The 72,089-nt window shown below is 38.3% G+C and overlaps 1 protein-coding gene across 6 annotated transcripts; it reads left to right on the forward strand.

The window, feature by feature from the left end:
* Positions 1-7,971: 7,971 nt before the first annotated feature.
* On the forward strand, positions 7,972-60,239 carry LOC140978933 (uncharacterized). Of its 6 annotated transcripts, none has more exons than XM_073444166.1 (21): positions 7,972-8,171; positions 8,261-8,553; positions 30,817-30,931; positions 31,163-31,245; positions 31,807-32,018; positions 32,102-32,246; positions 32,834-32,916; positions 33,200-33,406; positions 40,469-40,825; positions 40,987-41,158; positions 41,370-41,561; positions 41,727-41,924; positions 55,112-55,204; positions 55,679-55,851; positions 55,989-56,543; positions 56,645-56,725; positions 57,002-57,087; positions 57,755-58,516; positions 59,177-59,327; positions 59,422-59,561; positions 59,862-60,239. In XM_073444166.1, the coding sequence occupies exons 1-20, from the start codon at positions 8,051-8,053 to the stop codon at positions 59,492-59,494; spliced, it is 4,152 nt and encodes a 1,383-aa protein (XP_073300267.1). In that variant the 5' UTR covers positions 7,972-8,050; the 3' UTR covers positions 59,495-59,561; positions 59,862-60,239. The 6 variants fall into 6 exon arrangements, with proteins under 6 accessions (XP_073300267.1, XP_073300269.1, XP_073300270.1 ...); XM_073444168.1 differs by having other exon boundaries at positions 59,422-59,545; XM_073444169.1 differs by having other exon boundaries at positions 57,770-58,516.
* The last annotated feature ends 11,850 nt before the right edge of the window (positions 60,240-72,089 follow it).

The following is a 72,089-nucleotide window of genomic DNA, read 5'->3' on the forward strand; positions in this document are numbered from 1 at the left end:
GTACAGTTTTACATGGTTCAAACGGGTCCACGTTTTAAAATACTATTCATCATTTAATGCGAAAACTGACAGTCACATCATTGATTTGGAATAAATTACGATTAATTAGTTAACTTATATGAGAAGATTATCTAAATTATCAACTGAACAATCAGTTGTGAGACTGAATCATTTCAGATGAAAATTCACTAACTACTGTCTTCTCAGTTAACCTCTTAAAATCGATATTCCACCTTAGTTAATGCATCTTTAAATTAAAGGGAATTAAGCTACTGATAAATGATGTAATAAAAATCTTAATATGAATCGTTCAAAGTAATGATGGCGTCTCTTCAGTTTCCTTGAGCCCTGGCTATAAGTAGACATGTCAAGTGTCAAGGTTAATCATAGAATATCATCAAACAAATATCAGTTTAAAAGCAAATGGCAGGAGCGAGTGGTTCGAAGATTCTGGATATGGCTGATGCATTCATGGATTCTGCATTGGAGTCCAGAAAATCTGCAATAAAGGACAAAGTTTTTGAGAAGATTCTGCACTACTGGCTTAAGCTTCAGGACCTCCAATCCCTCCAACATGAGGGATTAGTTGCTAACCTCAAACAGTTAGAAAAAATGAGGAAGTATCGGCGACGTCTTTACGTCGCTGATGAGGTGGACATCTTTACTGATGAAGGTGTCTACCTCCTGATGCTTAAAAAGGAAAGGAGGACTCTGAGAAAAATTGTTGTCTCAGAGGGCTTCCTCAAGACTTCTGCTGGGAAAGTAACCAACTGGTTATCCCAGTGGAGGTCTGCAGTAAAAAAAAAAGATATCGAATGTAAGCATCTCTTATTATAATGAATAAAATGTTTATTTCAGTTTATCGTTGAGTTTATACTTTTCTGCAATACTAACTGACAACAGTTGATAAACAAGGAACTAACTGACACGATATTTACTGGCAACTAACTTTTTGAGCAGTTAACAGATGATAATAACCTTAATCTCGACTGATAATTCAGATAATAACCATGATATAATCAAGTTAAATCAATTAAACCAAATATGTTACGAAAGTAAGAAAACTTAGTCTCGGGCAATGGTTTGGTGAAGATGTCAGCCGCTTGTTGTTCAGTTGAAATATATTCCAGTCTGATGGCTTTCTTCAAGGCATGATCTCTGATGAAGTGATGCCTGACATCTATGTGCTTGGTCCTTGAGTGAAGAACTGGGTTGTAAGTGATAGCAATCGTGCTAGTATTGTCACAAAATATGGGTGATTCTTTGGCAATAACTCCATAATCTTTCAGTTGTTGCTGGATCCAGAGCACTTGAGCACAACAGCTTCCAGCAGCAAGATATTCTGCTTCAGTTGTGGAAGTAGCTATGGATGTCTGCTTCTTGCTGAACCAAGAGATCAGTCTGTCTCCTAGAAACTGACATGATCCACTTGTACTTTTACGATCAAGCTTACATCCTGCATAATCTGCATCTGAATATTTAACTAAATTGAAAGAAGAGTCTTTAGAGTACCATAACGCAACATTTGGCGTGCCTTTAAGATATTTTAAAATACGTTTGGCAGCTGAAAAATGCGATTGCTTAGGGTTTGCTTGAAATCTAGCACACATACAGACAGCAAATACAATATCAGGACGACTAGCAGTTAGGTACAATAAGGAACCTATTAAAACTCTGTAGATTGTCGTCTCAACTGATATTCCCCCTTGATCAGTGTCCAGTTTAACTGATGGACTCATGGGAGTGCTTGCAGCTGACCATTCAGGAATGCACTCTTCACGTCCATCTGGTAGAATTTAAAATTCTTGAATGATGTATAGGCAAGGAATATTCTGATTGCCTCCAGTCTTGCAACTGGTGCATATGTTTCATCGTAATCAATTCTTTCTTCTTGACTGCATCCTTGTGCTACTAATCTTGCTTTGTTGCGCACAACTGAACCATCTTCGTTTAGTTTGTTCTTGTACACCCATTTTGTACCTATAATTGTTTTTGAAACTGGTCTTGGAACTAGGTTCCAAACATTGTTATGGGTAAACTGATTTAACTCTTCTTGCATAGCATTTATCCAGTTAAGATCAGCTAAAGCTTCATTAGTTTTCTTTGGTTTCAGTTGGGAAACAAAAGCTGAATGAATAAATAGATTAAGCATTTGATTGCGAGTTTTTACCGGATCAGATGGATTACCTATTACCAATTCTGGAGGATGTGATTTCTTCCATCTGTACTCAGCATTAGTTGCATCCAAGTTAGCAACTACTTCAGTTTCCAATCGAGTATTTTCAATAGTTTCAGTTGCTGCTTCATCAGTTGGTAATTGAATATTTTCAATAGGCTCCACCAACTGATTTTCCGGAGCAGCTTCCTGCTCAACTAGTTGATCTAACACTTCTGGTTCAGGTGTTTGAAGGCAGTTTCGATTGATATGATTTTCTTCTTCAGTATCATCCTCCAAGATGATATCTGTAAATCTATCAACTAGATCAACTGGATCAGTTGGCCTATCAGTTAGAACAGATTCATCAAAAACAATATGAATAGATTATTCAACATTTAAAGTATTTTTGTTGAAGACTCTATAAGCTTTACTAATTGATGAATATCCAAGAAATATTCCCTCTGCAGATTTAGAATCAAAAGCTTTAAAATGATTTTTACCATTATCGAGTATAAAACATCTGCAGCCAAAAAATTTGAAATAAGAAACCACACTTTTTCGTCCATGCCAGATCTCATAAGGTGTTTTCAAATGATTCTTATTAATCATTGATCTGTTATGAGTATAACATGCAGTGTTTGCTGCCTCAGCCCAAAATCTTTGAGAAATACCAGAATCAGCAAGCATTGTTTTAGCAGCTTCTTTAAGGGTCCGATTCCTTCTCTCAGCTACACCATTTTGCTGAGGGGTTCTAGCTGCTGAGAGCTCATGCTTAATTTCAGTATTTTCTAAAAAATTTGAAAGAATTTGATTGATGAATTCAGTTTCTCGATCAGACCTGATTCTGTCAATTCCAACTGATTTTTCATTTAGTAATCTTTTGAAAAGTTTGATCAGTTGTGCAGCAGTTTGATCTTTGGATTTGAGAAATATAACCCAAGTAAATCTTGAAAAGTTATCTACAACCACTAAGGTGTATTTCATTCTCCCTAAGCTCTTGACTGGTATAGGATCAAATAGATCCATATGTAACAGTTCTAAGCATCGGGAAGAAGATTTACAACCCTTTTTTTTAAAAGAGGATCTTACTTGTTTACCAAACTGACATGCTGAACAAATTTTATCTTTGGACAAATCCATTTTGGGCAAACCAGTTACAAGATCATGATTACTCAGATATGCAATAGATTTAAAGTTCAGGTGGCTCAGTCTCTTATGCCACAACCAGTTTTTAGATGATTTGGAAGCAATAAAAAAACTGGTGCATAAGGTTGATCATTCCAACTGACTTTGTAAGTGTTCCCACAACGTTTGCCAGTTAGGATGACCTCATCAGTTGAGTCTTTGACTGAACAGAAATGTTTGTCAAACTGAACTGAGAATCTATTATCGCATAACTGACTGATGCTAATCAGATTATACTTCAGATTCTCAACCAATAAAACATCTTTAGTGATGCAGTTACCATGGATAAGCTTATCCTTACCCACAGTTTTACCTTTGGAGTTATCTCCAAAACTAATGTTTGGTCTAGTATACTTGTTCAGTTGAGATAGCAAACTTGCATCTCCTGTCATATGTCGTGAACAACCACTGTCCAGATACCAGGTGGATTCCTTGATTGTACCTGTTACCTGCAATCACAAACAAGATATAATTTTGGTACCCATATCTATTTGGGTCCTCAGCAAATTAGTCCTTTAGGAACCCAGACTTGGATCAGTTTAACCAACTTTCCAGTCGCTGTGTTCCAGATAGTCTTTCTTGACTTTTGGTTGTTGGGTGTGTGATGTGAAGACGAGACAATATGATTTGTACTCTTTTTCAACTGACTACTCTTTCAATATCGTTTCTGAACTGGTTTACAGTTGTAGTAATTGTAATAGCTATTCCTTGAGTGCTGATTTTTGTAACTGGATCGTTTTGGTGACCAGTTTCTGGAATCAGTTGAACTCTGTAAGCTATATCCAATATCATACCGTTTACCTTTGTTCTTACTTTCAGTCGATTGAACAGTTGGTTTACTTGGTTCTAAGAGTTCATTTACCACAGTTGATTTTACAAAGGTAATATATTTTCCTTTGTCTTTACTCAACTTTGGCGGTGTATCACTTACAGTATTTTCAACATGATTGTTGTACCCCAAACCAGTTTTGTCATCAACTGATTTTTGTGAGTTCTGCAGTTCAGTTAATGCAACTGAAGACTTGTTCCAAGATCGAAGCAGTTCAGTTTGTTTTGAAATCTCAGTTTTTAACTGATATATCAAGGCTTGGTTCTCAATCATTTCAGATTTTTGCTTAGCAATTTCTCTTTTCAGACTCAACACTTCAACTGATTCATCAGTTTTAGTTTTGTTGTCGTTGGGATCATTTTGCTCAGCTCTAACGTTCTCAAAAGATCGAGCAAGTTTGTGATGTTCATTCACCATGTCATGCAAAGTAATAATGAGTCCTTCACGAGTGAAATCAGTAGAGCAGAAATCGAATACCTGCTAACTTGCTAATTCCAGTTCTTCATTGCCAGCCATCAAGCATTTGACTTCTTCCTCATCATCACTCGAACTGCATGAGTTTTCAAGCTCTGACTCCTCACTGTCAGTCTCAGCCCACTTTGATTTGCTTTCCTCAGCTAAAAGTACCTCATGTTTTTTCTTGAATGTCTTTTTGTCACCCTTGGTTCTTCTTTTGTGCTCATAGGGCTTTTTTCCTCTTTCAGCTGAACCTCGAATGTCCTTCTTTGGTTTGGGACAGTCTGCTATAAAATGACCAGCTTTGTCACAGTTGTAGCAAGTGTATGGTTCTTCTTTGGAATTGTTTCTCTGGTATTGCTTCTGGAAGTTTCCTTGATTCTTCCTCATAAACCTTCCAAACTTCTTGATAAACAATGACATTGCATCATTGTTCAGCTGATCGGCAGATTTGTCAACTGAACCAGTTGGTTCCAGTCGTACAGCAGTTAAAGCAGTTGTAGCTGCTGATGTTGAAGGTTCTCCCTCTCTATTCTGCAGCTCGAACTCATAAGCTTTTAGATCAGCAAAAAGATCATGGAGCTCAACCTTGTTTAGGTCCTTTGACTCCCTCATTGCCATGGTCTTAACATCCCACTCCTTGGGAAGACCCCTGACAACCTTCAGTGCAACCTCTTTGTGGAATACACCTTTCCAAGTGCATTTAGCTCATTTATAATGCAACTGACTCTTTCGTCGTATTCATGCATTGATTCTCCAGCTTTCATCTTGATGTTATCAAATTTTTGAATGGCGACTGAATGCTTGTTCTCTTTAGTCTGCTCGTTTCCTTCACACAGCTGTATCAGCTTCTCCCATATTTCCTTAGCTGTTTTGCACATTTTGATTTTGCTGAAAGTGATTTTATCCAGCGTTTTATGTAGGATATCTTTTGCCACATTATACAAGTTGGCTTTCCTTTTATCTTCCGTTGTCCATTCCTCTCTGGGCTTTTCTATTCGATGAGGTACCCCATCAGTTATGGCAACAGCTGTATTAGCTTTCAATATCTTCATGGGTTCATCAGTTATGACGTACCACATATCGTCATTTTGAACAGCTATGTGAGCCTGCATTCTGATTTTCAAGTCATCGAAGTCTTCTCTGGAAAACATAGGAATCTTGTTGAATGAAGTCATACTGATCAGTTTTGGTATAAGAATATTCAAGGACAAGATCAGACTGCTCTGATACCACTTGATAGGATCGGTTGAAGTAAGAAGAGTGTTTAGAAGGGCCGGGGGGGTTTGAATAAACACTCACGGATTTTGACTCTTTTTCGAATGTTTGAATCAGTTTGATGAGAAACTAATTCACAAGATCTTGTCAGTCGATCACAATCAGTTAACTGTTAAGTGAGGAATAAAACTGACTGAGAGATAGAATCATAGAATATAGTAACTGAAAAACTTAAAAGATGCACAAGGTTTGTTTCTGGATGTTCGGAAATTTCAATTACTCCTACGTCACCCTTTCTATCACGAAGATAAGATTTACACTAAAAGACTTTGATTAATACAAGACTTGTAAAGACCCACTTCAGTTTGGACTAACAATGCCAAGACTGAAACTCTTAGTATATAACTCAGTTTACTTCGAATGAAAAATTTAGCACAACTGATATCTAGGATCAAGTTTTACAGTAATCACAATGTGCTAAAGTGCTCGAAAGATAGCCTGAAAGCTATGAATGTATATGATAAGCGTGAGCTTGAATTTTAGCAGAGTAACAGTAAGAGAATTTCTCGTTCACGCTTCACAACTGATTTTCAATGTGTATTGTGCGTTGTTTTTTCTTCAGCTGCTTCTCTCTGCTATTTTTAGGCTTCCTTCCAACGGTAATATTTGATACGATTTAAACTTTCTATCCGTTGATATGCCACGTCCAAATTCCTCTGCCAATAGTACAATGCACCTTTATCTGAGTTGCGGCTTTGCCACTAACAGTTGCAGACTGTTGTACTATTTGTCGGTTGTCGTTTTCAATTGATGACGTGTCCAGCTGAAGCGTGAGCTGAAAGGTGGAAGCTGTTAAGGCTTATAACTACAGTAAGTTGACTGCGTGTCCAGTTACGTAGATCAGTTGGCTGGATTCAGTTTGATTACCAATGATTACTCTAAAATATTCAAACACAAAGAAATTTTATTATTTAAACTTGCGAATTATTTAATTAATTATTTTTTTATTCAAAAACTATTTTTTAAGTGTGTTTTTAGTGTATTTCATGGGATACATCTAATAGATGGATTTGCACTTGTAGAAAACCAATTTTAAATAGATATGTTATCACCAAAACTAAAATAAAGTTGTTCAACCGTACAAAATTTAGCCGTTCTTCTCTAAATTTAGCTTCAGAAAATTTAAAAAATTGAGACTTTTAAGAAGAGAATGTCAGAATTTGAGTTTGAGAATGATCAAAACCAATTTCCACGGGATAATTTTTCTCGACATGTCGCATTAAAATTCTTAACCACACCCTTGTTGAAATTTGTAATTTTTTGAACAATATTTACATTTGGCTTTCATATCACCGGAGGAGAGCACAACCTTTTCTAAAATTTGGCGAAGATATCAGATGTCGGGCGATGCACCGCTAGAGTTTTACTTTTAGTCGCCATCGGATTGCTCATACTTTTTTGACTTTGATGATGACGTGTTTGTTGATCCTCTTGTTCTTGTTCTTGATGTTCCTCATCAGAAAAATCAAGATCATAGCCGTCGACATTGAATAAAGAAAAATTGCGATGCTCGAACTCGGGTGGTATGATGTACTTTCCCTTTTCTTTGCCACCCCTACAACTCGATCTGACTCCGATCATTTGTGATATGTATTAATATGAAATTGAAGTAATTATGAAAATAAATCAACAATTGACAATAAAACCAATAATCGAGACTTGATATTTCGAGAATCAAGAAAGAATTGTAAATTAAGATTGAGACAAAATTGTGTGAAGAAAATGAAAGGGGTGGAGGGTATTTATTACAGAAAAATCGAAAAACAAAATTGCAACTGTCCGCTCATTGGTCTGGGTCGATTGTTGTGCAACAGCTATGTCATCAACGGCCACAAAATCGTGTCCGTGATTTCAAATGCAATAATTTTTCAAAAAATTTATTGTCCGACCCGTACAACCTAGCGGGTCATGTGTTTTTTCTCATAAACCGTAACCAGACCTCCTTAGAGCAGTTTCGATAACGGTTTCGGGTCAACGCTTAACCGCACCTTTGAACGTGGTTCGCTCCGGTTCGGATCCGGGTCTGAGGGCCTGGTATACTTGAATAGATAGAATGGAACGAAAACGAAAAGTTGACCAAGGTTTTAGATTGGGGTTAGTCAGGGTTTAAGAACAATCCTTTACATCGCAGCAGCGAAAACTTCATGAGGGGCACGGAGCAAAGCCACCGGGAGCTACGCCGCGGGCACTACCTCGGAGAAATATCGGCCCTCTGTCTTCTAAACCTCCCTCCTCATCTCTCCTCGAGCCCTTTCCTCCTTGCCGGTTGTTCCCTCAACACTTGTGCTTAGACTTATTCTCACTGTTATCTTTCAAATGGATTCTGATTAACTTATACGATTTCTTTGCTGCAGGAACCGGTTCTCAGATCCTGGTGTATGACCTGGTGGATAGAAAGGTAACAAAGTCGTTTGAAGTCTTCCAAGGAATTCGCGTTCATGGAATCTCGCTGGACCCTGGTCACGAACAGTTGGCGGACTCTAATATCTCTTTTCGAATCGCTATATTTGGGGAAAGGAGAGTGAGAATTTTTACGTTGCAAATTGGATCAGATAATCCTCGTCAACCATTTCTAAATATGCAGCTTGATTTTGTTCACTCGCTTCCAAAATTTGGTCACTGGGTCTTGGATGTCTGCTTCTTGAAGGTGTAGTTACTTTTACATTCATAAAGGAAGTTTTTTTTTGTAATCACAAAAGGTTTTAGTTTTCGCATATGGAATTGGCTAGTTCTGAGAGTTTTATCAGAATGTAAATTCAACCATATACGATGAAACTTCAGGAAACAAGCAGAGAGAACAGTCAAATATAAATAGTAATTGGGTCATGTAACCCAGTAACTAACCAGCTAAGTCAATAATTACAGCTCATCAGTTATGCTACTACATTGTTAATTCTAATACTGCCCCGCAAGATGGAGTGTGGATATCTTTGACACTCACATTGGCTAGTAGTAGAATGAGCACTGCCAAAGATAATGGCTTGGTAAATGCATCTGCTAATCATGGTTCGCCGGAACGGTTGCGGTGTTTGGAACGGCAACAACCGTTCCAGTTCCAATGTTATGTTGCGGAACGGTTGCGGAACGGTTGTATAAAAAAATTAATAAATTCAAAAAATTGGTAAAAAAATTTAAATATAAATTACATCATACTAAAAAATAAAATATATGAAGTTATTATAAATTAATATATCAATACAAAACTATTTTACAATAATAGCACAATAAGAAATACACAATAAAAATTATAACATACCAAAGCTAATACCATGAAGAGTGACGCGGAGGAGTGAAATCATTGTTATATTCTTCATTAGTATCTCGTAGATTAAATTGATTTCGAACATTTGGATATTGACGTGATTGTCCATAGGGATATTGATTAGATTGAGATGACGAAAGATCATTAGAATGAGATGACTGATTTTGTAATAGTGTTTCGTCATGAGTCATGACGATTATAGTATCTGAATCCACGATACACAGTAGAACTATCAGCTGTACTTGAAGATCTATACTCGGGACCATGATGTCCAACACCACGCCATATAGATGATGAAGATTCATTGTATCTATCACCAATATATTGAGACGACCCATAATCAAATCCACGATGTCTAATTCCATGTGTACCAAATGTTGAAAAATCAAATGATCTATCAAAAGAATCGTGTCTAGAATTATAATTACCCTGATATCCATATCCACCTGATTGATATCCAGTCGGATGATCTTTTTTGTCTTTTTTTATGTAGTGCAATCAGTGTCATGTCTCACTTCTTCTTTCCAACTTTCCACTTCAATCATCTTCTTCTCCATCAACAAAAACAAAACTCATGTCCATGTGAAAGTTGAAAATTCGAATTTTCCGTTCCGCTCGTCCGTTCCGTTCCACATCGCCGTTAGATCTCCGCTAAAAAGGCGAAGAACAGCGCTACAAAACAATCACCGATTTGCCCTGGAACTTTGGAACGGCGGTCACCGTTCCCGTTCCGGCCGCGTCACGGCCGTTCCGGCGAACCATGCTGCTAATTGATATCGTGAGCGGATGCTCATGAGTTTGATGATCCCATATGTAACATTGTCCATGATGAAATGACAATCGTTTTATACAAGCTAAGTGCGTTCGGGAAATGTGGATTTGAGGCAATATGAAATAGCAGCTTGATTGTCACAATATATATGAGCTGGAGCATAGATGTTGATGTAAATTTTGTGCAGAAGCTAGTGAAGCCATATTAATTCAGCATTAAGGGTGGCCGTGGGCCCATGGTGTGACATTCAGCTTTGTTGGATCATGGATGATCTAGCAGTGTTGGATTGCTTCTTTGCCTTCCAAGAGATTAAAGATTCACGAAAGAATGCACATAATCCAATGGTAGACATTTGAGTGAAAAGACATGAACGCCAATCAGCATAAAAAAAACTATAGTTGCAATGTAGAGAAAGCAGAAAAGAGTAAACCTTGACCAGGGCGTTGGTTGAGATATCGTAGAAGCTGGAACGCAAACCGAAGATGAGATTTACGTGAGTGCACAAAAAATGACTTAACTTGTGAACCACATACATGATGTTTGGCCTAGTTAATGTAAGATATATGAGGTACTTTAAATTCAAAAGCGTATGTGAGCAATTATCCCCTCAAGCTAAATTGTATATGTTTATCAAGCCTTGTTTGGAAATCAAGTCTTCGAATAATAGAGAGCTTTTGTAAAGATATCAACAAACTGTTACTTAGTAGGATGTAACTATGGCTCATGATTCTTGCCTCAACCTTTTCACTTATGAAATGACGATCAATCCCAATGTGCTTTGTTCGATCATGATGAACCAGATTTTTAGCGATGCTTATTGCTGCTTGATTGTCACACATAATTCCATCGATTGATGTCTTCCCAATTGTAATTCCTTGAGTAGTCTTTCGAGCCACATTTCTTCGTAAATCCCTTGAACTAAAGCTCAAAATTCTGTTTCTGCACTACTTCGAGCAACTACAAATTGTTTCTTGCTTCGCTAGGTTACTAAATTTCGCCACACAAACGTGCAATAGCCAGAAGTGAAATTCCTATGACCAGGATAACCAACCTGAAGAAGTGAGTGAAATTCTTTATTGTTTTTATTCAAAGACAGTCCGTACAACTCTAATTTAAAGACATAGATTACAACAAATAAGAAAGATAACCTATCAAATCTCCTGAAAACAAAAATAATCTAATATACATATATAAGGAATTATCGGCCCATATTCTCAAGATTTGATGGGAGAATGATTTGTTAATGAAACATTCTCAATATCCTACGTTCCCCCTCAAGCTGGGCTGTAAATCTTGATTAAGCCTAGCTTGGAGCTCAAATCTTCAAAATTCATCCTTGGAAGTGCCTTAGTTAGGATGTCGGCAGTTTGAAGACTAGTAGAAAGATATATTAACTTGATTATTCCTTCCTCCATCTTCTCTATCTTCTCTTTTATGAAACGACAATCAATTTCAACATGCTTCATCCTATCATGATGCACTGGGTTCTTTACAATTCTAATAGTTGACTGATTGTCATAGAACAACTTCATAGGTTCGTCAACAAACATTTTAGTTCATTCATAAGTCTTTGTAGCCACATCCCTTCACATATGCCGAGTATCAATGCTCGAAATTCAGCTTCAGCGCTACTTCTTGATACAACCGGCTGTTTCTTGCTACACCAAGTAACTAAATTTCCCCAAACATACGTCTATATCTAGAAGTTGACCTTCTATCCACCGTTGATCCATTCCAATCAGCATTGCTGTATAATTTGATGTCCTTGTCGGCTGATTTTCGAAAGTATAATTCTTTTTCCAAGTGTTAGCTTCAAGTATCTGAGGATCCTATAAGTTGCCTCCATGTGCTCTTCATTTGGATTATTCATAAATTTACTTACCAAGCTTAAAATAATAAGTTATAACAGGCCTCGTGTGAGTTAAGTATACGAGTCTGTCCACAAGTTTTTGAAAGCTCCCTTTATCAACTGGTGCACATTTTTCTTTGGTTCCTAGTTTCCTCGTTGAGTCCACAGGAGTGTCTGCTGGTTTGCACCCAAGCATTCCTGTTTCATCTAGAAGATCCAAAGTATATTTTCGTGGGGAAACAAAAATTCCTGATTGTGACTGATCTATTTCCATCCCTAGGAAATATCTAAGGCTCCCCAAGTCCTTGATTTCAAACTCTTTGGCTTTGAGAGTACTTATCTCTTGCACATGATCCTATGTTAAAATAATGTCATCCACATATACGATGAGGATAGGAATTTTCACATGTGGTGAGTGTTTAGCAAAGAGGGTATCATCTGCCTGACATTGCTTGTACCCATACTACTTGATCACTCTTGTAAATATGTCAAACCAGGCCCTTGGGGATTGTTTAAGTCCATATGATGACCGTTTCAGCTTGCAAACCTTGTTGGTTGTGGCTTGATACTCAAATCCAGGGGGAATGCTCGTGTAAACTTCTTCCGCAAGGTCTCTATTGAGGAATGCGTTCTTGACATCTATTTGATGTAGTGACCAATCTAAATTTGCAGCGAGAGATAGGGGAACTCTAACTGTATGTAGTTTGGCTACCCGGGCAAACGTTTCTTCATAATCAATTCCGTAGGTTTGGGTTGGGTAGTGTCATCGTTGGGAACATCTAAGTCACTGATATCCCAAAACTGATGTTCCTGTGTGAATTGTTATCTCCCTGAATGTCAGATTTGGGAAAGTACTGTTGATTTTCAAAGAAGTTAGCATCCATTGTAGAATTTTCTTGTAATTGGAGAATAACATTTGTATCCCTTTTGATTTGAAGAATAGCCCAATAAACTACACTTAATGGCTCTAGGATCTAGCTTTCTCCGATGATGACTATGGATATGAACAAAAGAGGAACAACCAAATACTTTGGGAGGAAGAGATGATACGAGATCTGTATTAAGTTGTCTTTTAAGTAGGACTTGACAAGGGGTCTGGAATTTTAGGACTCGGGAAGGTATTTTGTTAATAAGATAGGCTGCAGTGAGAATGGCTTCTCCCCAAAAATTTTTCGGTACATGTGTGGAAAACATGAGAGATCGAGCCATGTCCAAAAGGTGTCGTTTTTTTCTCTCGGTCACGTGAGCTTAGGTGAACAATACCTTGACTTGTGAGATAATCCCTGAGGATGGATGCAAAATATTCCCTGACATTATCCATTTTCAGAATTTGTACTTTAGTGGGGAATTAACTTTGAATCATAGTATTGAATTTCTGAAATATCGGACCCCCCTTAGGTTTTTCTTTCATTAAGAACACCCATGTCAGCCTGGTGTGATCATCTATAAAGGTTATGAATCACCGAGATCCGGAAATGTTTTTTATTTTTTTATTTTTTTTATTTTTTTATCTTAGAAGGTCCCCATACGCCACTGTGGATTAATGCAAAGGGCTATAATTCTTCGTAAGGTAGGTTAGGATAAGAATTTCGAACATGTTTAGCAAATTGACAAATCACACAATGAAACTCATTCAGATTCTTATCATTGAAAAGAGATGGAAAAAGTTTCTCGAGATACATGAAATTGTGATGTCCTAACCTATAATGTCATAACATGAAATCGTTCTCCCCTTTTTGGAAAATAGAAGTTTGATCTTGACTAACAGACACTAGATAATTAGGGTTATGACTTTTCCCTTTGGAAGAATTGTTTGCCTCAAGTAGATAGAGCCCCGAGCATTCTTTAGCATTTCCAATCACCTTCCCTGAATCAAAGACCTGGAATTCACCAGATTTTGGAGAAAATTTAGCAATGCAAGTGGGGTCCTGTGTGAGTCTACTAACAGATTTTTTTTTGATCAGAAACTAAGATTTATTATAATATTAAACGAGTTTACAAATTTAGTGGATGAGCGGTCCACATTGCACAACATCAAAATTCAAACTCGACAGTAGAAGTCCTATAGCATTTTATCACAAATTTGCTAACAATAAAGAAAACTCCAATCTCTAACAATGTCCGAGACCGTCATATGCTGAAACTGTGGTAAAACGATCGTCCAACTAGCCACTCTGAATTTGATCTTCTCCCATAGTTCTTCCCACGAGTCATCTCTATCCCTGAAAATTCTATTGTTGCGCTCCATCCAGATTGACCAGAAGATGCAATGGACAACTATGTACCAAAATTTATGAAGTTCCTTCCCCTTTAGGAATCCCGGTTCCATGAGAAACATGTCTTTCGATCCGCTTGGGAATGTCCACTCGAATCGAAGTTGATGCATAACTTTGATCCATATTCTAGTCGTATATGAACAATGCAACAAAATATGATCTTTGTTTCCCCGGTTTCCTTGCATAGAGTACACCACTGGGTGATAATACACTGCCCGGCCTTCGTTTCTGCACTGCATCACAAGTATGCAATTTTCCCAAAGCCACAATCCAAGAAAACACCTTTACCTTTAGTGGGATTGGTACTTGCCAGATGTTAAGATAGTATGGAAAATCACGAGATGAGTTGACTGAGAAAAAATATTGATAGAGAGATGAGACCGAAAAAGCACCAGACGGATCTCCTAACCAAACCCGAATGTCCACTAACCCCACGCAAAACCTAACTGAGTCTAAGACACCTAAAAGATCACTGAACTCTCCCAACTCTATGTTGTTTAATCCTCTTTTGAACCTCACATCCCACTGAAAGTTAGATACACCCTGAGAGTCATCGACTGAATAAAAGTGATTGATTGGTTTGTTAGTCGACAATGAAAGACGGAAAAGATTAGGAAAACACTCTTTGAAGGGCAACAATCCTACCCACCTATCCTCCCAGAAGCGGAGGAAATTCCCCCTCTTAAGCACCGTGCCAATCAACTGATGACAAGTCGAGTAAGAACGAGAGATAAACTTCCATGGGCTTCTCAAAGTGGAGTTCCTCGCCAACCTTATGTCGCTTCCATTTCCTTGAATCCCATAAATGCTTGCCAAAACTTTTTTCCACAAAGATTCTTGCTCCACTGCGCATCTCCACCACCATTTACCTAAAAGGGCCAAATTTCTCAACCGTATGTTACCCAAACCAAGACCTCCCCTCTCTTTCGGCTTGCACACTTGTTCCCAACTAACAACATGGGAGTGCCTCTCCCCATCGGGTCCATCCCACAAAAAGTCCCTCATCAATTTTTCCATAAGTTGTGCGACTCGATTAGGTACCTTGAAAAGGGGGATAAAATAGGTCGGCATGGCACTTAGTACAGATTTAATCAATGTCAACCGACCTTCTCTTGATAGAAATGACTTTTTCCAACTTGCCAATTTTTTTGCCATTTTTGAAACAACGGGTTCCCAGAAATCCATTTTCATCGGGTTACCTCCCAGAGGTGCCCCAAGATACTTAATCGGCCATTGCTCCTTCTTGCACCCAATTGTTCTTGCCATCCTGTCAACATCCTCATCCGGGTAGTTCACACCCAAAATTGAGGTTTTTTCGAAGTAAATTTTAAGTCCCGATTTCCTGCAAAACACTTTCAATATCTCAACCGCTTCCATCAAATGGCTTTCAGATTGTACAAGGAAGAGCGTATCATCTGCAAACTGGATGTGCGAAATTTCGATTTTATCCCTCCCAACCACGAGTCCTCTTACAACATTATCCGCCTTGGCGTTATCTACCAACCGCCCCAATCCATCAATCACTAAATTAAATAAGAAAAGAGATAATGGGTCTCCTTGTCTGAGTCCTCTTTCCCCTTTAAACTTCCCTCGTGTTCTTCTGTTGATGAATATCGAGAACGAGACATTAGAGATGCAACCCTTAATCCACTTCCTCCATTTTTCTCCAAACCCTTTCTTTTTAAGCACAAAATCAACAAATCTCCAGTCTACATTATCATAAGCTTTTTCCAAATCAACTTTCAATATCCAGCCTTTTTTCTTTTTCCTTCTATACTCCTCCACAACTTCGTTGGCGATTAGGCAACAGTCAGTTATCTGTCTTCCTTTTATGAATGCGCATTGACTTTCCGCTATTGTGTCACTCATTACCACCTTCAATCTGTTTGTCAAAACTTTTGCCAAAATCTTGTATAAACTCGTTGTCAGACTGATTGGTCTAAAGTCTCTAATCTTCATCGCTTCTTGTTTCTTTGGTATAAGGCAGATATAGTTTTCATTCGTAGATCCATTGACAATTCCTCCCTCAAAGAATTCATCGAATACTTTCATAAGATCCGTTTTAACTGTTTCCCAATTCCTCTGGTAGAACGCCAATGTAAAACCATCCGGCCCCGGTGCTTTGAATCCATCGCAATCAAGCACCGCTCCTCTGATCTCCTCTTCCGAAAAATTCACCTCCAATTGTTCTGCCTCGACTGAATCAATTGGCCTCCACTCCAACCCCTCAATACCCGTACCGTCACCTTCCGATGCCCTATATAGATGTTTGTAAAAACCAACGATTTTGTTCTCAATATCTTCTTCTTCTAAAACCACCGACCCATCCTCCAACTCTATCTTATCGATCATTGCTCTATTCCTTCGACCAGTCAACAATGAGTGGAAAAACTTAGTGTTTTGGTCCCCTTCTTTGAGCCATTTCACTTTAGCTTTTTGACTCTCCATTTGAAATTTTCGGATGTATAAAGTTTCCAGCTCACATCTAGCCTTTCTTCGGTGCTCTTGTAAGTTGGCAGACCAATTTCCTTCCGCCTCGCTTTCGTCCAACTGCGCAATTTTGTTTTGCAACTCCGAAATTCTGATATTCACATCACCGAAGACCTCAATGTTCCATTTTTGACTTTTATTTTTATTTCTTTGAGTTTACTCATGAATCTATAACCCTCCCATCCGTGCGTGCTATCTGTATTCTACCATGCTGCAACTTCCTCTTTGAATTTGTGGTGCAACAACCAAGCATTCTCGAACCTGAACGGTGAAGGACCCCATCTCAATTTCGCAGTGTCCAACAAAATGGGGTGGTGATCCGATGTAATTCTTGGTAGCACCGTCTGTCTGAACGAATGGAAGATGTCTTTCCAACCCCCTGATATGAAAAACCTATCGAGTCTGCAACATATTGGATTAGCCCGTAAGTTTGACCAAGTAAACTTAGCATTCAGTAGAGGAGGGTCGTGCAGATCCAATTCCTCTATTAGATTGTCAAAGCAGTACATACTTGTGGTATACGAAGTGCTATTCATTTTTTCGCTCAAGTTTCGAACAACATTAAAATCTCCTCCTACGCACCACCTATCTCCACAAATGGAATTCAGACCCGCTAATTCATCCCAAAATAAATCTCTTTGTCTTGGCTTGCATGGGCCGTACACTGTTGTGAACCACCAATTGATGTCATCTTTCCACTTGATTTCAATAGACACTGAGAAATTCCCGAGCAAATTGTCATTTACGAGGACCACTCTAGGATCCCACATCACTAGAATTCCCCCAGATCTTCCTTCCGCTGGTAAACTGACCCAATCTACGAATCTTGATTTCCACAAACTTGCAACGAAATAACGATCAACCACAATTTTCTTAGTCTCTAGGACCACAACGATGTCTGGATTTTCCTTTCTAATAACCTTTCGTACTAATTCCCTTCTTCTCGAGGACCCTCCACCCCTAATGTTCCACGAGCATATCTTCATATCAACCTGTTTGTTCCATTCGAACTCGAACCTTTCTCATAATTGATCCCCCATTTAAGCCTACTCAATTCTTTGCTTAAGCTGCCCGAAGTCTGTTTGTATTCCTTCTTCGAAATGTACTCTGATCCCACATCCCTAGTTTCCTTTTCATCCCTAAAACTGACCTCCAATACCTTTCTTTTGGAAGCTTCACTCTCGGAACCCGACTTGTCAAGTATGTTTGATTGCACTCTTCCTAACAACCCACTAGAAAACCCCAGAGCAGAGAAAGACGCGGGAAGAAGAGCGTGAAGTTTGAAAGAATGATTAAGACTCGATGAATGGAAACAAGAAAGTACCTTACCCACTAGAGGTTTAGTGTTTTCAAGAAAAGATGGCTCTGAGATGGGCGTATTTTCTTCTTCCTGTGTGAACATTTCATGAATCTCCACTTCATCTGTATCGGTAGTATCCTTGAGTTCTTCTTGAGACGATATTTCGCTTCCATCTTCCGAATAATGAAAATTATCGTCCCTAAGGTCGTCTTGTTGATCATCAAAATTATAATCCTCTTCATCATCAAGATCAATATCCCCTATCTTGCTCAAATCCTCCCTGTTCAGTTCATCCCCGTTCAACCCCCGACTTCATTTAACACCACATCCTCGATGATTGATTTGTTATTCCTTCTGCCGTAGGCTTGTCCGTAGGGTGGCAGCAGCTTGTTTGGATCGGTTACAGGTTTATGAGAGTTCTTGTCCTCATTTTCTTTGATGGAGACTGATTGAATTGGAGAATGTCTGAAGTCCTCTATATTTTTTGGTACAATTCTTTTTAAAATTTTCTCTACCTTCCTTCCCATCCGCTGATTAGTCGACAGTGAATTTTCTGATAACCCTGCTTTTGATGAATTTGAAGGCGAAATCCTTTGCTCTTCTCCCATCTTACCCTTGTGACAGCAAGTAGACTCCCCCATATCTTCGATGGTTCTGGGAATATTGGGATTTCCCCACCCTGCCGCCTTAGGCTTGCCATTAATCAATACTTGGGCGTAGGTTTGTTTAGTGTACGATTCGTACGCCTTAAGATCGAAGGAATCAACGGTAATTGTAAGGTTCGAGCATTCCCCGTTTAAGAGTATAGGCAATCTGTTCTGAATAAACCCTTCTCTAGTTCCTTTGACCTTTATCTTGGCTGCCCCTAGTTGTCGGAATGATAATGTATCATTGCTGATCTCCACCAATCCCCCGCATCGATCCCCAATAGCTTTGAAGTTATCTAGCGTCCATAAATTCCAAGATAATCCAGAGATCCTGATCCAACTATTGCAACACTTATAAGCCGTGTCAGCTGAGTTGATATTAGGACTCCATTCTTCAAAAGCTAAGGAAACTCCATTGTCAAAGAATCCTCGTTTCAATTGAGCAAAATAGGATAATTCCTTCAGACTTGCCGGCCACCATACTGCTTTGTTATCCTGGAACGGATAAATTTTGATCCTCTTCTTGACATCCTTACTTAAAACCGTTGCAATCTGTTCCCATGAGACATTAGCTCTTCCTTTAGTGACAATGAGGGCCTCTTTCCAGTTCCTTTCGATGCAATTCCTTCCACCGTCCTGAGCGATCTTCTTCAAGCCTCGGCAGTACTTCCCTTCTTCACGAGTTGTTTGGTCCATCCTCTGAGCATTCCCCACCAATAATTTATTAAGGATATTTGAAATTCTTAGCCACCCTTGGGAGTTTATCCCGCTTGGCACGATGATGATCTGTTTCCTCCCCAGCGAGTTAAACCTTGAGATCTCTAGGAATCGGCCTCTCCTATTAGCAAATCTCTATAGAGTGACAAGCGCATTTCTCCCTCTGTACCGAGAGAAGTCCGAGCATGATTTGGAATTAAGTATGAAGTTCTTGATTTTTGAGTTGAGCCAACCAGCCTCCTCCCGATCTAAGTCCAGTAAATAGCTTGCATTCCTTGTTCTTTCCAAGCACCGAATTGAAGAGCCTCCGTTAACCATCCTAAACGAGAACACTTTAAACTCAATCTTGACTGCTTCCTCTTTATCGAGTTGCTTGAGTCTGCTTGCCATTAGTTCTCTGGTCTTGACTTGCAAATGTGGAGGTACTATAATGGAAAATGAATGTCGACCACTAGTGAGATCTACCGGATCCGAAGAGGTCGTGAATCCCAGCCTGTTATCTATCGATTAGCGCAGCATGTGTAGAACGACGATGGAGATTTGAAATTTGAAATTTGAATTTTGAGATTTGAAAAAGGGCCCGCCGACGGCCGGCGGCCGGCGCCGGTATCGGTAGAAGATTTAGTCGATAAAACTTAGGCGGTTAAAAATCTGGGTGCTCGGAAGAAGAACCCGAGTGGATTAGGGCTCAAGGAGGGAGAGAGCATTTTGAATAATTCTCTCTCTAAACACATGCGAAATAAAAGTGAGTCTACTAACAGATAGTAAATTGCAATTCAATTCAGGCACCAAAAGGACAGCTTAAGTGTAAAATCCTTTGAGATTATCACTGCACCAGTTCTAATTACTTTGGAGAATGATCCTTCTGCGATACTGATTGTTTTATTCTCATGGCAAGGGCTGAAATTAATGAGAATATCTCTATCTCCAGTCATGTGATCTGAAGCTCCCGAGTCTACAATCCAAGAATTCAGCTTATTCCTCTTGACACTTAGGGCATTCAAGAAATTACTTTTTTGTGCTAATGACCCAGTCCCAATATTTTGAGTAGAATTGGCTGTCTGAGATTGATTGATCATCTGCTTCAAAATCTCAAGCTGCTCTTTGATTAAACTCGGTGGATGCTGAATCCTCTTCCTTTACTGCAGTATTGCCATGGTTTTGTGGGCGTGGAGGTTTCCAATTCGCTGGCTTCCTATGAATTTTCCAGAAATTTTCAATTGTGTGGTTTGGCTTCTCGCAACGTTCACGATACTGGCGTTCCTTCTTTTTGCATTTGTCTTGACTGTAATTTTTAGTGACACGAGCAGCCAGGGCAGAATTTTCCGGCTGCGAATTAATGGCAGGATTCCCAAGCATCACTTTCTTTCTACTTTCCTCTCTGCGGACCTCTGAAAATGCTTCTTGCAGGCTCATTTGTTGTTTCATTCCTTGAATCCTTCCACAAACGTCATCAAGATTTTTTTTGAGCCCAAATAGAAATTTGTAGTCTTGCTTCTTCTCAACAATCTGCTGATATGTTTTGCTATCATCAGGACATTTCCATGAGTGCTTTTCATACATGTCAACCTGCTGCCAATAGCGAGCGAGAGTATTAAAATATTGGGTCAATCACCTTGCCATAGATCATGAAGGACACTCTCTACTTCAAATAATGCTGAGGTATTTTCTTTATTTGAGTAGGTTTCCTTCACTGCATCCCAGATTTCTTTTGCTGTACTCCTGTACCACAGAGAAGAAAGTTTTCTCCTGTTTTGTTGGTCATGAAATTAATTAACCATGACATAACCATGCTGTTTTCTGCTTTCCAGATCTTGAACTTCGGGTCATCCGCCTTTGGACGAGCCGTTGGCCCAGATAAGTAGTCTTCTTTGCCTTTTCCACATACAAGCATCATTACTGATCGAGACCAATGGATATAGTTATTTCCATTAAGTTTCTGGCCAGTAATGAGAATTTGAACGCTGTCTTGAGTTCCACTCGAGTTGGAGACAGTGGAGTCTTGAGGAGAGGTGACATTGGAGTTTGATGAAGAACTTGACATTCCGAATTTCACCATAGGAACAATCGGTACGCAGATTGTATAACCTCTCTGATACCATGAAGAAGTAAATGAAATTCTTTATTCTTCTTTATTCGAAGGCAATTTGTACAACTCTAATTTAAAGACAAATATTACAACAAATAAGGAATGATAACCTATCAAATCTCCTAGAAACAGAAATAACCTAATATACATATATAAGAAATCAACTTCCCATATACTCAAGATTTGATGGGAGACTAATTTGTTAATGAAATTTTCTCAATATCCTACAGGACCTACACAACCCAATCAGGGGCAAAGCCAAGATCTTGTTTCAGTGTAGCCAACAATATACTATAATTAATAAAGCAAAAAAAGGGCATTGGTTAATCCACAACCATAAATAATGTATCATAAGGTTCGAACACAAGCTACATATGGCCAGAATCACCCATCAGTTGATGGGAAATGCCATAAAATTACGAAGAACTCGTAAAGAACCCAAAATTAAAATAAAATTTGATAAAAAAATATAAACTCTATAGTCGAAAATATACACGAATTCGTTCCCGAAAGCAAAAAAGACACAATTTAAAAACAATCGAATTATCGTAAAAACATTGAAAGAAAAAGCGAACTTAAATTTTTTTGAATGTATGGATTTTGTAGAAAATATGGAAGATGAAACTGTAAGTAATTTGAATTGGAATGCATGTTGATCAAAGCATATGAAGTTCGTGACTTATGAGGAGAAAACACTATACAAAAGGTTACAGACTCACTATCTAAGCAGTAATAGCAGGTAAAAATTTAAAGATTTGAGTCTAAAATTTGGGTCAATAAATTATTATGGAAATTTTTTTTGTTGTTTTTCAACTTTTTTGGGTTTAAAGTGGGGAACTAGACATGTAATATTAGCAGATAAAAATTCAAAATTGCGAGTCTAAAAATTATAATGTATATATATGTGTGTGTGTGTGTGTGTGTGTGTTTGGGCCTGAGCTAGCTCCGCTCATTAACCAAATCAGCATCTCTGTTAATTGTGATATTTCCGGTGTAGTTTTTTCTGAAGAGTAGTCTTTGTCCTGGGGTCTTTTTTAGATATCCCAACCAATATTTGGAACCTTTCCTTGTGTACTCTTGATCACCATTCGCTTCTCCAAGGTTATGATTGGGATCAGTTAGAGTAGAAGCAAGTTTACGTGCTAATTAATTGGTTTCCTTCAAGAGGTCAACCACATACTTCTCTTGGGAGATGAAGATACCTGCCAAGATCGAGCTACTTCTATCACATGGATGTATTTCAACCTCCCTAAATCCTTAATCTCATATTCCTTTACCAAGCAGTTTTTCTAACCTCCTTTTATTTCTCATCGTTTCCAGTAACGATTATGTTATCAACATATACCGGAAAGTCAGCAACTTCCCTTGAATCCGTGTGTTTGATAAATTGATAACCTTGACTCTATTTATATCAGATATTTGATCATTGCCTTTCCACAACCAGCCAAAGCAATATCTCCGAGTTTGCTTGAATTCTTATAATGCCTCGTTTTCAGTATGCAAACCTTGTTTCCTTTGATCTCTTCTCCAAATCCTAGTGTAATCTCCATGTATGTCTCTTCCTATAAGTCATCATGAAGGAAAAACATTCTTCACATCAAACTCGGATGTAAATCCAAGTTGAAAAAGTTTAAAACATTCTTCACATGAAGGAAAAACATTCTTCACATCAATCTTTGGAACATCCGTTTTAAAAGACATCTCGTTAACCTTGCTGGAAGCCTCTTCTTCTTCTTATTTGTCAGCTTCATTAGTATCGTCACAGAATATACACGAACATCGCCGGAAATTCTGTCAGAGCCTTCGATTTCTTGTGCTGTACCTTCGACAGGATTTTGCTGTTTTAGGAACAATGTACGCATCAAACTGACGGAACTTGGTCTCTGGGCTGGCAGCAAGGGATGAGGTGATAAAGCTTGAACATAAAGTGTTTACATTGAGGCTGGGGAATGGGGGCAGCTCGGTTTGGTGGGCTGAAAGAACTAGGAGATCTAACTACATGATGGATTTCGATCGTGAGGAGGCAAGATGGCTAAGTTCGAGACTCAAGGATTTCATCAACAATACCTAGTCAAGCGTGGATTTTCATCGATATAGGGGAAAGAAGGCGTTATTCACAGCACAGAGAATTAACAACAAACGTGGAAGCTTTGTTGAAGTGAACAAATTCGACTCGAGGGGCCGAAAGCAAATTACAATAGTGCCGAGCGGTTTCAAATCAATGGGATGGAAGAGTATATCGGAGGCTTTGGGAAGGTTGCTGTCAGGGAGCCATTCAAGAAGGGATCATCAGCCTTATGTACAACATGGACACAACACCTACAAAAGAAACACAAAGGCACATGAAGATAGAACAGCCCGTACGGATGCTAAACAAGGACCATTGGAAGACAAAGAAGACATTGACAGGGTAAAAACAGACTTGAGGTGGCATGAGGCACTCATTGTTACAAAAAATGGGGCGAATATTACTTGGGAATTGATTCAAAAAGTCCTTGGAAAACCTTCAAACAAACTAGTCGAACTATTGCCATTTCAAGCAAACAAAGCAGTGTGGTGGCCATCAAATGCAGATGAATATACATAATTTTTGAAGCACAAAAGAGGATTCTTCGACGGTGGGGTGTCTTTGATTTTCGAAGAATGGAGGCCGGATATTAACACTAGAGATTCGGTAGACAGGAGCTGCAACAGTTGGCTTAGTATATATGGTTACCGTGGAATCTATGGTCAAGGGACACCTTCTCAGTTATTGGGAATCAATGTGGGGGCTTGTTGGACATCAACAAGAATACACTGAAATTTCGTGACCTTGAAGCAGCCAAGATAAAGGTGAAGGGCACTGCCGGAGGATTCATTAATAACAGGATGAAGATTCAGCTGAGAGAAGGAAGCTTAGATATCAGAATTCGGGTAGATTCCTTTGACTCAAAAGCTTATGAGCAGTACGAGCGTCAAACTTATGCTCAAGTACTGGTGAATGGCAAGAAAACAGTGGCGGGTTGGGGAAACACAAATATTCAAAGACAGATGATGAGGAATGAGGCGCAAACAAAAAGTGCTACTGCAGGTAAGAAAATTGCTTAGACCCTGAAGGAAAAAACAGGTAACGACGATGTCACTGGAATAAATATGCTTTGCACGCAGGGGACTCCTTTGGTAAGGGAACAAAAGCAACGTCTTGCAACAATTAATGAGACAGTGGGTACAAACTTGGAAGGAAAAGTATCGAACATAATGGGGAAAGTGGTACCAAAAGATGTACAGCAATTCAATCACTCACCGATCCATTCTATGAGTGCAAAGGAGACTGTGGACAAAAATGATTCAGGGGGCAGGAGAGACAAGTGCTTAAGGGTGCCTACTTATGGGAAGGTTTATAGCAGAAGACCCAAAGATACTGAGAGAATACTCGGCGATGTAAAAGTTGATGAAGAACTCTTTGGTAATGAAGATGGCCTAGGGTTGGGGATTAATGAATTAGATGACAGTGTAGAAGCAGAATTTGATGATTCCAGCGACGATTTATTGCAGAATGAGCTTGATGTTTCAGATTCGGATAGTCAAGTTTCCTTCCCATCAGAGGAATCAATTAATATTGTAGAGGATGATGCGGTTTTGAAGGGGTTGTTCTCACCGTCGAAGGAGACTACGCATAACATTGAGCCAATTACACGAGTTTACGAGGAACCTAATGTGGGAAAGGTACTAACCGGTAATCATTCCTCTTTTCTTAATCATTCATTTTCTTTACATTCTATATTACCTTCGTCCTTCACAGTGTTGGGGTTGTCTAGTGGTTTCATATGAGGAGGGGAAGTGAAGGTAGATGACTCGCCGGGTAACGAGAGAGAGATTTCCAAACGGGAGAACATGGATAAAAATTCTGTTGCTGTTGACCAAAGTAGGGAATGGATACAGATGGAAATTGTTGGGATGAGGTGAAGAAGTCAACCGGAATTTTACGAAGAGAACTAAGCAGGTTGAAGTGGGGAATCAACTATGAGAGATGCTCAACCTCGAAGGGCTCCTTATCTTTGTTATGAAAATATGCTCTTCGAATATAAGGGAAGGAGGGGCGACAAAAAAGGGGGAGGTGCTTCGTACTGTCATTCGAAAGGAATCCCCGGATTTAGTGGTTATTTTGGAAACTAAGCAAGATTTGGTTGATAAAAGATTTGTGTCCAGTTTGTGGAAATCCAGATTTGTTGATTGGGTTTATTTGCCTTCGATTGGGAGGTCGGGGGGTATACTCGTTATGTGGGACCCGAGGGTGGTGGTGGTGAGCAACAATATGATAGGGAATTTTTCGGTGTCTGTTGAGATCTGTGGGATTGAAGAGAACAAGTGGTGGTTTTCTGCCATCTATGGACCAGTGAAACCAAGAGAAAGAGAAATGTTATGGGATGAACTAGCGGGATTGAGCTCTATTTGTGGTGCAAATTGGTGCCTGGGAGGGGACTTCAACGTGGTCAGAAATGCAGGAGAAAAACTGAATAGTAATTCCATTACTACGAGCATGTTGTGTTTTAACAGATTGATAGAGGATTTGGAACTTCATGACCCTCCACTTTTGAATGCAAATAATATGGGTGGTCAGGGGTGGGAAGGGTATAAGTTTATGATCAAACTGAAAAGAATTAAAGTGGAGGCTTCAAAATGGAATCGTGATGTTTTTGGAGATGTGGGTGTTAGGTACAAGGAATTGACAACATTGATAAAGAGACTGGATTTGTTAGAGTCGGAGGGAGGGTGGTCGGAAGCTTTACATGAGGAAAGAAGGACATTAAGGTGCGAGTTGGAAACATTGTCACTTTCAAAATTTAGAATGGAAAAACAGAGATCGAAAATTAAATGGTTAAAGGAAGGGAACCAGAATTCGAGATTCTTTCACTCACTCTTGACAAACAGAAGGAACAAAACAACGATAGATAAACTGCAGTTGGAGGACGGGACTATGATTACGGAGGAGAGACAGATTGAGGAGCATATAATCAATTTTTATAGGAATCTGTACAGAAAATCAGCCGGGGTTGGTGTAGGTGGGATCGATGGAGTGGAGTGGTGTCTTTTAAATTTGATGGAGGCGGAGGAGTTGGAGATTGCTTTTTCAGAGGAAGAGATTAGAAAAGCAGTGTTTGACTGTGATGGTGATAAAGCGCCAGGGCCGGATGGATTCACATTGGCTTTCTTTCAACATAATTGGGATACGGTTAAAGCAGACCTGATGAAAGTGTTTGATGAATTTTATGGGGGAGGGGTGGTTAATGACATTACAAACGAAACATATATTTGCCTGATCCCAAAGAAACACGAGGCAATTACGGTAAAGGATTTCAGACCTATTAGTTTGACGACGAGTTTATACAAGATATTGGCCAAAGTGTTGACTAGTAGACTTAAGAAAGTATTGGATAAAACTGTCAAGGAGAACCAATGTGCCTTTATTAAGGTGAGACAGATTCTGGATTGTTGCCTAATTGCGAATGAGGTGGTTGAGGACTATCGAAGGAAACATAAGAAATGATGGATCCTTAAAGTAGATTTGGAAAAAGCATATGACAATTTAGATTGGGGATTTCTGGATTATGTCTTGCATATGAAAGGGTTTGGGGAAAGATGGAGGAGGTGGATTATGGGTTGTGTTTCGAGTGTGTCTTTTTCGATTTTCATTAATGGAAGGCCGGGGGGAAAATTCAAGGGAGAGCGAGGACTTCGACAGGGGGATCCATTATCCCCTTTCTTCTTTAATTTAGTGGTTGATGTTGTGGGAAGATTGGTAGATAAGGCTAGGGGATTAAACGAAATAAAAGGACTTGAAATAGGGAGGAGGAAATTGGAGATCTCGCATATTCAGTTTGCGGATGATACATTGTTTTTGGTTCTGTCGAAGAGGCACATTATTGCATTAGTGGATATACTTAACTGCTTCGAGAATCAATCGGGATTGAAAATAAATTTGGAAAAAAGTGTGGTGTTGGGAATTAATTTTCCGGAAGATGAAGTTGATGCCTTGGCAAACGACATTGGATGTAAAAAAGATATTTGGCCAATAAAGTACCTCGGGGTTCCATTGGGAGGTAATCCCACAAAATTTAACTTTTGGGAACCGGTGTTATCAAAAATGGCAAGAAAATTAGCTTCATGGAAAAAAGCCTTCCTGTCAAGGGGGGACGGCTAGTTCTGATACAGTCAGTGTTGAGCACTTTGCCATCTTATTTCATGTCCTTATTTAGAGTGCCAGGACGGGTGGAGAAGTTGATGGAAAAGTTGATGAGGGATTTTCTGTGGGATGGGGCAGACGGTGACACGCATTGTCATGTTGTGGAATGGAAACAGGTCACTAAACCGAAGGACAGAGGCGGATTGGGTGTGGGGAATATCTGTTTAAGAAATAGAGCATTGTTGGGGAAATGGTGGTGGAGAGGATCGGTGGAAAGAGAGCCGTTGTGGAAAAAAGTTATAACAAGCATTTATGGTCTCCAAGATAATGGGTGGGATGCAGGGTTTGCAGGGAACACAACATTTAGAAGCCCGTGGAAATTTATCTCTCGATCTTACCCGGTTTTTCTTCTATTGGTTGGGGCGGTGTTAAGAGAGGGTAATGTAATTCGGTTTTGGGAAGATGTTTGAAAGGGGGGGAGTCGTTTAGAGAGCGTTTTCCGTCTATTTTTAGGATTTGCTCCACTACTAATAAACCAATCAACAGCTTCTTGGTATCGCATTCTAGTGGACTCAATCATACCTTTCATTGGGACATCCGTTTTAGAAGACAGCTAAATGAGGTCGAAGTGGGTGAGTTCACTAACCTTTTAGGGGTTTTAGACTCGGTTAGATTAGAGAGGGGAGTGGGGGATTTTAGAGTCTGGTTGAGAGATCATTCAGGTCAGTTTTCTGTTCGATCCTTTTATAATTTTTTCTTTCCTTTCTCATCTTTATCTTATTTCCTTACTTCGAAAAAATCTGGAAAGTACCGATCCCTCATAAAGTTCAGGTTTTTGCGTGGATTGTGGCTCTGGGAAAACTCCCCACTTGTGATTCGATTCAAAGAAGGTGGCCTCTATGTATGTTATGCCCTCATTGGTGCACCTTATGTAAGAAGCGAGAAGAAAATCAGGATCACTTGTTGGTGCATTGCTCTTTCTCAAAAGATATTTGGACAAAAGTTCTGCGTGAGTTGGGTTTTCAATGGGTACTTCCGAGGAAGGCGGCAGATATGATCATCATGGAGTCGGGGGGAGTTCCAAGCAGAAAATTTATGAGCTTCTGGCACGTTGTCATACACTGTACGCTTTGGTCTATATGGTTAGAAAGAAATAAAAGAATATTTCAAGAGGATACGGAGACAGCAGAGGAAGTCTGGGATAAGATCAAGTTCAGGGTTGCGAGTTGGACAATAAATATTAAAGATTTTCAACATCTGCCTATTTCTGATTTGATTAGGGATTGGAAATATGTATGGGTATGATGTTAGTAGGCTAGTACTTTCTAAGTTGTGGTACTTTTCCTCGTGCGGATCACTTATCCGCTAGTATTGTAAAACTTTATTTATTAATAATATCAAGTTTCTTATAAAAAAAAAACCCTCACTATATTCATCTTAGCTACCGATGAAAATGTCTTTTGATAGTGCACTCCATTGGTTTGTATATAGCCATTAACAACCAACCTCGTCTGTTATCCCTTTGGTGGCCTGTCTGATCCGTAATTCGGTTCAAACATCAATTTGCATCCCACTGCAGTTTTATTTTGTGGCAGCTCCACGATTTCCCAAGTTCTGTGAATCTCAAGTGCCTCCATCTCTACTTTCATAGCTTCTCTCAACTTCTCATCAGATAAAGCCTCAGATAAGGTATTAGGAATTCGGATGTCGTTTAAGTTGGCCAAGAAACTTTTGTTAGATGGAGAAAACCTGTGGAAAACACTGATTTGGTCAACGGATACCTTGGATGTTTAGTGCAATCTCGTCCCTTTTCTTAGGGCATTGGCGAAATTATAATCAGATGAAGAAGAAATCGAATTTGTGTATACCTCATTTTCATGAGTAGGAGTTGAGTTTCGGGTTGGAACATTATGAGATTCTGGATCTCTCTTTCTCGAGTACACCTGTGCATACCTCCTAGTGTCAAGCATGTCATTGGTAGGGACTGTTTCAACTGTTCGGGGTTAGGTTATTGTGGGGATATTTCGGGCTACAAGGATGGTTCTTGTGAAGGTAAACTGGACTGAGATGAGTATGGGAGATGGGTATGTCAAGGAAGAATAAGTCTTCAGCTTTATCTTCCCCAATAGAGTTAGATCCCCCCTGATGATTAGGTTGATAGAAAAAAATTTGGCCCATCTCAAGTGTAACATCAGCAGTGGTGTAAAATTTTCAGGTAGGTGGGTGATAGCATTTGTAGCCTTTTTGCGTCGGAGAACACCAAACAATGACACATTTGATTGTTCAGGGATCTAATTTACCTCTGTTGTGGTTAGACACATGAACAAAACCAGGACAACCAAAGACTCGAGGAGTGACAATATTTTTGGTTCAAATATTAGGTTAAAACTAAAAAATAATTTGCATAGGGGTTTGATTGCCCCAGGTTTTGAATAATGTGGGTTGCAGTAAGGACAACTTCCCTCAGTTTAATTTTGGAACTTGGTTTGGAACAGCAAAGCACGCGTTGAGATCCTTTATTCCTCCGTATATTTGTCACAAGATTGTGATGGTCCGTAATCACTAAGCTCTTCTCATAACGCTTTCAATTTCGAAAAATACCCACGGACAGAATCTTGATGAAGATTGGTTAGTTCTCTGCGTAATTGAAATACATGTGGTTCGGTGCTATGCTGAAATCGATCCCTAAGATCGATCCAAATGTCCACAGTAGATTCTGTGAATGTGATGCTGGTGGAAATCTCCTTGGACACTGAATTCAACATCCATGGTATCATGACATTGTTGTTCGTGATCCAAGAAGAAGAGCAACATCAGTTCCTTCAGGCTTCTTCGCTGATCCATCTATAAACCCTATCTTGTTTTTAACTGGGTCTGCATAATTTTCACTCATAAGAAGCTGTGGATGAGGATTGACCCTAGGCTGTCTGAGTGATGGAGGAAATAGGGACCTGGTGGATCATCATCACGGTTTTGCCATTGGAGGAGCTTGAAGAGCTGGTATTCGTCAGCTCCTGACATTTTGACTGCAGAATTGATTGAAGAAAAATTCAATAATCAATCAATGATAATCTAACTGATCGGAGTGATGTTAATTCCTGTTGATAATTGATACAATGTCAAATTATAAATTCGACCATATTTGATTAAAATTCAGGAAACCAGGAGAGAGAAAAATTCATTCATTGATGTTAATCTCTTGAAGAAGAAGTCAGTTATGTCCGACTGTCAATTATAAATACTAATTGGGTCATATAACCAGCTAACTAGCCAACTAAGCAAATATTTACAACTCATTATTTATGCTAACATATTTTTAATTCTAACAAGCTTTGATTCTACTAGGATACTGCAACTTCAAGCTCGGTGACATCCTATCTTGCCGTTGGGTGTAGTGACAACTCTTTGCACCTGTGGGATATTTTAAGAGTTGATATACTTTTTGAAGTTGAGTGCTCAGGTTAGTTGGTTAAAATATTTTTCTTATTTTTGAAATATAGTTACAATATATGGATATTCCAAAAAAGTTGAAACATCTGCTTTACTATTCAAACAAAGAGGCATAACGAAAGGATATTTAGAAGCTACACATTTGATTAAGAAAGCTAATAAATCCTTATTGTTTTTAAGTTTCTTAACATAATACTTTTTAGATTCACTTAACTCTTTTCTCTAACCATTTGAATTATAGAGAGGTGCCTGTTGTTTTCCATGCGAATGATGGGGAACGAAATTGAATCTCTCCTTATTGCATCTGGTACGATCTTCAATGAGGTATCTTACCTTCCTTTTCCTCATCCTTATATTCTGACCATGAACTCCTCTCTGTGAAAGCGACAACATGCATTTCCTCATGTTCAGATTGTTATGTACTTAGTTATGTTGTTATGTACTTAGTTATGTTTTTCTATTGTTTCCCCAACTTGTCCTTTTTCTCCCACTGTCATTGAATTAAGTTCTTGCCTTCTTGGGTTCACCCAAGTTTCATCCTAGGTATCTCGAAGGTACTTACAAGGCCTCTGGGTTAGATTCAATGCTTTTGCATAGAAATCTCTGCAACGTGGATCTCACAAATTTTTGCCTTGAGAAATTGAAATTTCATTGTGATAAAAATTTCATGAATGGGCTTGCGTGAGTTATGCTACAAATTATCTATGTACCTCTTTCTCCCATTGCAGTACCCTTTGTTCATAATATAAATTTTTCCACCATTCATTGCTGTGACTTCCAGTATTTTGAAGAATTTTTATGTTGCATAAAAATTCTTTATTTCAAGTTTCATTTGTTAAAAAGCTTATTAAGTGTGAAGCCGGAGAATCTATTTGATATTGGCAGATTATTGTATGGAAAGTGGTTTGGAAGAAATATGCCACAATTCATGGAGATAGCGCCGAAGACCTCATTCAGATCGATGAGGACTCCCGGCTTCATGGTGTGGAGTACGAGGATTATCTCATTACCAGGCTTATTGGACATGAAGGTTCAATCTTCAGAATTGCATGGTTCTCTAATGGATCAAAACTTGTATCAGTTTCTGATGATCGTAGGTATATAATCTCTTAGGTTCATACTCTCTATTCAAGGAGCTAGATACCCATGACATCCGTATGTGATCTCTTCATTTGTGCAGTTCTCGAATTTGGGAAATTCATGCGGAAAAAGGACCTCTTGGATTTAGTTCTGACTGTTCTGTGCAGAATGGGGCCAATCAATCTGGAGGCCTTGTTCTATTTGGCCACAATGCCAGAATTTGGGACTGTTGTATATTTGACTCTGTAAGTTTGCGGTTATAAATCTATGATTTCCTGTATGAAAAAATTACTTATTTGTATCATGGTTGCCGCGAAAAGTATATCTTTACAATGTATGAACTCCTTTAACGAGTTACCTCAGTACTTTTTTACACCTTTCAATTTCTTTTCTTTTTCATATTGTGTGAATTCAATAGCCTTTCACTGACATTCATATTATTTATTCTTATTGCGTTGACTCTTGTGTTTTTATTTTGCATCAAGAAAGTAAGCCAAAATTCTTGTATGTTCTGGATTTGACCGAAGTAAGTTTATTAAGTGACATTTCAAATTGAAAATTTGTGTCATAAGCATTCATATCTCGTGGTTAGGAGAGTATATGAACGGGCTTAGCAAAGGAATTGACCAAGGAGGCTTGGCTGGGGGTGTTCAAGTGTGCCCAGCCTGTAGTTTGAACTCAATCAGTTGGGTCTTTGTTGTACTGCATAAAAGCTTCTAGCAGTAGGAAGCAAACTGGACGCAATAACTTCATGATTTAATTACTTACATTTTGCATATGGAGCAAAGGATTTTTATAGTCCAGATTTATTTACTTATTTAATTGGATTCAGTTCATCATCACCGCTGGTGAGGACTGCACATGCCGAGTCTGGGATCACGATGGTAGAGAACTTAATGTGATCAAGGAGCATACGTAAGTTTTGCAATTTTGATTAAAACTTGGTTGTTATGGATACCTATTCATGGTCCTTTATTTGTTTTATCTATAATCAATTCATCTATTTTATTCTTCGTGCAAAGCATTTAAATTTATTGCACCTCAAGTATTCTCAACACATCATGCTCTTTAAGTCAAATTTCATTGTTTTGTTTGATTTTGTGAAAGAAGTTTGTCGGGACTGGCATCTACTTGTTCACTCGATACTTAATAATTAGACTCATCAACCAACCTTAGATTCCTATTGTTATTTTTACAGTGGGAGGGGAGTATGGCGTTGTTTGTATGAACCCAGCTCTTCGATTCTTATCACAGCTGGTTTCGATTCTGCCATAAAAGTCCGCCATCTTTACAAATCTCATAAAGGTTCGGATGCTACCATGGTCACAGAGGATTTCAGTGTGGGGAAGAAACTCTTGGCTCTTTCAATACCCAATTCTTCTGGGCATGCTGGCCTCACTGACAGGTATAATTTTTAATCTGGTTATCAAAGTTCTAGACATTTCTCATGCACTTAAATCATATTTGTATTGTAAAGTAAGTGTTGAAATGATGATTGTCGAATTATTAAAAGTTAGGAGAGAGATATGTAATATTTAGTTTCCTTTTATTAAGATTAGAATCCTAGATTTGATTTAGTTTTATTTTGTTACTGATTTTATTTGATTATGTTTCCTAGTTTTAGGATATTTCCTTATCTTTGTTCCTTGTATTTATACTCTGTTTGACATTAAAAAAATTTAAGAATTCAGTTTATCAAATTCTTTATGGTATCAGAGCTATAATGGTAAAACACGGTTTCGCCACAGGAACCTCTTCGGAGGAAAAATCCGATATCCTTGAGCTGAATCCCAACCCTTCCAATAACTCTCTCTTTATCACTCCTCACTGCCTTACAGGTCCGAACTACTTGCAATGGTCCCAATCCGTAAGAATGTTCATCTGTGGACGTGGCAAAGAAGAGTACCTCACCGGAGAAATTGAAGCCCCAGCAAAGACTGATGCCGGCTATAAGAAGTGGAAGACAGAGAATCACTTAATCATGTCATGGCTCATCAATTCCATGAGTTTGGAAGTAGGTGAGAATTTCCTTCTCTACGAGACTGCTAAAGATGTTTGGGAGGCAGTCCGTGAGACGTATTCAAGTTCCGATAACACCTCGGAACTGTCGGCTATTGAATCAGCCCTTCACGACCTCCGGCAGGGAGAACTCAGTGTCACCCAGTACTATAATGCCCTCACCAAACAATGGCAACAACTTGATGTTTTTGAAACCCACGCTTGGAAGTGTCCGGAAGATGGTCAGCGCTATCGCAGAAGCGCACCTTCAAGTTTCTACTCGGTCTCAACAAAGAACTAGATGATGTTCGAGGCAGAGTAATGAGTGCCAAGCCATTCTTGGGTCTTCGAGAAGCTTTTGCTGAGATTCGCCGCGAAGAAAGCCGCAAGAAGGTCATGATGGGACCACATTCTACCTCGGTTGATGGTTCTGCGCTCCTCGGTCTTCACTCAGTGCTATTGGAGCAACTCAACAAGAGAGGCGTAAGTCACGGCCAACATGTGAGCACTGTTCCAAACCAGGGCACAGGAAGAACACTTGCTGGGTTCTCCAAGGCAAACCTTCTGATTGGAAATCCTCCCGTCCTCCGACTGCCAAGACCAACCGCGGCCTCTCAGTTCAGCCCTCAGGCGACCAGGCCAACGACAGTCCGTTCTCTCCTCAACCGATTGAAGCACGGCAACAAATCATTTCTGCAACCTTAGCGCAACATGCTACTGGATCTAAATCCACCAGCCTTCACGCTACCAAAGGTACAGAAGTTCTTGCTCTAATTTCCGCTCAGCAGTTCTCGTGTTCTTGGATTGTCGACTCGGGTGCCTCCGACCATATGACCGGCAACCGGAATCTCTTTACAACATACCAACCCAATACCGACTCTCTCCATGTTCGGATTGCGGATGGTACCAAGACCCGGATTGCTGGTTTCGGATCCGTACAGATTTCCTCCGACCTTACTCTTAAATCTGTGTTGCATGTTCCTTCTTTGGATTGCAATTTATTGTCCATTAGTAAATTGACAACCGATGAACAGTGCTCGGCTAATTTTTCCAATAACGTGTGTTTTTTCCAGGAGTTGGGATCGATGAAGACGATTGGCAGTGCTAGGATGTGCTCAGGCCTCTATTTCCTCAATACAAGTCTATCTAGCCTCGAGTCTCGCTCCCATTCCTGTTCAAATTCTAGTTTTGGTTTTCATTATGCGCTTACACTTTCAGTTAGGTCATCCAACTTTCTTTTATCTTGAAAAATTGTATCCGAATTTATTCGTTAATAAAAAGTCGAGGTTTTTTCATTGTGATATCTTTCAACTTGCAACACACACTCGGGTCTCATATAATCCTATCCCATACAAACCTTCTCAACTATTTTCACTCATCCACAGTGACATTTGGGGCGCATCTCGGGTACCCAATATAAATGGAGCCCGGTGGTTCGTCACCTTCATCGACGATCATACCCGCCTTACATGGGTCTTTCTTATGAGGGACAAATCTGATCTCGCCCATATATTTCCAGCCTTTAACACTATGATCCAAACACAATTCAATACCCGTATTCGTCTCAAGTCTGATAATGCCCGTGACTACTTCAACACCACCTTAGGATCCTATTTCACCAATCAGGGCATTGTCCAAATCAGCTCTTGCGTCGACACACCGCAACAAAACGGGATTGCTGAAAGAAAAAACCGTCACCTTTTAGAGGTCGCACGTTCCCAACTATTCTCCATGAATGTGCCGAAATACCTGTGGGGAGAGGCTGTTTTGACTGCTGCCTATCTTATCAATCGGCTCCCGTCCCTGGTCGTGCGGTATGTCACCCTTTTTCAAACCCTATCGTCCAGTTCCCACATATTAGTACATTATCGTCTCATCTCCCACCAAAAATATTTGGTTGCACCGCTTTCGTTCGCATCTACCCTCATTCCCGTAGTAAGCTTGATCCTCGGGCTACCAAGTGTGTATTCATAGGGTACCCCTCTAACAAAAAAGGATACAAATGTTACTGCCCCGTCTCTTGAAAAATATTCACAACTATGGATGTTAACTTTTTTGAGGATACTTCATATTACCCCAAAACTGTCCTTAAAGGGGAGAAAATCTACAATCGAAGTCCCGTTTTGTAAAATCCTTCTTGATCCTGAACCACCTGAGTCAACTACACCTATTGTCCCACCGAACCCAAACCCACCAGCTACAGAAACCCATGTTAGTCCACCCATCTCGCCAAACCTCCAATCTAATACGCGAGGTCAGTGGCGACGAGGTCAGGGGGAGTGTGAAGCTCAGCACATCCTACACTTGCTGCTGAAGATACCACTACACCGATCCCAATTCCGGAGACAACTACACTAAGCGCTCCGACTCCAGCCCCTCAGAATCAGAATCTGGAATACTTGCCTATAGCTCTACGGAAAGGTACTCGTACATGCACTAACCATCCGATTGATAGGTGGGTCTCCTACGGACGTCTCTCCCAGTCCTACCGAGCATATGTCACGAAGCTGGATAATATCTACATTCCGAATACCATACAGGAAGCACTTCTGCATCCGGGTTGGGCTGAAGCAGTGAAATCCGAACTCACGTCTCTAGGAAGGAATGGTACGTGGTCGATTACCGAATTGCCACCTGGTAAAAGAGCGGTGAGTTTTAAATGGATTTTTACGGTGAAGTTTAACGCTGATGGAAGTGTTGAGAGATTGAAAGCTCGATTAGTGGCTCGTGGGTTTACTTAGTCTTATGGGATCGATTATGAAGAGACATTTGCACCGGTTGCAAAACTCAATACTGTCCGGATCCTCCTCTCCTTAGCAGCGAATCTCGATTGGAAATTACATCAATTGGACATTAAGAATGCATTTCTTAATGGGGACCTAGAGGAAGAAGTGTATATGGAAGTTCCCGCCGGTTTAGTGGTTCCGAATAAACCAGGGAATCAAGTGTGCAGACTACATAAGTTCATCTACGGTCTCAAACAATCGCCGAGAGTGTGGTTTGGAAAGTTTTCCACGGTGGTTAAAGACCAGGGGTTTGTCCAGTGCCAAACGGATCATACGCTCTTTGTTAAACATTCTCAAGATAATAGAATTGCCATCCTTATTGTGTATGTGGATGACATTATATTAACTGGAGATGATGAAGAGGAAATCAGTAGTATCAAGGTTATGTTGGCTCGGACGTTTGAGGTGAAGGATTTGGGACCTCTCCGCTACTTTCTAGGTATGGAAATTACCCTTTCAAAGAAGGGCATATCCGTTTCTCAACGGAAACATGTACTCGATCTACTTAGCGATACTGGGATGCTCGGTTGTAAACCTGCAAGCACACCAATGGTATCGACTCGAGAGGCTGAACGTGTACCCGAAAGAGATCCCGTCGAAAAAGAACGGTATCAACGGTTGGTGGGACGATTGATCTATTTGTCGCACACACGACCAGACATTGGCTTCGCGGTTAGCTACGTAAATCAGTTCATGCATAATCCGAAGCAATGCCACATGGATGCAGTCTACCGCATACTTCAGTATCTGAAGAAGTCTCCCGGAAAAGGGATTTTATTTCAGAAACATGATGATCGTAACATCATTATGTTTTCGGATGCTGATTGGGCAGGAAGTCGTTTTGACCGAAGATCTACTACAGGTTACTGTTCCTTCGTATGGGGAAATTTGGTGACTTGGAGGAGCAAGAAGCAACACGTTGTGTCAAGAAGCAGTGCTGAAGCTGAGTTTCGGGCGTTGTCCTTAGCTACGTGTGAAGGGATATGGATTAGAAGAATGATGACCGAATTGAAGATGCCGTACCATGAGTCTGTGATCCTCAAGTGCGATAATCAAGCTGCGATTAGCATTGCTAAAGACCCTGTTCATCATGACCGTACGTCCCAACTTGAGGGGGAGTGTCGAATTATTAAAAGTTAGGAGAGAGATACGTAATATTTAGTTTGCTTTTATTAAGATTAGAATCCTAGATTTGATTTAGTTTTATTTTGTTCCTGATTTTATTTGATTCTGTTTCTTAGTTTTATGATATTTCCATATCTCTGTTCCTTGTATTTATACTCTGTTTGACATTAATAAAATTTAAGAATTCAGTTTATCAAATTCTTCAATGATCAACCCACCAAATCAATTATCAACTCCGTTGAAGCATATAATACTTATTCTATTGAAGTGTCTGTGTTCATTGATGCTGCTATCTTACTCTGGCGTGATTAGAGCAAGATTGCCTTTTTTTGCCGGATTTTGTATATTATGTTTGGATTTATTAGTTGGGAAATTTTAGGCCAGTGAATGCCTTCGGTGAGGTTTTTTGAGTTGTTTATGATGTGTTTTGATAGTGTTATGTGTAGTTGTAAAGGTGAGAGGTGCCACTAGGCGAGACTACCGCGCTTGGATATGCACCCAAGCACGCGCCTGGACTTGCCTGGGAAGCTTTTCTCTGGCACACCTGAGGAAATACATTAATTGTTTACTTTTTTTAATTTAATTGAAGGCTTTATTTCCTAAAATATTCGAGCGCACCTCGGAAGCTTTCTTAGGCTCGCTCAAGGAAAGGAATTAAGTTACATTTTTTAATCTTATCGAGGCTTTATTTCGAGCTTTCCAGGCATTCTTGTGGAAAGGCATTAAGTTCCTTTTTTAAATCTTATTAAGGCTTTATTCCCTAAAATATTCGAAAAATACATATATAGAGATAGGTTGTTGTCTTGCAGCTATAAACTAGGATCTAAATTGATTGACAAGACAAATTAATGGAGAAAATTCCTACACTAACTACTTAAGAAAGAAATATAAAAGTAAGGAAAAAATCTGTTGGTAATGGCAGATTCTCTTATAACATACTCAAATAAAATTCCAATAAAATAGATAAGAAAAATAAAAGTAAGAAGAGATCTGCCAATAATGAAAGTTTCGATTAATTACTGCATATTGAAAATATGTATTTCTGCCATAAAATAGTAGTCGCTAAATATATTTTTCTAAAATTTTATTTTTGCCATATAATAGTGGTCGATAAATATATTTTTGCCATATAATATATCTGTGCGAAGATTAATAGCCGTAATTGTATAAATAGTAGTATTTTCACCATAGAATAATAGTAGATAAATATATCTTTCTAAAAATAAACAGTGCACCTTGCTTCGATAGGCGCGCGCCTCACCTTGCGCCTCGGGTTCCGATAACACTTTGCGCCTATTACAACTATGGTGTTATTTCAAGGCAAGATTTTGGGAATATAGTTGGTGGGGGAATTATTCCTTTAAAAACCTTTTTCCTGCTTTATTTCAGCTATCCGCAGTTCATAATTTACCTATATCACACTTTGTTCACTTTGACAATTCGTCGCCTTCCCAATCATGGGATTTGCATTTTCGAAAGACTGTGAGAGATGAGGAGTTTTTAGAGTTGACTGAGTTATTAGGTTTGTTAGATAGGCTTAGATTTATTGAAGGGGTAGATGACTATCGAGTGCAGAGTGGGGATCTTTATTGTCTTTTCTCAGTAAAATCTTTTTTGAGTTTTTTGCCCAAAGTTGCTTTCCCGTTTTCCTTATTTCCGTGTTTTTTTGGAAGGTCCCGGTTTCAACAAAGATTCAGGTATTCTCGTGGACAACGATTCTGGGTAAGCTGCCGACCTCGGAGATGATGCAAAAAAAGTGGCCCTCAATTGCTATGAGCCCCAATTGGTGTGTGTTTGTGTAGGAATGATACGAAAACACATGATCATATGCTAATTCAATGTGCATTCATGAGCCGCTTGTGGGCTAGAGCTTTGAAAGAAATGGACTTGGCTTGGGTGGTGCCTAAGTCAACGAATGATTTATTCGCTATAGATCTAGGACAATTAACTGGTAGGAGACGAAGAACTTTTTGGCAAGTGGTGGTTCAAGGCATATGTTGGACAGTATAACTAGAAAGAAATCGAAGAATTTTTGAAGATTCGGAAGACAATAGAGACGAGTGCTGGGATAAAATCAAGATCAAAGTTGCTATGTGGATTGACACTCATGATGAATTTAAGACGTGTCGATCTCAGATATATTGAGAGATTGAGCTTTATGTGTATCATTAATAGATCATTGATATTATGTACTTTCTGTTGAAAGTGGACCACTAGTCCACTGATTGTAATTAACTCTTATTATATTGTTAATAAAATATCGTTTCTTATAAAAAAAACTATGATGTTATGCACAAATACAATCAAACCTTTTTGTTTCTGTTAAGTATTTGTTTCGGAGTTTAAAAACGCTCTTTCAATTTAACTTGAGCTCTTTCATGATTCTATACACGAGCTATTTTATGAGTTTATAATTATATAGGCAACAGTTTCATGCCCTTTCCTTTTCCATTTCTGTATAATTAGTTCTAAAACTACACTCTGATATATTGGTGCTTTTATTCTGCTGTCGCTACACCCTCACATCGATACTTCTTACCTCCTATGTGTTGTTGCAGCAAAAGTGAATATGTGCGATGCTTGCATTTCTCGCGTGAAGATTCTCTTTATGTTGCAACCAATAATGGTTATCTGTATCACGCCTGTCTGTGTAACGATGGGGCCGTCAAATGGACTGAACTTGTGCATATCGGTGAGGAGGCGCCTATCATTTGCATGGACTTGTTATCAAACTGTTCGGACCTCTCTGGTGGATTTGAAGATTGGGTTGCTGTTGGAGATGGTAAAGGAACTATGACAGTTGTCCTGGTTGTTGGATGTGTTTCAGGGCCAAATGTTGAACTTAATTTTAGTTGGTCTGCTGAAGAGGAGAGACATCTCTTGGGTATCTTTTGGTGCCGGTCTGTAAAAAATAGGTATTGATAATTTAATTACTGGCAGATTTTGAGATGAGTCAATATTTGCTTTTCTTCAAATGTCAAGCATATAAAGGATTAATGTTGATCACAATGTTCTTTATTTTGATTAATACATTGAAAATATTGGACTTTATTTCTTTGGTAACTCTGTTACCCAGGTTCGTCTTCACCACTGATCATGGAGGTAGATTGAAGCTCTGGAGTATATACCAAAAGATGCCTTTTCCGATTCTCAATGGTGCAAGAAGTTATGATGTGTGCTTGTTTGCAGAATTTGTTTCATGCTTTGGATTGCGAATAATGTGTGTGGATGTCTCATTTGATGACAAGGTGACTTTTCTTTCATTTCCCCGTCAGTTTTTGGTGATATTATGCCCCATCGTTTATGGAAGGGGTTAGTTTTTTCAGTTTAATTACTATGTCACATCCTATGAATGCTACATGTATAATGGCCTCTACTGGGATGCCTAAACATGAAAACATGGGCGCATGCTACTATCTACGATATATTTTTCCACGTTGATATCTTAATTGTCTACAGGTGCTAGTTTGTGGGGACATACGCGGTAATTTGCTACTGTTCTCTTTGCCAAGGAGAGAACTGAGTGGTCACTCGGCTGCTGCAGATATAGACATATCTCCAGTGAACTATTTCAAGGGAGCCCATGGAGTATCAAGTGTATGCAGTGTTTCTGTTGCAGGTTTTTGTTATGATCAAGTGGAAATACGTTCGGTATGGCATGATTCTGCAGTCCTGATACTGAATATCACGAATTTAAGAATATTATATTATTCTTGCGGTCTTGCGTGTGAGATATAAATGTTGTACATTTATTTTTCACTGGTGTGTGGGAATTTGATTCTCTAGGTTATTCCCCTTTTTGCTTTTCGTCCACAGACTGGAGCAGATGGATGTATATGCTACTTGAAGCATGACAAACATCTTCTTAATTTGGAATTTCTAGGGATGAAACAAGTGAAAGAACTAAGTGTCATCCGAGCAGCTGAGCAATTTGATGATTCTACCTTTGGCAACTATGCAATTGGTTTTGCGTCTGCAAATTTTGTAATATGGAACTTAACTGCTGAGACAAAGGTACTCTTTCTTCCTAGCTTCCTTCCTTCTCTCCCAATGTCTCAAGTGCTCGTGCAACTTCCTTATTTTGTCTGTATATAACCGGGAACCTATTGTTATCTTAAAAGTTAAAGAAATGTCGATAAATTTGGAATTTTTATTTTTTGTAAAGTAGCAATTTACCATAAAATCAGAAATTGTCACTACTATTTAGGCTGGAATTGTTCCATGAATTACTCTTTTTTGGCCATTGTACACATCTTTAACCGATGAATAATATAAAATAATATTTTCTTACCCATGTTTTCTCCTTCTCTATTCGAGAAGGTATCAAGAGCCACGGCTCAATAAAAAAAAACTAGGCTTTGCAAATTTGCAAAGCACCCGCAGAGCCCTTCAATTGGATGTTCTCGGTCTTCCTGAAAAACACAGAACCCTACCCAGCGTTGTGTTGCACTTCTTCCGCGCTTCTTATGTGTTACGCTGCCAATTTCTTTGCACAAATGACGCTGGTTTTCTTCTGCTGCAAGATGCAACCTGTTGCTTTATCCCAATAAGCCCAGCATCTCATTATTTAAAAAAGGGCCCAGAAACATCAGGAATAAAATGGACTATAAAACAGAGATGATGGGCTCAAGCTCTCGAACATCCAACAGCGATGCTGAGTTACTTCAACAAGGACGGTTTCGCAACCATCACAGACGATGCCAATTTCTGAAACTTCTCTGCAAATTACCATTCATAAATTGAATGGCAGAAACTACTTGGGATGGGCTCAATTTGTCTGGCTAGTGATTAACAGAAAGTGAAAATTGGGCTTCTTGACCGGGGAATCAAAATCTCCAGCCATCGATGATCCAAAATATCTCCAATGACGCTCGGAAGACTCCATGATCACTGCTTGGCTTATTAAATCCATGGAACCTAATGTGAGAAAGCCCTTCCTATTTTTGCACACTGCCTGTGACGTTTGGGAAGCGATAAAGGAGACATATTCGGATCTTGAAAATCATTCCCACTTATTCGAATTAAACACAAAGATGTGGAGGATGCAACAAGGTAACAAAAATGTAAACACATATTACAATGAAGTGATGATTTTGTGGCTGGAATTGGATATGTTTGAAGAAAAATGAGAAATCCTAATGACAGCTCTAGGTACAAGAAGAAGGTTGAAAGGAGTAGAGTTTTTGTTTTCTTGGCTGGCCTAAACAAAGAACTCGATGAGGTTAGAGGCTGGATTCTGTGGGCAAGCCTCTGCCCACTATATGTGAAGTTTTTTCTGAAATTAGGAGAGAAGAGGCTCATTGATTTGTAATGCAAAACGAAATAACCGACCAAAAAGTTGACCTCGAGAGTTCAGCCCTTATATCTCAGTCTTAATCGTTAATACAACCAGATCGAAATAATCATGCATGAGAATACGAGAAACCAAATAAAATCTCTACTGGATCACCATCGAAAAGCTAACTGCTATAGCCACTGCCCTGGCCGTCCTAACCGTCCAACCTAATACCTGCTCCGTGGAATGAGGTGTCCAAGATGAAAACAAGGACGTTAACGACAGTCCCCCGATACGAGAATGTACGAGTATACAAACTGATATGATGCATGTGATGCAATATGCTCGGATATCAAGTATCAAGTCAAAAATCTAATGCTCAGTCTAGAGGCGCCTGAGTATGTAGTCTCTGATCTGCCTTAGACATGCTTTGGCTCTCATAATCATTAAGACGTGAACCTACAATGTCTAGGGTCATCAGAGCCTGCGGGTCTCTTGGGACATTGTAGCTCTCGATACCCAATCGTCTACGATACAGAATAGGGCTGAACAGCCCCAACAAACGAGGTATATCTCAAAATATATCAGGTCCAACGTGCTATGTCATGCATAATATGTCAAAATAGTAAAACATGTATCATGCGACTGATAAATATGCAGGATATAAGTGTGTATACTACGCTTGGATATCTCAGTCAGTACATCACGTACCTCACAAACAATCTGATAGAAAGTTCTCTCGTCTGAACCTAGACCATACCAACATATTGAAATTACTATCATGCCAGATCTAGAATTACTAAACATGTTTCAATGTTCTTCATAATGATCCTTAAATCACTATTTAAGTTTTTAGGATTATACATGCGTCCGTCGTCAGCCCGCTCATGACGTCTCAATCTGCGTGTCCTAGTTCATCGACCCCTCATCGAGTCGACACTAGCTCCAAAGCTTCCCAACACTACACTGCCCTATAAACTGGCCAGAAAACCTAAAGTATATAGCTAGAACTCTAGAGAAGTCGAGGAAAAGCAGTGTAAAAAACAAATGAAATCAGCTTCTATTTATAGAATGTATTCGGACTAGTTCAGAAGATCCGAACTCAATCTTATCTACCACGTATTATAATCTCATTCGTTTTAGTTGGATTTCACGGGATAATGTAATCCGAAGTAGATTGAGTAGTTCGTTTTAAATTCGATGGATTCTAACATGTTGATCTTCAATTAATGAATTTTTTAATAATGCTTAATTAACAACTCTTTAATTATGTCTTTATTAGTATTTCATTCTAAATAAAGAATCAGGTCATTACATCCTCCCCTCTTTACAAAGATTTTGTGCTCGAAATCAGAAGTGAAGTACAATACAATTGAATAATATACAACTCATGATTACAACGCACAACTCTAAAAAAATGCGGATTCTCTGAGCACATACGACTCTCTAACTCTCAAGTCACCTTCACCATCATGCCCCTCTCATAAACCTTCTTCGGTACTGGAATTTTGAACAAATCTTCAAGCATTAAATCCAAACAATGGGCAGCACATGAAGCCCAGAATATGTGTGGAAATCTTAACATCAAATGTTTTCCTGCATATTAGAGATTTATGTTATTACATATAAGTAACAAATCTAATACTTATTAGAAATTAACCACTTGAATTCACATTTCATACCTGCTGAAATATTTGTAGAGGCATTATCTGTAATCACTTGAACAATATTTTTTGGACCAATTTGCTTTACATACTTTTCAAGTAAGTCAAACAACTCGATACCTGTATGAGAAAAGCCGGAGGCATCCACAGATTGCAAAAATACTGTCCTCTTGGACCGTTCACCAAAAAATTAATCTAAGTTATATTTTTTCCATCACTCCATCCATCAGCCATTAATGAGCATCCATATTTTTTATAGTCTGCCTTGTTCTCTTTAAATTTTTTCGTACTTTGTATTTTTTTTATTTAAATAAGTTACCCCGACTTCATGATAATTTGGGGGCTTCCAATCATAAGTATAGTAAGATGTAGCTTTACAAAATTACTTAAAGCTATCATACTTTACAGCGTTGAACGAAGTACCTGCATCGTACATCAATTTGACAAAATATTTCGCCATAAAGTCTCTCACATTTTTCTGACTTTCATCATATTTCTTTGAATCTTTTGCTCTTTTTTTTCCTTGATTCACAACTTCACCCATATTATTGACAAAGATATAATGAAGGACCAACAGTCTTTGTCTTTTGACTTGAGAAAACGGTGGGGATGGCGGCAAAACTCGCTGTTGAACTTAACATTGGTTGTTTCCCTTTTCGAGGGATTGGAAACACATCATCATCTTCCAAAATTTCCGATTGTTCAGCAAATTAATCAAAATTAGGATTCATTTCCATTTGCTGTTTGATTTTTTTTGGACATGTAAACTTGAATTTTATTTCTAACATGCTCAAGACATTTTGGACATGCTTTGGCATTACGATGGCTTGCCGCAATATGTTGCTTGAGACGAAAAATTCCTCCCTTGAGAATTTTGCCACAAAAACCACATTGCACGGAATTAGATTCTTTTGGATTGATTAGTTTTCCATAGTTCCAACCAGGATTTTTTTGATTCTATAAATTTTAGAAGTTGGCGTTAATCTGGAGAAAAAATTGCAACATATTATATATATACAATAATTTAAATTAATAAACCCTGTAGACACAAAACAAAAACATTACATAATTTAAATTTAAAACTGAAGTAAAACAAGTGTAAAATTTGCAACCATGAACTATGAATATGCATGATTCCATATGTTTGACATAAATTAATATGCTGAAAGTAAACCTATTTAAGACATAAATTTGGTAAAAAATGATGTTGGCAGTGGGCAGGAGGCCATTTTATAGTTCATACAGAATCATACAATATATACTTAAATTTGGTCAAAAATGATGTTGGCAGTGGGCAGGAGGCTATTTTATAGTTCATACAGAATCATACAATATATACTTTATTAGTCATTTCACTAATTTTAAAATTAAATTTATATCTAAATAAGATTTCAGAAATTATTACTGTTTAATAACTTCTAAATTTCAGTATCTTAAATAGTATCCATGTGTATTTTTTATGCATATAAATATCTTACCTGATTTTGGAGCCTTTAGTTTTCACAGCAGAACTCTCTTCTTCGTTCTGCTGCTGCGCACTCTTTTCTTCTATTCTTCTGCGCGCTCCCTTCTTTTGATTTGCGTTGGGGACTTGGGTTGTTAGGGTTTGGGCCTTAGTTTTATTTTAACCAAGTAATTGAAAAAACAAAGCTGTTTTTAAATTTTAAAAAAAATAACTTAGGCGCGCAAAAAAAGCGAGCGCTTGAGTGACCTTCTGGGCTTGCCTTAGTGAATCGCTGCGCTTGGGATGGCCCCGGGCGTAGGTTTCTCTCCTTGTGGCGCCTTTGACAACTATGACTGCTCTTGATTGTAATTCTCCTATAATCGAACATAGTGATCATGATGGTTAGCCTATAGCACTGAGAAATGGCACTGGATCTTGTACACTTCACCCTCTATGTAGTTTTGTTTCCCTTGACCATTTATACCTGCATATCAAATTTTTGTTTCCGGATTAGATAAGGTTCAGATTGCATCAACCATAGGAGTTGCTCTCAAAGATTAGATAATTTTCAGATTCCATCAACCATGGGAGTTCCTCTGAATGATCCAAACTGGAAAGTTTCTGCCTTTGATGAAATAAAGGCTCTTGAGAAAAACGATACTTGGGTCATTACCGATCTTCCACCTGGAAAGCGTATTGTATGATGCAAGTGGGTCTTCTCTATTAAACACACAGCTAATGGAAGCATAGAAAGGTTCAAAGCTCGATTGGTAGCAAAGGAATACACACAATCATATGGCATGGTTTATCGAGAAATCTTTGCTCATGTGGCCAGACTGAAAACCATTCGACTCCTCCTGTCAATAGCTGCAAACTTGGATTGGCCCTTGCATCAGTTAGATGTCAAAAATGTTTTCCTTAATGGATCCGGGACTCCTCAAATATTTCTCGGGTTTGGAAATAGCTAGATCATCTTTGGGGATTTCAATTTCTCGAAGAAAATATGTGTTGGATCTTTTGAAAGAAACGAGAATGTTGGGGTGCAAACCAGTAGATATACCAATGGATGCTAATGTTAAACTTGGAGTGAATAATGACGGCCCCTTAGTGGACAAAGGAAGGTATTAAAGGCTTGTTGGCAAACTAGTTTACCTCCAACATACTCGCCCTGATATTGGATTTACTTTTAGTGTCATCAGTTAATTTATGAAAAACCCCCAATAGATTGCATAGAAGCATTGTATCGAGTTTTGAGATATCTCAAAAGAAATGCTGGTAAATGATTATGCTTTAAAAAATCCTCAAATAGAGATATCAATGTGTATAGTGATGCTGATTTGGTTGGTTTCCATGCCGATAGACTCTCTACATCAGCTTATTGCACTTGTGTGGGAAATTTGGTGACTTGGAAAGTAAGAAAAAGTCTGTGGTAGCACGCAACAGTACTGAGCCGAATATCGAGCAGTGGTCCACGGTATATGTGAAGGAATGTGGCTGAAAAGTCTACTTAATGAACTGAATCTTGAAGAGCTCTGGAGGTACTAAACGACAATCAAGCATCTATACGTATAGCCAAGAATCCGGTCCACCATGATAGGACAAAACACATTGAAGTGGATAGACATTTTATAAGTGAAAAGATTGAGGAAAAGATCTTTAACCTCAACTTTATTCCTACACACGTGCAAGTAGCTGACATATTGACTAAAGGTCTTCATCGACCTGTGTTTTAAGATTTGAGTTCCAAGTTGGGCATGATCAACATATATGACCTAGATTGAGGGAGAGTGTTGATTGACCATTATCTACTTAGTTGTTAGGATAAATCAGTTTGTATTTTAAATTTCTTATTAGATTATGATCGCTAGATTAGATTCTAGATTTGGCAGACTATCGACTGCTCACTAGATTAGATTCTTTTGGCAGGCTATCGACCATTAATTTAATTTATTTGCAAAATAGATGTCCTATAAAAGTAGTTTGGGACATGACTCTATTGTAAGCTTGGACTGAAAATAGCCTTTGGTAAATCACTTGAAGGTGTTTGGGAGTATGTGCTATGCTCTTGTTCCAAAAGAAGAGGAAGCTTGATGAAACAAGTGTGAAGCGTATTGATGCCACCAACAGAGTATTGGGGAAGCTTCAGTGTGTTAAACTCTTGGTTTCCCCCCTCTGGATTCCCTTCTTTTTTTTCACCCCCTTGCCTCTCAAATAATTCTCGTCCCTCCCCTCCATAATAAAATAAACAACTCTCATGGATTTACTTGCTCATTTATGTAATGGGTGGTAAGGCTCACCACACTTGAAATAAAGTCCCTTATCTTTCCGGTTGAGGAACTCTATGAGAATCAATTCTATCACTCAACTCCTCTAACTTGTCCACCTCATTTACATACTTTTCTCTTGCATCAACAATGACAGTGTATTTACGGGAAATTGTGGTTGTAATGTTTTTTTTTACAATTTTTGATTCATGATAGGTTGAACTTTTCCCGTTAATCCATAACCTTCTCTGCTTCGGAGGAAGATATTGGGTTGGGTTTGAAACAGGCCCTTTCTTTGTTTTGGGCCTGGCTAGCCTTACCACTAAAATATCCTCCTCGAATATCTGCCTTCTGGCCCATCGTGGACAATGACCCATTATGTTTCTGTTTAACTTTTCTTCAATGCCTCTAGTTAATTCCGTAGTGTGCATGACAGTTTGGGGTACATGAATTCTGATCCGCCAACGCAACTCTTCTCGCAACCCACTTAAAAAATAACCTTGACTTTGCCCCTCTGGAATATCCCCAATCTAAGCTACAAGAACCTCAATTTGCTCAAGTGAATATTTTAATTAGTTGTTCTCCTTTTTAAGCGAGAGAAATAGTTCAGATGGATTTGCGGCTCTTTGTTTGTTGTACCACTTAATCAATTCATCATGAACCTTTCCCAAGTCATATTGGGAATTTCAGCCAGCATCAATGTAAAACCCATTGTTAATCCTTCCACACAGATGTGAGCTTGTTTAAGCTGGTTGTTGGGAGACGTTCCATGGATTTCAAAATAGTGTTCAGCCTTTTCCGGCCAACTTAGGGGATCTGAACAATCAAACCTGGTAATTCACTCCTCCTTAGTGCCTGTGTTAAATCTCTTCAATCTTTTCTTCCTGGTTCAGTCTCGTTGGTTCTGATTGATTCTCTAAAAGATTTTGTTGTGGGTGTTGTGGGTTGTCTGAAGCCAAATACCTTTCCATCATCACTGCATTTCCCCTCACCGTTATTCTACCTATGCTTTTGATATTATATTAGAAGACCTACAACGGTTTTTATGAAAGTCGCCACCTCTCCTTGAACCTTCGACATATATTCCACTGATTCTGTGAGAGTTTCCATGTCTCTTTTTACTCTAGACTTCTTGTCCTGTGAACTAATCACCGCCTTTTCCATTGCTTCCATCTTAGTTTTTATCAGGTTTTGGCCATTTCTTCTGCGTCGTGTCAATGGGGCAGGTCAACCACTTGAATGGTCCTCGATTAATATGACTGAAAAGAACAGAATAACAAAGCAAGGGAAACAAATAGTTTTGACTGACATTGTATATGTATTGAAATGGAAATTGATGACCCGGAGTCTTCCTCTGTACAAGCAATCACTCCCTAGCCAAAGCTAATAAAACCTCACACATAACATAATGAACATCCACTAACTATGTCTCACTCTACACATTTATTTCCCTTCTTGACCTCGGCCTTTCCTGTTCTTTCTAGTATAACAATATTTGATTATGGGCCTTTCTTCTTTGGTTGGACCCAGCTTTCATAAATCCATAACAATAGGTTCCACCACAAAAATAAGAAAAATTAGAATAAAAAAATTGAGGAGAATGACAAATAGAGAAATGTAACTCGGCATAAAATTTTATCTAAGGGATGGGGAACTCTGAAAAAAGGATTGGGAGTTTCAATAAAAGGGTTAAGAAGTGGGGAGTTGTGATGGACAACAAATTGTCTATTCGATGAATCACCTTCGAACATTCTAGTCACTTTCTTTTTTCCTTCTATGTGATTTCCTTTATTTAAAACCTCACCTACATTCTACTTACTTCCAAATCATGCTATAGATTTCCTGAAATTGTGATCTACATACCTTTAATTATTATTTTTGCCTCCAGATCATCTCCCATGATGCTTCTTCCTTCATTCTTGCCTCTGCTGATTTGGGTATCTAATAGATTTGATAACTTTAACAAAACATGAAGGTAAATATNGCATAAGCAACACCACTGCGGGCTCAAAAAACAATTCTTCCACCTTCTTTGCACGGAGTCGCACGTAGGAAGTTTTCCCAAGGCCACGATCCACGAGAAAATTTTTATCTTTTGTGGGACTTGTATTTTCCAGATATTATTAAAACAAGTGAAAGAATGTGAATTGGGCAAACTGAAGAAAGAGTTGTAAAAGGAACTAACAGAAAACAACCCTGAAGGATCTCCCAACCAGACTCTGTAATCCTCAATTCCCATCTGCAATCTTACGCTCTGTAAAACACCCATCAAAATGATAAATTCCCCAAACTCACTCTCCGTAAGGTCTCTTCTAAACCTGACATCCCAAATGATAGCCTCACTACCCCCAGTATTGACATCAGCTAAGAAATGACTGATAGGTTTATTGACAGAAACCGAAATACGGAATAAAGAAGGAAATCTAATTCTAAACGAGACATCTCCCTCCCAAATATCCTCCCAAAAACGAATTAGATTACCCTGCTTAGGCACCCCCCCTAACAAGTTGATGGAAAGCCTGGTAAGACCGAAAGATGAACTTCCAAGGACTTCTGAATGTCATTGTCTCCGCCAACCCCAAATCCCATCCATTTTCCTGTATCCCGTAAATGCTCTTGATAATTTTCTTCCACATCGACCCCCTTTCCACTGACCCTCTCCACCACCATTTTCCAAGCAATGCCTTATTTCTGAGACATATATCCCCCAACCCTAGACCGCCTTTATCTTTAGGTTTACACACTTGCTTCCAACCGACCACGTGACAATGTTTTTCCCCGTCATCTGCATCCCAAAAAAAGTCCTCATCATTTGCTCCATCATTGTAGCCACCTTTACTGGAACTTTGAAAAGTGACATGTANGACTGAAATGCTAGATTGGGGGTTTGGATTTGTGGTTAGATTCGACGTACGTACTGTAACAAAATATGAAGGCAAACATGAAGAAAGAATACATTTTAGTGTATCTTATTCATTAGTCATACACACATATATATAGACTTTTAGTCCTATGTTAGGAAAATAGACTAATTAAATCCCTACAATCAAGGTAAATTATATCTTACATATTTCTTCTTTCTATATACAATCTATAACATTTCCCCTCAAAGTGGAGCATAGATATGGAATCAGCTTGTTACAAAGATAATCGACTCGAACTGCATTTAAAGCTTTTGTGAAGATATCTCTCAGCTGGTCTACCGAATTCACGTATCCTTAATGATCTAACCTAGCTGAATCTTTTCACGTACAAAATGACAATCGATTTCAATATGCTTTGTACGGGATTGGAAGCGATAGTAGAGCTGCTTGGTTATCACACCACAATTTGGCTAGTATTGAGAGTTTAATACCTACTTTAGTTAGAAGTTGATATATCCACATTATCTCACACAGATTTTGCTATAGCTCTATATTGTGTCTTTGTTGGGGGAGATCTGGTTCAAGGAAAAGTAAGAAGCTAAATGTGGTCTCACGATCGAGGGTAAAATCATTACAACCAACAAAAATTTGCTCACTACAGATTGTTTGTAGAACACATAATGATTGGACTTACTTTTCTTCATTCCAAACTGCTCAATCGCCTCATTAAATTTGCCAAGACCAGGCCCGAGGGCTTTGTTTCAAACCATATAAGGCTTTTCGAAGGCAACACACTTTCCCATGCTCCCCTTGAGCAACAAAGCCGGGTGGTTGCTCCATATAGACTTTCTCATGCTCCCGTTGAGCAACACATGCACACGATCTAATGAGGATAGCCTATAAAATTCTAGACAATGTTTCTTCGACACTAGGTGAGAAGGATGACCCAACTGAGAACGAGCTTCACATGGGGTGGTTATTCTAGAACCGACGATGGACTTTGGTATTTGTATATCAAGAATGTAGAGGCCCCCAGACTCATGTCCTTTACCAATAATCTTCTTCGTCGTTAGATCCTGAAATAAACAGTAGTTTGAAAAGAACAAGACACGACAGTTAAGAGCACGGGTGAGTTTGAGTACAGAAATTAAAGTAAAGACGGTATGCTGAAGACAGAGTATAAGGGAATTGACGGAGTGAGAGTAATTGTGCCAGACCCTAGAACAGCGGAGGTTGACCCATATGCTAAAATAACTTTAGAAGTAGAGGTATGTGGCTGAAAGGTTGAGGACAAATTTGAATTACATGCCATATGATTTGTGGCACGAGTCAATAACCCACCCGGTGGATGAGAAACAAGACATGTATTTGGTTTACTTGATTTAGCGATGGCAGTAACTAGTGGAGATTTTAATGATTCTTTAGTGAATTTGGTATATTCATAAGCGGAAATCGTTACAGACTGCTCAAAACCCAATTGCGAGGTATGCTGACTATTTTTTTCCTACAATTTCCTGCAATCACATTCCATATGGCCCGACTTATGACAATAATGGCAAACAATACCTCTGTATTCTTGTCGTCGAGTGTCAAGATTGTCATAGTTGCTTGTCCCTACTCCTTTACCACCATTTTTGTGTTGCTGTTTTCCAGATTCAGATATGTTATTTCGACCAACAAGAGCATTATTATATCCAACATGTGAAGAATTCTCTTTACACAACACCTTACTAGATGTCTCTTGCAGATATGAAATCTCATAACTAGAGACAATATGAGATATAGCAGTTTCAAACTCATGAGGAAGCCCAGTTAAAAAATTCAGTTTGGCCATTTTCTCTCGTTGAGCTTGTTGAACTTTCACAACAGGGCTGAGAATGGTAATAACATGTTAAGTTCTTCATAAGTCCTTTTAAACTTCATAAAATTGGTTATAAAAGACCTATCTTGTTTTTCTGCAGGATAAAAGGCTTTGCACACCTCATAAATGCGAGAAATATTTCTGTTTCCAGAATACAAGAAATCTGGATATTCCATTAGTTTTTTAATAAATTCACAGTGATTAATCAGACCAATTACCTCACAATCAATGGAATTTAGTATTTGTAAAAATAACCGAGTGTCCTCTTTCAACCACGTCTATTTAGACTTATCTGTAGGTGGGTTGTTATCAAGGTTCTAAAATTCGCTAGGTGATAGTCGGACGTCAGACCAACGGCTAGGCGGGGATTAGACGCCGCTAGGCGGATTTCATGGTATCAACATAATGAGATGAAGTTTGGTTTGCTAAATATACTTTTCATTATTTTTAATTGGGCTTCAATTTAAATTAAAAGTCCAAAAAACATTAAAAAAAAGCCCAAAAATAGTATGATTATCTGTATCAATGCTCCGCTTATAAAGACGAACTGTCTTACTCCAATCAAGATAGTTAGAGCCATTTAGTTTATGTTCCGTGATTTTAGCGTACACAGGAACAACGTTAGACACCACTACAAATTTCATCTCAGCCATATCACCAAAGGGCAGTAAGAACAAAGGAAACAAAGGACTAAATTTGAAAAATCAAAAAATAAACTTTGAACCTGTTGTACAAAAAGTCACACACCTGAACAGATGCTCACTCAACAAGGTATACTGGAGTGGTATATGGAGCAGTGCGAGCGGAATAATGAAAGCCGAAGACAGGACGAGAAATGTACCTTGATGCGCCGGTGACGCAGCAATGGACCGGAATCTGGGCGATTGCAGATCGGCGAGCGGCGCTTCTTCCTATTACCGGTGGTGAAAACAAATTGTCACTAAAATATGTGACCCAAATTTCCGTACCCCTGCCACTATTTGTTTGTGCTCTCTAATACCATGTGACAAAATATGAAAGAAGAATACATTTCAGTGTATTTTATTCATTATTAATATGCACATATATAAAAAGACTTTTTGTCCTATTTAGGAAAATGGATTAATCAAATCCCTACAAACAATTCCTACAATCAAGGTAAATCATATTTACATATTTCCTATTTCTATATAGAATCTATAACAATAAATACTAGTGTGCATGTGCTCACATTGTGTTTCTACAATTGGTTTTTTGTGGATAATAATATTTGAAGTTAAAAGTTACTTTTTATACAAAATTATCAATAGTTAATGTGTTAGTGATTAACTGCAGTTTCTATAACAACTCTTATACCTTTTGTGAGGCTCGTGTATTATGTTTTATTGGGTCTAAAGACCGATGAAATTGAAATGGGCCTACTTGCCGATATATCCTTTAGGCTTAAAAAAAGTTGCAGGAAAAAATGATGGGGCGGTATGATAATTTCATTCAAGTTCATTCCAACATATCAAATTGTCTGTCTCCTACCCTCACCCTTAATGTAATAAAAATAATAATAATATGTTAATAACAAAGATGTGATGTAGATGCTTGGAAACCTTGTAATTGATGGTATTATGATTTTAAATCTTCTGTCATCCTTAAATTCTGTGCTAGGATAATATGCTCACATACAAAATGAAAGGCTGTCCATTAACCTCGAAAATATTGTGTGCTAGATCGATTTAAATTACAAATAAAATATTTGCAAATGCAATTTTATTTAAACATTCAATCATTTTAGTAAATGTTATGATTTTGTTGTTGCACCACCCTACTCATTTGTTTTTGGTTCCATCTCTATATAGGTGATGCAAATTACATGCGGTGGATGGAGGCGTCCTTATTCATATTTTCTTGGTGATGTGCCAGAGATGAAAAACTGTTTTTCTTTTGTTAAGGTTTGCTCTTTTGTGCCTTTTAACGCAAGTTATCTTGCTTTGAATCTCCTCTGTCTTTCTTCCTGGGGGATCATAGTTACTATGTGTCCATGCTTTCTTGTTATGTATCAAACAAGAGCTAACTTTCAGAAATCTAAAACTTAAGAAATAAGCTTTTTTTTGTTTTTTTTTCAGACTCGCCATTCTTTCGGAAAACTTTGTGCCATGTTTATGCTACGACATACATTGGGATTAAATTGGCGAAGAACTAGACAGGGAAAATTGATGCTGTGATGTTAAATGCAAACAAAACCACCTAGTTGATTCTTTTCTTGCTCAGAATATTGAACTTTTTTCCCATTATCAACTCATTTCTATACTGCATTATGATAATCCAGTGTTGAAGATTGTGTATTCTATGTTCAGTGATAGCGTTCTCTGCATGGTAACTTTATTTTTTATTAATACCACTAATCTCTCTATGACTTCTGACAGGATGATACTATTTATGTTCATAAACATTGGATTCCTGAAAATTGTAGAAAGATGTATCCTCGAAATCTGCATATCCAGTTTCATGGGAGGGAGATACATTCTTTGTGCTTTATCTCTTCCGTATCTAGTTGGATTGCAACAGGTTGTGAAGATGGAACTGTGCGCTTGACGAGGTATGCCAACTTTTTCTCCATACCAGAACAAAGATATCCAATGCCAAGTGGATAAATTGTCATTTGCAGCGAAGTCATCAATCAACTTTACCAAATTTTCAGTCTTTTGCAAGGTGATATTGTGATAAATGTTTCAGGTATGAACCAGATACAAGGACTTGGTCAGTTTCAAAGCTTCTCGGGGAACATGTTGGAGGATCAGCTGTACGATCCATAGCCTGCGTGTCAGAGTCATTTATGTTTATTCCAGATGGGGTTTGTGAAAACACTGAGGCCTTTGAGGACCAAGAGAATATTTTTATTTTAATTTCTGTTGGCGCAAAAAGGGTTATAACTGCTTGGAAACAAACAATTGGGATGAGCAAAATACCCTTTCACACTCAATGTAGTGAATCAAATAAAAAAGTTGGAAATAACTTCACTAGTCCATTTACCGCAGAAACCCCGTCTTTGTCCTTTCAGTGGCTTTCCACTGATATGCCACTCAAATTGTCTACTTATGGGAAGATACAAAACACAAAGAAAGTTCATGATACCGCTGAAAATCTTAGTTCGATGACGGTTGACATTATTTCTGGTGAATCACTTTCATCAAAATACAGGAAAACAGACTTAAACCTTGAAGATAATCATGAAAATGACTGGAGATACCTTGGTGCCTCCGCTTTTCTTGTTAAAGATGCTAGATCCAGGTCTGTTTAAAGTAACAAGAGTACATTTATTTCTGTTAATTTCTTTGGTCATTATCTATCTGGTGTATTATTTATAAGAATCATGATCTCTTCTTCTGCAGGATTTCTGTCTGTTTTGTTGTTGTTGCTTGCTCAGATGCCACAGTTACATTACGGGCTCTTGTGATGCCTATTCAACGTTGGTTCGTGTTGAATTCCCCCCAATTAGTTCCTGGACATTTCGATGGATTTTTTGTGTTTGTTCTTCTTAATTTTGTTTGTTTTGTTCTTTTTACTTTAAAATATATACATGTTTTTTCTGGAAAATGCTACTTCTGTCGATGAGTTATTGTTCAAATAATTAAATTTTTAGATTGGATTTTCCGCAACTTCCATTGGTGTCTCGGAATCGTTTGAAGTGGGAAATAATTAGGATTTTTCCCCCTAATTTTCTTTCGCTTCTATATATTTCACGGCAGGTTTGTTGTTGCCTTGTTGTCCCCTTTGCCGTCACCTGTGCTAGCTTTGCAGCATGTTGTCATTCCTAAGCTTGCACCATCTAAAGGTTAGTTAAAGTACTAATCTAGTAAAAACAGGTCCAAAATTTTAATCATATAGTTTGTGTTGGTCAAAGTTGCATTTAACCACTTCTTTACTTGCTCATAATAGCTCAACTTCAAATTCATAATATCTTGATCCTGGCATTATAGTGATGCTATGGTTTAGCTCACGCGTCTTACTGTCTCCTCTTTCAAAAAATTATTTATTTGACAGGTTTAAACAAATATGTGAACAAAAAATGGTTAGTCCAATTCGAGGACTAAAGTGTATAATCAAATCCTAATAGTTAATGTTATTCACAGAGCTTCTAAGTTGGTATTTTAGTTGAATGATATGCTTACGTTTTACATGTGTAGTGTTTTGGAAGATAAACATGGGATGAAATACTTTATTGATCTATGTTGAATGAATAGATTTACAGAATTTTTATAGAGTCTAGTTCTACCTGATTCCCCTAAACTAAGGAATATAATCATATATCAATCTAATCGAAAATAAAAAATTTGAAATTAAGATAAAAGACCATCTTAACTACCAATTATTTAAAATAATTATCTTAATAAACAACCTGCACTTAGTATTTCAATTTGTGTAGTTGGAAATTATGACAGATGATTCACCCAGATTTTTTCCCCTTGAAGTCCAATGAAGTTTTTCTTGATGCTTTTCAGTGTCCAATTTTTCAGGAAACATGCTGTTTGGAAGTCTTTACTTGGCAATCTGTGGATCCACTGATGGAAGCATTTCATTTTGGGATCTGACTGAATCTGTCGAAAACTTTATGCTACGGATATCAAGTCTTCAGACAGAAAGCTACATGGAATTACAGAAAAGGCCACGCACTGGTAGGGGAAGTCAAGGGGGTCGATGGTGGCGATCCATGTATACTCCAAATAATTTTAAGAAGATATCAGGTGAACCTAATGTTTTGACAAAACAAAGTAGCCCTGGTTTATTCTCTTTGCAACCCCAGGAACCTGAAATGCAAAGTCACGTGTGTGGAGCATCTGAAATCTGTCTTGCTGAACAAACAAAGCCTCTGGTATCTCCCCAAGTCAGAGAGCAGGCTTCAGAACAGAAAAAGAATGAATCAATCCCTGAAACAACAATATTGGCTGCTGCACATGTCTTAAATAATGTCCACCAGTCTGGGGTCAATTGCCTTCATGTCTCAGATGTTAAGCACCTCCAACTTTCTGACTCTAGGTTCTGTTTCTATGTTGTAAGTGGCGGTGATGATCAAGCAGTTAATTTTGTTAAATGTGACTTGGAAAGAAATTACAGTCAGAACTCTGAGAATATCGCCGCTAAATTAGATTGTGTTCTGCCGACTATCTTGAGCAATTACACTAACTGTTGTCGAATCCTAAACCATCAGATGAAGGTTTTCTGTCTGGATAAGATCATCTCTGCTCACAGCTCTGCAGTCAAAGGTACTTTTATCTGTATTCAACTACAAGTCTTTCAACTTTTCCCTTCTTCTCTTTATTTTTTTAGAGCAACTTAGTTGTTAAAGTCAAATTTTGAGGAGCTTGTTGTTTATCATGGCAATTTAATTTAACAAGATTAATTTATTAGGATTGGAAGTAGGTTTGTTGATAGTTGGCATATGAAAAAGGGTGTAAACAAACCAAATTGAGCCGAATATGAATAAAATTTTAAAGCTCAAATTAGATATATTTTAGTTAGAGTACGATTCAAACCTCGAATAGTTAAAAAAAATTGGCTCGAATAAGAGCTCGAATTCAGCTCAAAAGCTTCGAATATGTTCGCAAGATATTATTAAAAGGTTCAAAATATATTTATTTAATATATAATTATATTATGTTCTAAAAATATTAAAACTCACTAGCAGTTTTAAGTTCAGCTCGAATTTAATTATTTAAAATAAAAATCAAATATTTTTAAATAGACTTGAAAAACTTGCGAATTGGCTCGATACATTTACACCCAGCATATTGTACCCTTCATTTGCACAGCAGTCTTGTAACATTGTGCACAAACAAGTTCTATATTTCGTAAGGGAACAATGGTGGATCCTGAATCATTTATTTTTTTAATTTTTTTCCCCCTTACTCCCCCCTAAACCAAAGGTGTATGGACGGATGGGAGCTGGGTTTTTTCTACTAGTGTTGACCAGCGAGTCAGGTGCTGGAAGCTTGACCAAGGTAGACTCATCGAGTTCGCACATCTCATTATTAGTGTGCCTGAGCCAGAGGCAATGGATGTTAATACTTGTGGCAGGTGATTATTTTTATTGTTTGCTTTAGTTTTACCTTATGTTTCATACTTGTTTAGCTGATTTTTGACTTTTTTTTTTTTGCCACTGTGATTCTAGAAATCATTATCAGATTACAGTCGCTGGAAGAGGAATGCAGATGGTTGAATTCTATGCGGAGAATGAAGAATAGATAGTTTTGGTTTGGGGCAGGAGACGAGCCCTTTTTCCCAGCCATGATAAAGTTATACTTGTTTTATGTATGTTCAATTATTGGGTGTTTTAAAATCACCGCTTAGTCTGCATGCTACTCTTGAAGTCTTGTCAAGGAATGAATTGATTTCCTGTCTGCGATGGGAAAATATATTATAATAAACTGATTTATATCCTAAATTATAGCCTACATTTAAAAAAAATCTACTTCTGTACAAAACGAAAAAAAATGCATCGTAATAAATTTTAAGGAAAGAAAGATGTCTTAGATTTAGTGCATTTCTTGACAACGTGTTCCTTGACAATCCCTCGAGTTTTTGAATATAATGATGGTTTCTGACTTGCAGATTCCTGTCGAGAATTGTGAAGAACTCAAAGGCTTTGTAAAGTATTAGTTGGATGGTTTATCATGAATGCGTGGCCCAGCTTGATCAGTCCTTGTACCTGCTCTCTCGTAAAGTGATACTCAGTTCCTAGATGGTTTGTCTGGTTATGATGGGTTGGGATGGAACCAATATGTATTACTGCTTGATGGTCATGAAATAAGTTGGTTTTCAAGGAAACTAATTAATTTGGTAGGAAATGCAATCTATAACGAAATTTAGTCAGTGCTTCCAAATGCTTAAAAAAATGATTATGGGTTTTTAATTTACAAAATTTGTGTCCATAATCATTTTTTTTTCATTTACAAACACCACTTTAATCCAGTTTGAATCTCAAAAGGCATTTCATTGGTTGAAATTTTTTATATTATAAAACTTCCTTGTCCCGGTGTTTGGTTCACGTATAGATTTCAGTATGTTATTTAATTTTTTTGAGTTATATCAAATCTAATATTAATTTGTAACAGTTAAATCTTTTAAAATTGTTTGAAAAATTAATCATAATCTCAATCATAATAAATTAAACTACACAGCATAAATAGTATGACTTATCCATAAAGATTCTATCAGCCAAAGTAAAGGCAACCTTGGTTTGTTTGGGGACTTGTTTTGGAAGACTTGTATATTTATTTCTCTTTTTGAAGGTTAGGTTTTCATTCTTGGCTTGTTTTTTTCTTTCCCCATACATTTTAGACTAAAACTCTTGTTATTTCTCTAAATATTTCTCCCCAAAAGAATTCTTATATTCCGAAGATCCAAATCTCTTTTCGAATGCTGTTAAAAAACTCTCTCCGGGTTGCAATCAATTGGATTCTACTAAGCCAATCGTACCATTTTAGGGCATCCCCATCAAAATGAAATGAAGCAATGATTAATCATTGAGAATTTGGAGTATCGTAGAAACCAAAATACCTTTTGATGCAACCAAAAATTTTCTATGGTCCGATTTGGTAAGTAAATCATCCACACCTCTTGGTGCTAGTCAGAAATAAAATGGTATGTGACACCCTTACTTAAAAACATAAAGTTATTGCGAAAATGTTTACTTTAAATGGAGGAAAGAGTTTCCTTATAATTAAAACTTGTCCCTGTATCAAACAACACCATTAAAAACTTAAACATTCAAACTCAACTATTAATTATCAAAATAAGGAAGTTTTTCTTCAAAACTAACCACGTACTTCTATTACTATTTATATACATTACGAGCAAAATATATTGTTCTTTGCAAAATTAACAAAGCATATTCTTCTTTCTTTCCTCCATACTATGCATATGCTTTCTTCTACTTCGACGATCCAGGAGAAAAGCTAATCTTTCTTATCCGCATCACATGAAAATAACTGGAATGAGTTTATAAAACTCAACGAGTAAAAATTCATTTACTAGCAACATATATATAAATATATCAAATCATTTCAAAACCAAGTAATCTCGACATTTCTTTGAAACCATCATTCAATCAAGTAATAATAACAATATAAGCATGATGGATTCTTTGTCATTTTATTTATTTCTTTGATAGTTGAGTCTTTCTGTCCAGTCCAGTCCAATCAAATATGTACAATCTACGAATCAGTATGATATGTATACATTCCTAGTTAATTGATCAATAACGAGATTCCGGGTAACCTGAACTTCGTGGTAAAACCGTCATTTATATTCCACTCATTATCAAGCCAAAACATTCATTTCATTGAAACATTTAATCAAACACCTTGTAAACATCATTTTATATAACTTCTTTTCAATACAAGTTACATCAAACCTTTTCTTTCTTTCATATTATACATAACATAGCTTTGAACAACAATAACATCATTATAGAAAGAAGCAATACTTTGAAAACATTGCAATATATATATCATAGTTCATGTGAGCATCAACAAAAGAATTTCAACTTACAACCAAATAGAGATACACTAGCCTTGGCACTTGGTGATGATTCTACAAGATAAAACCATAATAGAATCCATTAATATCACTTTCTTGTAATGCCTCAGATTCGACGACTGTCTCCACTGTACTAATAGGAGTCTTTTCCAGTGTGCTTATGTCATTTCTTACACGCTCCCTAGGAAATTTCCCAGGAGGTCACCCATCCCATAATTTTCCCAAGTCAAGCACGCTTAACTTTGGATCTTTTATGTGATGAGCTTCCGAAAAGAAGATGCATCTTATTGGTATCAGTAGCACATATAAAATCTTTTAAGTCCTCTTCAACTGTACAGTCCATTACATTGAACAGTTTCGGAATCCCTCTCCTTCCGGTGTAAGATCGGTTCATTCATGTTCCCTCCGCCTAGAAGCCTGCCAGGAGCCGCTCATTTCCCTGCAACCTCATGGCACCGGCCGGGCCTCACATGACCACCAACTTCCGCTTAGTTCGTCCCCTAACCACACCGTACTAGGAGAGGTGGGCTCTGATACCAACTGATACGACCTCGATTTTTTTTTTCTAATCATAAATTCTAAATACTAAACTAAATAAAATAATTCAACATAATCATGAATCATTAATTTAACAATTTAAATCTCAAGTACATGAAATAAAATCCTAAACCATCGGTTAACCAAAATTCCTAAATCGACCTTTAAAAAGATCGGCTAACAATAAAATTAAGCATAAAAAAATATCTCTAATAAAAATCATTAGCAAAATCTTTAAATCATAAATCTATCTAACTAGTGCGGAAACATAAAGGCCCTCGGGTGTGTACTGCTGCACTCGATCGACTCAATCGTCACCGCCTCCAAAAATCATCAAATCCTGCATCATACAAACCTAGTGAGTCTAAAGACTCAACACGTTCTAAATATAGATAACAAATAATGCATATACATCCACATACATTTAAAAATCATATTTTTATTTAAAATAATCTTTTGAACATAAATAAACCATTAAAAAACATTTGAGCATAAATAAATCATAAATAGTAAAATCATTTTAAAATAACTTTAAGCATAAATAAATATTTTAAAAAAAATCATTTAAAAATAACTTTAATCATTATCATAAATCATGTATCATAAATCATTAAAATCGTAAAGTTTTCAATCATATATCATTTTGGGTGAAGTTTGATCCTTGAAAGTGATTAGCTTTTATCCTTTGGTCGACTGCAGTCTTAGCTCCACATGGTCCATGGGGGTGGGCACTAGGCTCCACCATGGAAATACGATCGTCGGGATCCTTTGGGGGCCTTTTCCCATAGACGGGGTCCCTCTGGGACCTTGGCCCGTAAACGAGGTCCCTCTTGGGCCTTGGCCCGAATATGGGTTCCCTCTGGGGCCTTGTCCCTCACATCATCTCCCCAAAATCATATATCATATATCATATCATTTGTCACAGTCAATTCACATCCCTCAAAATATTTTTCCTTCTCTTTTAAAATCATAAAATAACAAAGCTTCCCAAAAATGCATTTTAAAAAGTATAAATTGCACCGCTTTATCATAAATCATAAAAAATACATATTATCATCAAAATCCTCATTTTAAATCATATAATATCATTTAACATACGTTATGATCTTTCGGGACGATGCCAAGCGTTTTCGTATTTTTCTAAGTGTAAAAAGACCGTTTTGCCCATGTATGTAAAAATTCTTGAATTTATCTTTTTCTCACTTTTAATGACATGGGATTATTCTAAATAATTATTTAAGCTTAAATATAATTTTTCATAGTTTTATAAAGTCAGGCTTTTCAATTAATTCTTTAATTAGCGTTTCGTGCGGTGATAAAATCTCGAATAAATCAAAAACTCATTATTTTGATACCAAATTTTAAACATAACATTTTTAGTATTTTTATTCCACCCTTCCAAGTCATGAGCCACACTCGTGGACCCATGGATCTCATTTCCCTCCTTTAATTTTCGAAATTGACACCTATATGAACCACCCGAGCCACCTCCCAAAATACTCGAGCCACGCCCGAGCCACTGTTAGAGTAGGCGCACATCGAGCCAAGTGTTTGCCGAGTGTTCACAATGAAACTCTATGTATAAACAGTCTTTATTTTAATAATATTTGAAATTATTGTTTTCGCACTTCTTTATATGTATACCCATGCATGTTGCATAGATAAAGTCCTTGAATATACAAATAGTAGAAAGAATATGAGATGCTCATATGATGAGTATCATGAAACTCATATTTGCAACACTGTATATTCTAAACAGTTCATAGTCGATTCAGTCGCCGCTAAGAAGGATATAGGCCGCTCGAGTTCGAGACTAGTATATGCGATGTGAGTACCATGTTTCATTGGTAGGGGACATTGTGATGTCCGAGCATGCAGATAGGTGCTCCTGGTAGAGTGCACTGAACAACCCTCCATAAAGGACTTTCCAAGTGGTTCTCACTTATCGAGTGGAAACGTCCTAGTTATGGTTGTACACCATTAGTCCTTATGACCCGGGACAACATTGAGACTCTATGTGTTAGCATTACACTTTGACTTGTTTACCGACTCATATGGGGTCATCATGTGGCAAAGTTGGGTGTTTTGTCGAAACATATAGGAGTCGATGCATTGTAGTCGGGGATTCACAGCTTACCTTCAGGTATGGATATCCTACGTGTATGTTGTATGAATTCTCTTATCATAGTATGGTGGTAATTATGAAAGGGGTTTCATAGATTACGACATCGATGCAACTACGAAATGACACATAGTATCGATTCATTGACAACTCTCGATATACCAATGGTTGTCGAATCGGTCGGGATATATGAGTTTAAGGGACCGTACTGTACGTTAACCATAATTGAATGGTTCTTGCAGGCACTATCATTTGATACCTAGGGAATCATGTAAGCGATGCTGCTAGGCGTTTAACATGATTGGTTGGGTACCATCAGACTTGAGTTCTGATGTTTTTATTATCAAGGAGTAGATAAGTAAGAATGGGGCAATTGGGGTATGCTCATATAAGGACATGTTTAGTCCCGAATCACATGGAGATGTGAACCCACGGCTAGTTGTATCAATGAACCATTGAGGGCCACACAAGTACTAGCTTTCTAGATCCCGTTGAGAAGTAAAATAGTTCAATGTGTTGAACGGCTTATAAATGAGTTTATAAGCGTAAGGAAAAATAGGAGTATGACTTCTATGAGGGAAATGTAACTTTTAATTTGTGAAAGTGTTCTTAAATTAAAAGTTGACCAAATAAATAATGTATTTGAAAATTGTGATTTTCATAAACATTATTATGGACTAAATTAAATTAATTCAAGTGTTGACTTAATTAAACACTAGTGGACCTAGTAGAGTCCAAATAATTAAATTAATTCAAGTGTTGAATTAATTAAATAACATTGGGTCTTGTAGAGCCTAATTGGAATAATTATTTAACTAGTGGACTTGAGTAAATTCAAATAAAGTTTAATTGGGCTCAAATATGTTTGAGACATTTAAATTAAAGTCCTTGGGCCTTGTAATTGTTACAAGCCCAAACAAAAAAAAAAGACATGCTAGGAAGGTGAAGGGTTGGAGGCACTTTTTCATTAAACATTGCATGGCATGCTCATACACTTTATCACTTTTTGTCCAACCGAGAAAAATCTTTCTCTCCTCCCTTTTGAAGTGGCTGAAATTTTGGGTGGAAAAATACTCTCCAATTTTTTCTTCAATTGTTGAAGATTCCCTACACTTCTCAAAGAAAAATCCTCTTATTTTTCTAGTGCAAAATAAGAGGGGTTCTAGCTAGTTGGTGGTGGGCTTAATATTTGAACAAGGTGTGCTCAAAGGGAAGCTTGAAGATTGTCTTGCCACTCAAGAGCTAAGGTGTTTACACCTTAGTTGGAGCCATCATCAATCTCAAGAGATTGATAGGTAAAAAATCTTAAAAACACCCTATGAATGTCATTTCTTGTTTTTTGTATTTGCTACACATTATAGGCTTAAGGTGTTCGAATTTCTTGCTACAAAATTATTTTGAAACTTCCGTTGTGCATACGGGCACCTTAATCGATCCTCTTTCAAATGGTATCAGAGCTAAGGATTCTATTTTGTGTAGCATATACATAATATTATATTGAGGTCGATTTCTAACCACATGAGATGATTTTTTGCAACAAAATACAAGGCCATGAAAAGGAGTTTTCGGGCAGCTTGTTGCTGCCCATTTCGGGTAGCTCGGGCTGCCCGTGGGGCTGCCCATTTCGGGCAGCAAGGGCAGCCCCTAAAAATTAAAAAAAAATTATGTTGGCCGGAATCCGGCGACGGCGATGACGACTAGGGTTACCAAAAGTTTTTTGGATTATCAAAGTGTCATGGGCCTTGAAGTTGTTGGACCATTAGACGGCTAACATAATTTGTGAAATTTAAATGGGCCAAAATGTTTTTGGTGAAAAATGATTTTTTGGGCCCTTAAGTTTAAATTTACAAAAGTTGTACATATTTTCTCATAAAATAAATAATTGAAGTTGGACTTTAATTATTTATAGTAAATTGTGATTTACAAGAAATTCGATTATAAATAAATTAATTAGAAAGTAGACAAAAGGGTTTGTATACTTTGTTAATTTAGTTTATAATTGTGGCGGTTAGTGATTGGACCAAGATATATAATACTAGATCAATTGATTATTGTGATAATTAATTGATGGTGTATGATATGTGATATTATGCATGAAGGAAGATCAAAAGCTCAATCCCAATTTGCTAGGTTTATGCTAGGATATTTTGTTTTGAATGATTGTAATAATTATCAATTTATAAAGTGAGCTTGGTTTATGGCCCGTTCCCACCCCATGAGATGTATCCCTATTTTCCATGGATATTTATTTGTAAATATTAGTATAGTGGAAGATCAAGATTGAAAGATGGTGGCCTTGATGATTATGAAGATCGAAGACATGTAAATATTGGAATCATATGTAATAGTTGCATTTGCATCCCATGCATTTCCCTAGGATTGGACCTAGGCCCGTGCTTAGCTCACACAGGCCTTTAGTTTTGGGGCGATTGATCATCCTTGTTTTGTTTACTGTTTATAATATATGCATGATATGTTATAAATAATGAGTATGAGTGTTATTATTATGATAATAACAAATTTGCATGAATCCGACAATCATACGATCAAACATGGCGAGCTTTTAAAATAAAATTAATGATGAGACCTTTCAAAATTAAAAACCCTCATTTTGAATAAGATTCAAAATTAATATCAAGCCCGAAAAGGAGAATTATAAAGTTGTTTATAATTTTCATGTCTTCCATCGACAATGGGTGCATGATGAACGCTACACGTGTTCCGGGCTCGGCTCATATTATTGGGGGGGCCTTGGACACCGGAAAGCTGTGACATCCATTGACATGGTGATGTGAACTACGTGGAACTCCCATGATCTCGGCTCATATTATTGAGGGAACTCATGACGACCGTCCATTAAGGTTCAACATCAATGGGTAAAGCCTGGCACGTAAAGATGAACGACGTCATATTATTGGGTCCTAATCAAACGTGAGACAAAATTTTACGTAGAGGGTTGCATGGAGATGCAATTGGAAACTACCTTTTAGGAATTGTGATTGGCTGATATTATTCAGGATCATAATTCGCTAATTGGACCTTTCGTACCTACTGAGGAAAGGAGTTTCTCGTTTTTACTAGAGGGTAGTGAAAATGTCAAAACAGTGGGAGAGAAAATTTATAAAGTAAAAGTCCATGCTTTATATCTTACTAAATATTTTAAAATAGTCATTAACATTTATCTGTTTTACTTTTCAGTACAAATTTTGACAATGTCTTCGATTCGCAATCCGCTAATTGCAATACTCGACAAACATGTATTAACCGGACCTAACTACCTTAACTTGCTAAGAAACTTAAAAATCATCTTGAATTCGGAAAGGATAGCATATACACTGACTGAGTCGCCCCTGTTGAGGCTCCGACTGACTACACTCCTGAGAAATTGCAGACTTACAAGGAATGGTGTGACCATGACTTGAAAGCCAGGTTTTATATGCAGGCTTCTATGAATGATGAGTTGCAGAGGCGTTTTGAGGATACAAAGAGTGCTGCTGACATTCATTTGCATCTCAAGGAGCTCTTTGTTGAGCAGACTCGACCTCTTATGCATGCTATCGTCAAGGAGCTGATCACTTTGCGCATGCGAGATGGGGCCTCGGTCCATGAGCATGGTCTGAAGTTGATTGGGCTCGTGGACAAGCTCGTTGGCATGGATTTGATGTTGCCTTCAGAGTTGACCACCGACGTGTTGCTCTTGTCATGCCTAGCTCGTTTGATCCTTTGGTGGTGAATTTCAATATGAACAAGATGGAGCCGACCCTTGAGGAGTTGGTGAACATGCTTGTGACCTTTGAGTCCACCATCAAGAAAGAGAAGCCGGTTCTTTATGTGAGTTCTTCATCTGGTACGAAGATTGATCCACGTGGGAAGGGAAAGAAGCGTTCTTTCCAACGTCCCAAGAAGAACGTGCCCTTGAAGAGGCAGACTTCGAGCCCCGCTGTGGCAGCCACACCAGTGAAGGCTGACAAGACCGTTGACATCTGTCATCACTGCAAGAAGCATGGACATTGGAGGCATAACTGCAGGGAATATCTTGCCCAGAAGAGTTCTGGAAACGGTATGTTCTATATTGAAGTAAACATTTCAATTAACTCTACTTCTTGGGTATTGGATACCGGCTGTGGCTCACATCTCTGTAATGATTTGCAGGTGATGGGAAGAAGTAGGAGGCTTAGGGAAGGTGAGACCTTCTTGAAGATGGGCAATGGAGCAAGAGTTGCTGCCAAGGTCGTAGGAGATGTTTGCTTACTTTTGAACAATGACTTTAAGTTAATTTTAAGAGATGTTTTGTTTGTACCTGCAACATTGTTTCCATTTCTATGCTAGATAAAGATGGATATTCTTGTTTATTTAGCAAAGGTGTTTGCAACAGTTACAAGAATTAATGTTTAATTGGCACCGGAGAACTTGAAAACGATCTCTACAACTTAAAATTACAAAGATATTTCACTAAACAATGTCCAAGTTATAACAACAACAAACAAGCGAAAACAAGATACTCTAAATTCGGCACAATTATGGCATGCTCGATTAGGACATATTTCCCTAAGAAAGATGAACAAGCTAGTGGGAGTGGGCATGTTTGATATGTCTGATATTAATGCTCTCACGACTTGTGAATCCTGTCTGAAAGGAAAGATGACCGAAATTCCCTTTAAGGGCCATGTGGAGCGAGACAAAGGGTTATTGGATTTGATCAATTCTGATGTGTGCGGTCCGCTTAGCATCACCACTAAGCATGGACATGCCTACTTCATCACTTTTACCGATGACTTTTCGAGGTATGGGTATGTGTATTTGATGAAATACAAGTCTGAAGCCTTTGAAAAGTTCAAAGAATTCAGAAGTGAAGTAGAGAAGCAGTTGGGACGAAGCATCAAGACACTTCGATCGGATCGAGGTGGTGAGTACTTGAGTGCCGAGTTCCAAGAGTATCTTAGGGAGAATGGGATTCTCTCGCAGTGGACTCCGCCCGCTACACCACAGTTGAATGGTGTTTCGGAGCGTCGTAACCGGACTTTGATGGACATGGTTCGCTCTATGATGGGGTTCACGGAGTTGCCGCCATCCTTTTAGGGATATGCGCTTGAGACATCGGCACTGTTGTTGAACAATGTCCATTCAAAGGCAGTTGATAAGACTCCATATGAGATATGGATGGGTAAGCCTCCCAAATATTCTTATCTTAGAATATGGGGATGCCCTGCTTATGTGACGCAGGTAGTGGGAGATAAATTGGATAATCGATCCATTTTATGTTACTTTGTGGGATATCCAAGGAATTCAGTTGGATACTATTTCTATCATCCCCAAGAAACAAAGGTGATTGTTTCTAGGAATGCAGCTTTTTTGGAAAAAGAATTTCTATTTGATAGAAAAGGGGAGATGATAGAACTTGAAGAGGTTCGAGAGACACCCACAATTGTAGAACCCACACCAGAAGAGCCAAGAGATGAGATACAAGCTCCTAGAAGATCCGAGAGAGTCTCGAGACCACCTATGAGGTATGGTCTGCTTCTTGAAGAGGGCCATGATGAGCCTATCCATGGATGTGATCCAAGGACCTTCAAGGAAGCATTATATGATGCCGATTCATCCAAGCGGCTTGAAGCAATGGAATCTGAGATAAATTACATGCATTCGAACCAAGTGTGGAATCTTGTGGATCCACCTGAGGGAACCGTTCCCATAGGGTGTAAATGGATTTACAAGAGGAAACTTAGGGCGTATGGGAAGGTATTGACCTTCAAAGCGCGATTGGTGGCAAAAGGATATACTCAAAGACAAGGAGTTGACTTTGAGGAAACTTTTTCTCCAGTTGCAATGTTCAAGTCTATAAGGATATTGCTAGCCATAGCTGCATGGTATAACTATGAGATATGGCAGATGGATGTCAAGACAACTTTTCTTAATGAGGATATTAAGGAAGAGATTTACATGTCTCAACCTAAAGGGTTTACATCTATCGGAAGTGAGCATATGGTATGCAAACTTCATATATCTATTTATGGTTTAAAGCAGGCATCTAGGAGTTAGAACCTTAGATTCGATAGTACAATCAAAGAGTTTGGTTTTACTAAGAATCCTGAGGAACCCTGTGTGTATAAGAAGGTCAGTGGGAGTGCTGTGACATTCCTGGTGCTTTATGTTGATGACATTCTACTCATTGGGAATGATGTAGGAATGTTGCAATCAACTAAAATATGGTTAGTAAGTAAGTTCTCGATGCAGGATTTGTGTGAAGCATCTTTTGTATTGGGAATACAGATCTATAGAGATAGATCAAGAAGATTGCTTGGTCTCACTCAGTCCACATACATTGATACCATCATGAAGCGGTTCTCGATGGATGAGTCCAAGAGAGGACATATACCAATGTGTCATGGCGTGCCCCTATCCAAGTCTATGTCTCCCAAGACTGATGCAAAGATAGCGGCGATGACAATCATTCTTTATGCATCTGTGATTGGTAGCATCATGTATGAGATGATATTTACACGTCCTGACGTGACTTTCGCACTAAGTGTAGTGAGTAGATATCAGTCGAACCCTGGTCTTCCACAATGGAAAGCTGTGAAAGACATCCTAAAGTATTTGAGAAGGACCAATAAGTTGTTCTTGGTCTATGGGCGTGGAGAACTGAAATTGGAAGGCTATACCAACTCTAGCTTCCAAAGTGATATCGATGACTCGAAGTCAACCTCTGGGTTCGTATTCATGCTCAATGGTGCTGCTGTCTCTTGGAAGAGTTCCAAGCAAGATAGTACTGCGGATTCCACCACTGAGACCGATTACATTGCTGCATCAGCTGCAGCAAAGGAGGCTGTCTGGATAAAGAATTTCGTCCAAGAGTTCGGCATCATTCCTAATGGAGTTGCTCATGTCCCGGTATTTTGTGACAACACGGGAGCTATAGCTCAAGCAAAGGAGCCAAGGTCTCATCAGAAGTTCAAACATGCATTGAGAAAATACCACATCCTCCGAGAGATTGTGGAAAGAGAAGTGTCGATTGACAAAGTCGGCTCCGCAGATAATGTTGCTGATCTGCTAACTAAGCCTTTACCTGGACCATTAGTCGAGAAGCATCGCGAATCGATGGGTTTAAAGCATATGGGTAGTTGGCTCTAAATNATAGATAAAGTCCTTGAATATACAAATAGTAGAAAGAATATGAGATGCTCATATGATGAGTATCATGAAACTCATATTTGCAACACTGTATATTCTAAACAGTTCATAGTCGATTCAGTCGCCGCTAAGAAGGATATAGGCCGCTCGAGTTCGAGACTAGTATATGCGATGTGAGTACCATGTTTCATTGGTAGGGGACATTGTGATGTCCGAGCATGCAGATAGGTGCTCCTGGTAGAGTGCACTGAACAACCCTCCATAAAGGACTTTCCAAGTGGTTCTCACTTATCGAGTGGAAACGTCCTAGTTATGGTTGTACACCATTAGTCCTTATGACCCGGGACAACATTGAGACTCTATGTGTTAGCATTACACTTTGACTTGTTTACCGACTCATATGGGGTCATCATGTGGCAAAGTTGGGTGTTTTGTCGAAACATATAGGAGTCGATGCATTGTAGTCGGGGATTCACAGCTTACCTTCAGGTATGGATATCCTACGTGTA

The sequence above is a fragment of the Primulina huaijiensis genome, chromosome 6, assembly GCF_012295235.1.
Source record: "Primulina huaijiensis isolate GDHJ02 chromosome 6, ASM1229523v2, whole genome shotgun sequence".
NCBI classification, from domain to species: domain Eukaryota; kingdom Viridiplantae; phylum Streptophyta; class Magnoliopsida; order Lamiales; family Gesneriaceae; genus Primulina; species Primulina huaijiensis.

Excerpts from the sequence above, each read along its gene's own strand:
- LOC140978933 (XM_073444166.1), top strand. The coding sequence starts at position 8,051 with ATGAGGGGCACGGAGCAAAGCCACCGGGAGCTACGCCGCGGGCACTAC. Across the intron at positions 55,852-55,988 it reads GGAACTGTGCGCTTGACGAG|GTATGAACCAGATACAAGGA; the intron begins GTATGCCAACTT and ends TAAATGTTTCAG. Across the intron at positions 59,328-59,421 it reads GATGTTAATACTTGTGGCAG|AAATCATTATCAGATTACAG; the intron begins GTGATTATTTTT and ends CTGTGATTCTAG.